The 72,089-nt window shown below is 40.3% G+C and overlaps 2 protein-coding genes, 1 non-coding gene and 1 pseudogene across 3 annotated transcripts in view; 2 read left to right on the top strand and 2 right to left on the bottom strand.

Moving 5' to 3' along the window:
* Positions 1 to 9,701, top strand: part of SKA3 (spindle and kinetochore associated complex subunit 3) — a 13,826-nt gene extending 4,125 nt beyond the window's left edge. The window contains 9 exon segments of the mRNA XM_028532243.2: positions 4 to 65; positions 177 to 342; positions 2,391 to 2,814; positions 4,460 to 4,539; positions 6,447 to 6,532; positions 8,151 to 8,306; positions 8,308 to 8,355; positions 9,576 to 9,591; positions 9,594 to 9,701. Coding sequence (XP_028388044.1) covers positions 4 to 65; positions 177 to 342; positions 2,391 to 2,814; positions 4,460 to 4,539; positions 6,447 to 6,532; positions 8,151 to 8,306; positions 8,308 to 8,355; positions 9,576 to 9,591; positions 9,594 to 9,679 — 1,124 coding nt within the window. The 3' untranslated portion in view covers positions 9,680 to 9,701.
* An 8,489-nt stretch (positions 9,702 to 18,190) lies between these two features.
* On the bottom strand, positions 18,191 to 24,496 carry SAP18 (Sin3A associated protein 18). The gene is made up of 4 exons (XM_028532244.2): positions 24,330 to 24,496; positions 24,103 to 24,212; positions 18,962 to 19,084; positions 18,191 to 18,591 (listed from the first exon to the last, which is right to left on the bottom strand). Exons 1-4 carry the CDS (start codon positions 24,399 to 24,401, stop codon positions 18,435 to 18,437), a joined length of 462 nt encoding a protein of 153 aa, XP_028388045.1. The 5' UTR covers positions 24,402 to 24,496; the 3' UTR covers positions 18,191 to 18,434.
* A 10,673-nt stretch (positions 24,497 to 35,169) lies between these two features.
* On the top strand, positions 35,170 to 35,271 carry LOC114514233. Its single transcript, XR_003685964.1, has one exon. It is a non-coding gene; the product is annotated as a U6 spliceosomal RNA (small nuclear RNA).
* Positions 35,272 to 49,086: 13,815 nt separating this feature from the next.
* LOC114513773 lies at positions 49,087 to 50,054 on the bottom strand (annotated as a pseudogene).
* Between the last annotated feature and the right edge of the window lie 22,035 nt (positions 50,055 to 72,089).

Here is a 72,089-nt window from a genome sequence, read left to right as displayed (position 1 = left end):
AAGACTTTGAAGATTATGCAGTGAGAATTTTAAATGACCTTCATTCAGAAGTTCGGACTTTAAAGGTACCACTGCTACAATATTAATTTATCATTTTTATGTGGTAATTTTAAAAATCTGAATAACCTTAGCCAAAAGTTGGAGAAATTTTAATATGCCTTCTTTCTTCCTAAAAGGATAGTGTCAATATTCTTCTTGATAAAGCAAGTTTGGAAAGACAAGAAAGCATTGGTTTCATTAAGGCAACAAAAGTACTGATGGAAAAAAATTCAGTGGATATCATGAAAATAAGAGAGTTTTTCCAGAAGTATGGATATAATCAATGTGCCAAGAAAAATTCAGGTGTGAATAACTTGCGTTATAGAGCATTTGTTTTAGTATCAAAGAGAAAGGGCGACACAATTCAATAAGACTATTTTTCGCCTGGTTGTGGTTTGTAGTTCTTGTTCTGCCATTATATTACCATCATTTGATCATTTATTCAGCAACCACTGTGCTGGATGCAGTGCTGATCAGTGGTGCAGTATACAGTTCTTGCTGTCCTTTCCAAAATGCTGGACGAGAACTAACAATGCTAGATGCAAGAACAATACAAGATATAAGTATCTATGTTATTTCAGTATAGTTGGTTTCTAGTTGGCTCTGCTAGTAAATGAGATGGACCCTCAGGCATGTTTTATTTTTCTTATTCTCAAGTTCTTCTTCTGTAGAATGAGATTATTTTTGCCTATATAAATTGAGAACATCATTGTCAGTTTTAAAATTCTAGAGGAGTATGGCATAGTGGTTTTAAATTCAGAGCCAAACTGCCTGAGTTCAAATTTCTGATTCCACTTTACTAGATGCATTGTCTTTGACCAGCTACTTAGGCTTGTACCTCAGTTTTTCATTTGTCAAGTGGAGATGTAATAGTCTCTACCTCTGAAGTTGTATTAGGATTAAGTAAGATAAAATTTACTGAGAACAGTACCTGGCATATTAATCAGCAGGTGTTAACTATTGCTAATGTTGTTCCCTTACCTTTTGGTTGACCAATTTCAATGAGCTTCAGTATCATTTTTTATTATGAGAGTAATCTTTTACATGAGTAAAACAATTTCAACAGATATGTACTGAGGATGTGTATGGAAGTTATGTAAACAGTCCACGTAGTGTATGTGAGCAATTCAGCTGACTTTGGTGTGCATGAGCCATGGATTCAAACACTGGCTCCACCATCTACATACTCTATACTTGTGTGATTTGGACAGTTTCTCTAAATTGCTTTCCCCCACTTATGAAATGGGGGTGATCATGGTGATGATTTTATTTTATTAATCTCATCAATGACAGCCTTGTAATAAGTACAAGAGGTTTTTGGTAGTTGTAACATTTCAGAATTAACAGAAAGCAGTGTCAGAACAGAACTCAGTGAATCAGCAGCCAGCTCTGTTACAAGGGCCAAAAACCATGAAATCAAAGTTGATTATAACTTTTTTTAAATGTGTTTTGGTTTATGCACAGAAATAGTACCTTATCCTGCTTAACTTCCAGTTGCTGATCAAAACAAAGTGTGTATCTCCTCACTCCCTCCAGTCTGTTAGATATCTTAGTTGGTCAAATAAATGTAAAGCCTAAATTTATACCCCTTTTCTCTTCTTTTGGACCCATAAGACACTGACAGGGATCTCTACCAGTATCTGATAGACCCTATTTCATCTATAGACCTTTCTTTAAAAGATGGAGAAAACAAACAAAAAAGGACTTGGCATTGAAGGTGCTATTCTGGATCATCTAACTGCAACTTCAGTTCCATACCAAATTCATTCATCAGTAATGTACCCAGGAAATTACAAAAGCACTGTGGGAAAAAGTAGAGTTGTTAGTCAATTACTTAAGTCTGAAGTGCTCAGTGTAGTGGTTAAGCATTAGGGTTTAGAGCCAGATATAACCCTATTAAAGGTTGAGGAAATACGTATCTTTCTAATGCTGTTATTTCTCACTAGGCTTTTGATACTTGTGTTCTAGACTGACAGGATTAAAATTTATCTATGATTATAACAGTATTTCCTTCATAGGCATCTATGAGTTAAATATCTAAAATAATATTTTTATACTTAATGTTAAATCTAGATTGTATTAAGAACAATTGCTAAATTACATTAACTGGGGAAGTAATGAAATCAGACATATTTGTAGGTATTGATTTTTCATCTTTTAACACTTTAGTTGACTTCCTTTCTCTAATGTCATCAAAGGTAGAAATAAAATAAAGCTTTAGAGACTAAGGACAGAATCAGGACTTTTGCTGATTTTGGACATTTCAAATGAAACTGTTTTATGTGCTTTTAGTAAAACTTGAGATTTCCTGGTTTAATGTTTAAACAGAATATGACCTTCTTTTCTCCCAGAGGATGAGCAAGAAGTTGTTGACTCTAAACCAGAGTCCATTAGGGATGAAAATCTTCAAAAGTCTGATGTGAAGGATGATGTATCTAACAACAGGGACAACAGTTGTGTTGTTCCAAGCAGCTCTGTTTCTGAGAAGATTCCATGTAGTCCACAACTTTCAGATTTTGGACTTGAGCGATACCTGATTTCTCAAGTTCCACAGAACCCTCCACAGGCAGTAAACAACCAAAAGGAAGAGCCAGAAATGTTAACTCCATCTTCCAAACAATCATTAGTTAAAATACTAAAAACTCCAAAATGTGCACTAAATATGGACGATTTTGAGTGTGTGACTCCTAAATTGGAGCATTTTGGTGTCTCTGAATATACTGTGTGTTTGAATGAAGATTACACAATGGAACTTAAAAATGTGAAGAATAAAAGGTAAGGGGCTTTCTTAAAAGGCACATCTTATCTAACTTTCTGTTTCTTTTCTATTCATTGATTTTTCCTAGAAAAAATAGGATGTTTCAGACTATGGAGTTTTCAGATACTTCTTATTTCAAACTTCCCTGAATCACTAATTCTATCAGTAAAGTGTGAGCTATTGTGTTTTTGTGATTTGTTTTTTTAAGGTAAGACACTACAGAAGGAGTGACACAGGCCTGAAAAAAATGGTATTTGGTGAGATAGAGAAGCAAGGGTAAAATTAGTAAGAATTTGTGTTATTTTGGTATGGAGACTTGGGAAGAAAAGGGGATCAGGGGTCAATCCCATATTTCTGATTTGTTGCCTGGATGGCACTAGAAAAAAACTAAGGAATACCTGACCCTTGGAGGGACAGGAGATTTGTTACATGTTGATTCTGTGGTGCCTGTAGTGGTGCTCTTAAATTTAAGTCTTTTAATATGAATTTGAAATTCAGTGATTAATTTCATGCTAAGAAGATTTAGAGTTATTAGCAAGATTTTTAGAAAGGTAGAATTGATCAATCTAAGAACTGGTTCTTATTTAAACAAGTGCAAATGAACTAAGGGCTATGTTTTTTATTTTTTTAAGCTAATAGAGATAGTATAGAGTATAGTACTGGGAAATTGGGGAAATTCAGATAAGTGAAAAATAACCACTTAATATGCTTTCCTATATTTTATTAATAACTAGTTGGAAAATATAGTGGGAAAAATCCATTCAGATTTGCAACAAAAAAAGAATACCTATGCCACTTGTAGGTAAAAGGCCTATGTGATTCAAATCATAAAGCATGTCTGAGTTGTATGCAGGGAAAATTAGGATGAAGAGAGATATTATATTCCTGAATCAAATGCCTGAATATTATTATGTTTAATCATATCAAATTAATTTATAGGTGTCATGCAGTTACAACAAAGTCTCCATAAGATGTTTTTTAAGGAGAAAGAGGGATATTTGACAAAATGATCCTAAAATTTGTTTGGAAGAATAAAAAGGATTGCTAAAAAAAATAATGAAAAATAAGAATAATAAGGGAACTTGATCTACTAGATCAGGAGTGTCAGACTCATTTTCATTGGGGGCCACATCTGCCTCACAGTTGCCTTCAAAGGGCCGAATGTAATTTTAGAACTGTATAAATGTAACTACTCCTTAACAGTTAAGCGAGATCTCAGCGTTGCCACCAGGTAGAAACAAGGTAGAGGACTGGATTTGGCCCGCGAGTCTTGTGTTTGCCACCTGTGTACTAGACATCAAAATATATAAAGCCATAGTAAGTAAAACAGTATAAAACTTCAGAGAATGGATCTATAACTGGAACAAAATAATAGCCCATAAACAGACTAGTTTATAATGAGTTGAACTTAAAGCTTTCCTTGTATGTCAGAGCTTCTTAATCTACTTCTAAGTCAAAACTGTCAGTACAAAATGGTTCTTAACCTTTTTTGAGCCATGTTTATACATTTAAAAAAAAAATGTTCCATGGGCCTTCTGTTCCATAAAATAAGACTGAACGTTTGTCCAGACTTGATGATTTATAATAAATAAGATTAAATTTTCCAAGAGGTTTAATAATAACTTCTTTATAACCCTTTAATTTCCCTATTAATCATGCCAGCGAGGAAACCATAAAAATGGAACCAATGTCCAATGATAGTGCCACTTCTAGTGTAATGAACAACCAATTGGAAAAAAATGGTAAGTGTGAAAATCAAGTTACTTCTCAGCTATGCTCTTTGCAGATGATCTTTGTACAAAAATGGTTCTCTCACTGTAAGTATTCTAATAGCCTCTCAGTTGGTGACCTTGAGTTCTATTAAGAACCATTCCATTCACATTCAGCATGATATCATACGAGAAAGATATATAATTTTCTGACTTGCTTTTCATAATCTTGTTATTTCAGCATTTACCAGGGTTTTTTTTAACATTTTAAGTTAAAGCATACAAATATATTTATTCACCACTTTTTAAATATATTTTATTGATTATGCTATTACAGTTGTCCCATTTTCCCCCCTTTATTCCCCTCTGCACTGCACCTCCCCTTCCACCCACATTCCCTGCCCCCTTAGTTCATGTCCATAGGTCATACATATAAGTTCTTTGGCGTCTACATTTCCTACATTATTCTTAACCTCCCCCCTGTCTTTTTTTTACCTGATATTTATGCCTCTTATTTGCTGTACCCTTTTCCCCATTCCCCTCCCTGCTGATAACCCTCCATGTGATCTTCATTTCTGTGGTTCTGTTCCTGTTCTAGTTGTTTGCTTAGTTTGTTTTAATTTTTGTTTTAGGTGTGATTGTTAATAATTGTGAGTTTGCTGTCCTTTTACTATACATGTTTTTTATCTTTTTCTTAGATGAATCCCTTTAACATTTCATATCATAAGGGGTTGGTGATGACGAACTCCTTTAACTTGACCTTATCTGAGAAGCACTTTATCTGCCCTTCCATTCTAAATGATAGTTTTGCTGGATCGAGTAATCTTGGATGTAGGTCCTTGACTTTCATGACTTGGAATACTTCTTTCCAGGCCCTTCTTGCCTGCAAGGTTTCTTTGGAGAAAGCAGCTGATAGTCTAATGGAAACTCCTTTTTAGGTAACTCTCCTTTTTTCTTGCTGCTTTTAATACTCTCCTTCTCTTTAATCTTGGTTAATGTAGTTAAGATGTGCCTTGGTGCGTGCTTTCTTAGGTCCAACTTCTTTGGGACTCCCTGAGCTTCCTGGACACCCTGTGTATGTACGTGTATGTACATATACACACCCATATACAATAGTTCTCTATTATCCACTGGAAGAGCAGCCTGGAAGTCTGTTTCCTTTGCCAGATTAAGGAAGTTCTCCATTATTTTTTTCAAATAAGTTTTCCATTTCTTGCTCTACCTCTTCTCCTGCTGGCACCCCTATGATTTGGATGTTGGAACTTTTAAAGTTGTCCTTGAGGTTCCTAAGCCTCTCCTCCCTTTTTGGAATTCTTGTTTCTTCATTCTGTTCTGGTTGAATGTTTATTTCTTCCTTCTGCTCCAAACTATTAATTTGAGTCCTGGTTTCCTTCCTGTCACTGTTGGTTCCCTGTACATTTTCCTTTATTTCACTTTTCATAGCCTTTACCATTTCCTCTATTTTGTGAGCATATTCAACCAATTCTGTGAGCATCCTGATTACCATTGTTTTGAACTCTGCATCTGATAGGCTGGCTGTCTTTTCATCACTTAGTTCTGTTTCTGGAGCTTTGATCTGCTCTTTCATTCGAGCCCTTTTTTTCTTTTGGTCTCCCCACCTGCTACATAGTAAGGGGTGGAGCCTTAGGTATTCACCAAGGTGGGGCAACCCATGTCCATGCTTTGTGGGGGAGGGGTCCGATAGGGAACAATGCCACTTGTATGTGGGAGAGCGGTCTGAGGGAATAATGCTTTATGATTATGCTGTTTCTCTCCCTCTCTTTCTCCCTCACTTCCACTCTCTAAAAGTAAATAAATAAAATCTTTAAAAAACAAAAATTAAAATGAAACACAAACTTTATTGGCAGGAATTATAACTTAGAAGTTGAAATCTGTGTTTCAAATATTCATTTTCATGCAATTGTTTGTCTGTCTTTTAGATACCAAATATACAAAGTCTCCCTTGCTTCCTACGTTCTCTACTCCAGGTTTGAAAATTCCTTCTACAGAGAGCAATACAGCCTTGGTAAATTTTCATAAAATTAAAAGCTCTAATATTGTTCCTAATAACTCAGATACATTACTGTTTCTGAACTCAGTCTGTTTAAAAACTTAGAATAATGCATACTTTAATTGTATATTTACTGTATACTTATGGAAGGTAATTTAGCAGCACTTATCAGGAGCTTTAAATTTTTTCATACCTTTTAACCATGTCTTGGAATTTATTCCTAAGGCTTACTGTGACATATTTACTTTAACAAGTAAGTTGTTTTTCAGAGCAAAACAGAAAAGTCTAAATGTCAAATGTTAGAGAGGAAGTGAGATAAATAAAGTATGTCAGTAAAAATCCAATGTTACCTATCATGTTTTTGAAAAACAGGTAAGTTTTTAAGAAATATTTAATTATATAGAAAATTATGTGTATGTACATATACACACCCATATACAATAGTTCTCTATTATCCACTGTTTTGTTTTCTGTGGTTTCACTTACCTGTGGTAAACCACCATCTGAAAATATTAAATGGAATATTCCAGAAATAAACAGGTCATAAGTTTTCAACTGTGCTCCTTTGAGTAAAGTGATATAATCTCTCACCCTCTCACTCTATCTCATCTGGGATATGAATCGTTCCTTTTTCTAGCATGTCCACACGGTAGATACTACCCTCCTGTTTTAGTCACATAGTAGCTATCTCAGTTATCAGATCAACAGTCAAGGTATCACAGTGCTTGTGCAAGTCACATAACCTTTATTACAGTATATTGTTAAAATTGCTCTATTTTATTAGTAGTTATTATTGATCTTACTGTGCCTAATTTATAAATTAAACTTTATTATAGGTTTATATAGGGAAAAACATAGTACATATGTTTCACAGAACACAGGATTCAGTTCTATCTGAGGTTCCATGCATCTACTGAGGATCTTGGAACATATTCCCTGTGGATAAGGGGGGACTATTATATTTTAAGGGAAAAGAATAAATAGCAACAAACCAAAATAGTTATTTATGGGCCAGTTTTATGCTTTTCCCCCCAAAATTCTCCTTAGTGAACAAAGTATAATCAAAAACCTCATTCCTTTTTAATTTTGATATGGACAATTAAGACAGCCCATGTGGTAGACCAAGCCATCTGACAGAACTTTCTCTAGTGATAGAGATGTGCTATATTTCATGTGCACAGTAGGGTAGCTACTAATCACAGCCAACTATTGAGCACGTAAAGTGTGGCAAGTGCATCTGTGGAACTAATTTTAATTTGTATTCATTTTAAACCACCTCAGGTGGCTATGGCTCCTGTGTTGGACACTAGCTGTAGAGAAATAAAATCCTGGGCTTCCCTGAGATAAGCTTTCTTCCTCTTTGTGCCGTAACTGTCATCTGGCCCAGTTAGGGGGGTGAATCATCTAAATATGGGGTTCAGTTCATCTTTCATATTAGGCTCTAGGTCAGCTTTTATTGGTAATGGAGATAGTACTTTTGTTTTCCATATACCATTTCTTTGTTTTCTTGATTTTATTAGTACTCAATCAGGGAAGAGGGAGTTGTTTATGGCCTATTTTGCAATCCCAACAGAACTAGTAATTTTTATTTACTTTATACTATCATAATTTAATGATTTTTTTTATACATTAGGTATCCACAGGTTATCAATTATCAGAAACAAATAGTTCATCAGATGATTTGAAAATGAAAGACTCTACATTGTTCATTTTAAATTCAGACAAGTGCTTTGAGAATTGTGCTGCTCCTTCTTCCCCTGTGATTTCTTCTTATGAGAATCTGCTCAGACACACCCACACCTCCAAAAGTAACTGCAATTCCAGAAGATGTTCTCCAGGTTATTTTTTCCAGGCTGTTTTTTATGATATATTTATTTCAAAGTTATTTATATAATCTCTAGTGTAAACTATGACATCATTGGGCTATGTACTGGTTTGGGTATTGAAAAAATCTAAATTCTGTGCTGCTAGGCCTTTCTTATACTATCTGGCTAAGATTCTTCTGAACTGAACAAAAGCTAGTGCTACCCTCATACTTGTATGCTACCAGGGCATATTCTCTTTAACTTCATATTCAGAAATGTATTCTTAAAATACTTTCTAATAGTTGTTCAGCTGTGGTGGCCATGTTGACCATTGTTTTCATGGGAGGTGTTGCTGGCCAAATCAGGAATGTCATTTATCTTACAGTTCTCCAGAGGGAGGGGGGTATTATGAGTAACTTACATTAGTGTTTCTTGAACTTAAGATGTCTTAGACCTCGGTTTGAAAAACACTGCTTTAATATGTTAGAATCTCCAACTCTTTGGTATAACTCATTTACTACTAGTCAACTACTGACTTATAACAACTGACAAATCTACTAAATAATCACCATTCTGATTCTTTGAGCTTTCTCCTCCTCCCCCCATAAGAGTTGTAGTAGTGGACAATTATAATAACCATTCTAGCAACCTTCCTAGCTTATGGAAAGCTATCAGAGATAAAACCACTTAGCAAAATATCCAAATGCAGTTAGAACAGACTCATCCTAAGATATTAGTAAAGGTTTATTACCCTCCTTTTTCTTTTTTTTTCTGAGCATTATAACAAATTGAGTAAGGAGTAGCTTCTGTCTATAAGGCATTATATACAGTTCCATTTCCTTTTTTATTTCCATGTTAAAAGAGGGAAACCTTGTCAATCTAGCTAGTATTTCAGACTTTTTTGTAATCTATGTAACTAGTAATCTTTCTTTTGAACATTTATTTTGCCTAAATCCTGTATATGTTTTCCCTAATATCTTTGTAAAGGCTTAATTTGTTCACACAGACACACTGCTGCTTATTTCCATTACCCCCAGTGTACATTTTAGAAGGCTTTGTCAAGCCTCCACAGGCAAGTTAAATTTCTAATATTGCCATCATTTCTGTGGTGTTGAGCTATGCTGATAATAGATTCTTACTGTTTCAAACAACCCACACCTTCAAACTTCCTTGGGTTTCTTGAATGTTTTGTAATACCTTCCAAATTTATGTTGTTCAGATGACTTAATAAAAACTATTTTGCTTGGTTTTAGATTTTATCAAAATACAACACAATCTAGCTACTACTCCAGTAGCAGTTAAGACCATGCCTCCCAGCAAAGCATTCCTCACTAGATGCGAAGGACAAAACAGCTGAGATGTTGGCAACAAAAAATGAATGAAAGTGAGTATGTTTACCATTCTAAAGAATATGTATTTTGCCGTGTATAATGCGCACTCTTTGCCCAAAATTTTCAGGGAAAAATAAGGGTGTGCACTATACGTGGTTATAATGGTTACGATGTCATGGGTATAATAATCCCATGTATAATATGCCTAAAAATGTGGATGTGCATTATATACATCAAAATATGGTACTTGTCATTTGAGGAGAACATCTGAAAATTAGCATTTGAATGGTTGTAAAAATAATTTTTAACTGACATTTGGCAGCTTGGGTTAGCAGCCTATGTCTATGTGTAAAACTTGTGATCTCTAAATCTGACTCCCACAGTAGCTAGTTTGATTGATAATATCATTGGGAATTTATCTCTAATTTCTTATAGAAAGTGTAAAACTATATAACCACAGCGTTGTATCATTTGTTGATGGTTATTAATTATACCTGATTTTTTTTATTTGTGTCCTTTTGCAGGAATTCTAATGGATCCATCCATCTATCATAGAAACTGAAGAGAATGAGATGAAAGCAAAGCTGGACTTACTTTGTTTTTTTACATTCCCGTGTCTCCTAGTTTAAAAACCAACCCATATCAAAAATGGGCATGGACACTGATGTTATAATACATTTTGTATTAACTTTTTATTTAGTTTAACCTCAGTATTGTTGAGATATAGCTCAGTAATCTAGTTTTTAATAACATTATTTCAATGATTTCAGATTTACCATACCTAATCTAACAATGGATTAAGTAATACTACTAGGAAGCAGGATCGATAATTTCTCAAATTTAACAGTTGTTCACAGCTCAAATAAGGTCATCTCCACTCTTCTCTGAGCTGGATAGTTACTACTGTCTGCTAGACACCGCTTCTCCTTTAACCCTAATTCTGCCGTTCCCCCATCCCTCCATAACTGTCCCAGAGTCTCTTACACATTTTATTTCAACATTTCTCTTTTAAAACAATTGTTTTACAAATGACAGCTTAATTTAGGAAAAGAATTTACAGGCCAGGATAACTACACTGTAGTAGGTCTCAGATATTGGAATCAGGAACTCACTTGCTGTCAGGATGTATTTCTTTCTTTTACTCCCAAATGTTTTACTTGGTGTCCATTTCGTCAGGTCAACTCAGCTCTTTCCACACATGGTGCTGGCCTCTCGAAGTTCCTCTCCAGTGGCTACCCAGACAGACCTTGAGGCCACACTCCCTCTGATGCCTCCTCCTGGGCCAAGTGCCCTTCTCCAGAGTGTCGGCTGTGGCCACAGGAACCAAGAGACTGCATCTAGAACCATCTGATAGCTTCACACCTTCCAATATAGGCACAACTGAATAGTAGTTTATCTAAGTTCATGCAAGTACTTCAGCAAGTGTCTCAGATTATAGCAGTGGGAAAAATAAGAACCTAGCATATTGTGAAGACCATTTTAGAATTGAGAAGAAACAACTGACAAGTATCATGACAAGATGCTTCATAGGCTTAGCTATGGGAAATTTGATGCAGTTGAGTACCCTCTTCTATAACTATGCCTTCAAAGTCAAAGGTAAAGACTGATCTCTTCATTTTGTCAGAAATTGTCATTAAAACCTGATTTATTCCGTGTTTCCAGGAATTACTGTGTAGTTGTAATTTTTGTTAAATATGTAAATTTCTATCAACTTTTTCACCATTTACTACAGCTTGCATGAACAGAAATGCACAGGATGGGTGGACTAGAGGGAGGGTCCAGTGTCTTAGGACTGAACATGGTAGACCATCAAGCAAACGAGTCTGAGATCAGTAAGTAGAAAGAAAGGATTTCAAGGTCAGTATTGCTGAGAATCCAAGTAAAAAGGAGACAGAACTGACCATTGGATTTGGTGGCAAGATGAATATTGATGGCACTAATTTTGATTGTGTACTGGGGGACTAAAGAGGGAATAGGGTGAAGAAAAGGGACTGAGATCCCTTTTCATGAGAAGTGGTGCAGCAGTTAGAGGGGGATAAGGAGAAAATGTATCTAAGATAGCCCCTCAAATTTAATTTGTCCAAAGTTTCTCTTTCCCTGATCCTCCTGTGATCACAGTTTCTGTTACTTAGAATTAGTGATGCTTCCAGCTTATCAAGCTTCAAATGTGAGCATCTTTAAAGCTTATCTCTCTGCTGAAGATTCTGTCTTTCCATTCCTATAAAAATTAAAATCAAGTTTGACCCTACATGATCTTCTCCCTCTTCTATAAGTATGCTATCTGCCCAGAATGCGTATGGGCAGTGGAATCTGTGACTTTGTCTTCATAGATGCCTGGTCATGACTAATCCTTTCTGACAGAATAAACATTCCTCTTTCAAGCTTGTTCCATTGCAGACTCCAAGAAATTCCACCTGTTGGCAAAACTACCTGTATCTAAGCAATAAAATACAAGAACATGGAACTCACTTGGCTGCTCAAACTGGGAACTATGACCATATTTCTTTAAAAGAAGTGTGTTCAATTCCATCACGGAACATACAAGAAGCAAACAATGAATGCATAAATAAGGGGAACAACCAATTAATGTTTCTCTCTAAAAATCAATTTTTAGGAGACTTCCTGCAAGATGGAGGAATAGGTGGACACACCGTACCTCCTAGCACAACCAAGATTAGAACAACAATAATTTACAGACAGTAACACCCAGAACTGACAGAGGGTTTATCTGAATGGAGGTTGGACAGCCAAGAAGTCGAAGTAGACCTGTACATCCAGGCTGGTAGAAGGTGAGCCGGGCGGGTGCGGAGCTGGCACGGGTCTGTGGTGCGCAGAGGTCGGGGAAAATTTGGCCCGAAATCGGTGCAACAGCCATCCGGGGCACAAGAATGCAGCAGTGATCCCTGAGTACGCAAGCTGCAGCTGGTGGACCCAGTGAGGCAGCGATTGTGGACCAGGGCAGAGCTCGCAGCCCAGGATCCCAGAGAAGGGTCTGAGACCCCAGGAGAATGGAACTACCGCCATTATTCCCTCCCATCCCCGCTCCCACCCCCACATATAATGTCACAATCTAGTGACTGGGGTGCCCAGCCCGGTGAACACCTAAGGCTCCGACACCCCGCCCTAACAAGAGCAACCAGACCGAGAAAAAAAGGAAAAAGAAAAAAAAAGAAACAGGGAGAGACATGTTTCCAACAGAGCAGATCAGTCCCCCAGGACTCATCCTTTTGAGCGACCAAGAAATAGCTAATCTATCACAGATGCACAGTTCAAAACACTGGTGATCAGAAAGCTCACGGAATTGGTTGATTTGGGGCGCAAATTAGATGAAAAGATGCAGGTTACCATAAAAGAGATGCAGGAAGATACGCGGAGGAAAGCCAATAGTGAAAGGAAGGAAACTGAGTCTCAAAACAATACAGTGGACCAGAAGGAAGCAAAAAACAACCAAGCAGGAAAGCACGATGAAATAAGAATTCAAAAAAACGAGGAGAAGCTTAAGAGCATCCAGGACATCTTTAAACGTTCCAACATTCTAATTATAGAGGTACCAGAAGGGGAAGGGGAAAAGCAACAAATTGAGCACATATTCGAACAAATAATAAAGGAGAACTTCCCCAATCTGGCAAAGGAAATAGTCTTCCAAGAAATCCAAGAAGCTCAGAGAGCCCCAAAGAAGTTGGACCCAAGAAGAAACACACCAAGGCACATCATAATTACATTAGCCAAGGTAAAAACGAAGGAGAGAATCCTAGAAGCAACAAGAGATAAGGGGACAGTCACCTACAAAGGAGTTCCCATCAGACTGTCAGCTGATTTCTCCAAAGAGACCTTACAGGCAAGAAGGGGCTGGAAAGAAATATTCCAAGTCATGAAAGACAAGGACCTACATCCCAGATTGCTCTATCCAGCAAAGCTCTCATTTAGAATGGAAGGGCAGATAAAGTGCTTCTGAGATAAAGTCAAGTTAAAGGAGTTCATCATCACCAAGCCCTTATTTTATGAAATGCTAAAGGGACTTATCTAAGAAAAGAAGATAAAGAAAAAATATGTATAGTAAAAGGACAGCAAACTCACAATTAACAACCACACCTAAAGCAAAACCAAAAGACACTAAACAACTACTACAGGAACAGAACCACAGAAATGGAGGTCACATGGAGGATTAGCAACAGGGTGGTGGGAGAAGGAGAAGGGGTGGAAAGGTATAGAGACTAAGCATAGAATGTAGGTTGAAAATAGATAGGGGGAGGGCAAGAATAGTACAGGAAATGTAGAAGCTAAGAACTCAAGTATGAACACATGGACATGAACTAAAGGAGAGGGAATGTGGGTGGGAGAGGGGGGTACAGGGTGGAGGGGAGAGAAGGGGGGAAATGGGACAACTGTAATAGCATAATCAATAAAATATTTTTAAATCAATTTTTAAAAAAGATATTCTGCTTTATGTAAAACTGAAACAGGTCTACAACTCCAAGTGACTGCCTCAGCAGCAATTCACAATGCAGAGGATAACTTCCCAACAGAAGCAGTATCACTGCAGTGGGACATATGGAATTCATATTGTGCAATGAATTGAGATCAAAGAAACTATGAAACAACACTTTGCAAATATAGTTCCAACTAGTTTATTGTTGGCCTGTTACTTAAAGCAGGTCTAATTTCATCTGCAGGTGGAAACTAGTCATTGTAGCTCAGTGAAGACAAATGAGATAATGCAGTGTAAGTTCCTTAGCACAGAATCTGACACAATAAAGCACTCATACCATATTTTCCTGTGTCTAATCAGGAGTGAGGAGTCCCACACCATGGTTCCACTACTAGGAAGTCCCCACAACTTCTGGTTGCAAAAACCAGTGGGGACTGCATCAGTAAAGAAGCTGCTACAGTCCCAAGCAATTCCTCTTTAAAAATCCACACAGCAACTCACCTACACAGATGCACTCCAGAGCTCTAGTGCCAAGGTGGTAACTCAAAAGGCACCAGCAGCATATTAGGGAAGGGTGAAGTGTCTGGCATTGGGATGAGCAGAAATCACTGTCCCCTTTTCTGAGCCCTCCCCCAACAGCCACAGAACATGCAGGCCAGTGCCATATTTGAGACTCCATCCACCCGGCTAACACTTTGACCTGCCTGGGAGATCCCCAGAGACTCCCCCATCCAATTTGCAGGCACACCCAAGCTGCTTTTCCATATGAATTGTGTCTTGGCTCATGCTTTACAACTTCCTAAATCCTAGTAAAAACACAACAGCTGGCCTCAGTGAGCTCCAGGCCCCACACTAGCAGCAGCCAGATTAGTTCACAGTTTGGCTTTGACTGGGGAATCTCCAAGCCCAGATTAAGTAGCAGCCATCTCAGATTGCTTTACAGCTCAGGCAGGGTGCCCTGCGCAAAACAGGTGGAGGCTGACCTTGACCTGCACTACCTAGGAAACCCCAAGGCCAGTGCACCCACACCCAGTGGACAGCTACAGACTATTTCGAAACACCACACCACCACCCTGGCCCTGCACAACTGACCCTCCACGGATGGCAGAGGTTGGTAGTAACTGGGCAAAGCCAATTCCTGCAGCTGACTGACCTGAGTAAATCCCTCACGCTGATCTGCCAAAAGCAACCAAAGCTCTACGATAAGAGGGTGTGCTCAGCCACACAAAAAAGGTGTACCTCAAATACCCAGTTGGGTGATAGGAGAGGTGGTGCCCCTGGACCCTATAGGACATCTACTACATTAGGCCACACTACCAAGACAGAGTCAAAGCAGCTCCACCTACTAATATACAGAGGCAAACTCAGGAAGGCTACCAAAATGAGGCAGAAATGGCCCAATGAAAGAACAGATCAAAACTGCAGAAAAAGAAGCTAAACAAAATGAAGGTAAGCAATCTATCAGATGCAGAGTTCAAAACACTACTTATAAGGATGCTCAAGGAACTTAGTGAGGACCTCAACAGCATAAAGACCCAGTCAGAAATTAAGGATTCACTAACTGAAATGAACAAGTTATAGGGAAACAAGAGTAGAGTGGATGAGCCAAGAATCAAATCAATGATTTGGAACATAGGAAGCAAAAAAACCACCAATCGGAACAAGAATAATAAGTTCCAAAAAATGAGGGTAGTATAAGCAGCCTATGGGACAACTTCAAGAGATCGAATTTTCACATCATAAGAGTGCCAAAAGGAGAACAGAAAGAGCAAGTAATTGAAAATCTACTTGAAAAAATAATGAAAGAAAAAAAACCTAATTTGGCAAAGGAAATAGACATGCGAGTCCACGAAGCACAGCAAGTCCCAATCAAGTTGGACCCCAAAATGATCACATCAAGACACATCCTAAGATGCTAAGGGTTAAAGATAAAATCTTACAAGCAGCAGGAGAAAAGCAGAGTTACCCACAAAGGAGTCCCCATAAGACTGTCAGCTGATTTCTCAAAAGAAACTTTGCAGGCTAGAAGGGGCTGGAAAGAAGTATTCAAAGTGATAAAAAGCAAGGACATACAAGCAAGATCACTCTAATTTTAGTATATGTGCTGCTGAAGTGAGCACGCAAGATCACTCTATTCAGCAAAGCTATCATTAAGATTGGGAAGGGAAGATAAAATGCTTCCCAGACAAGGTAAAGCTAAAGGAGTTCATCACCACCAAGCCATTATTAAAATGAAATGTTAAAGGGACTTATTTAAGAAAACAGTGATCAAAATTATGAACCTTAAAATAACAAACTATCAACAACTGAATCTAAAAAATAAAAACTAAGCAAACCACCAGAACAGAAACAATAACAGGCATGGGGATCATTTGGAGGGTTATCAGCTGGAAGAGGGAAGAGGGAGAACAAGGGAAATGGTGTAGGCATCAAGAAGCGTAATTTGTAGGAATGAAATACATACACATACACATACACCAAATTAATATATGAAACATCACCTGAGGCTAATGTTTACTCTGGTTTAAGTAACAGTCCCAGCTACATTTTGTAAAACTTAAGTGTGACATTATCATCAAGATTTCCTATGAAGGACCTGGTAAATAACTGAAAATCTGAGTTCATGTACACGCTAAAAAGACTGAGAAGCTACTGCAGACAATATATGTGTTAGAACTCAACACTCCAAAGAGAGAAGATACTCCAAAATACGTTATAAGTGGAGCAGCCAGAACACTAAAGCACTAAGCAAGCTGCACTCACAGTGACCATTAATTTCCTACATTACATTTGAGGAAACAATTCAGTTACTCAAAGCCATATGCTTACCAAAGCCAGAGATAAACAAGGACTAAACACAAGTCTTGATTTTGGCATTATATTCAATTAATTTCACTAGGTGTTAACTGTACTTTTAGTAGATTGAAATCTTTGAAGGGAAAATTCCTTATTGGATCCAAGGAAATAGCCCATATTATCTTAAGCTAGTGAGAGAATAACCAAGAATTAAAAGGAAGCCCTCATTGTAAGAAGCTCATAACACTGAAAATCTGGCCTGCAAATGTCTTAGTTCCTGCTTCATCTGCGTAGTAAATCATTTTCTTCCCCACAAACAGGAAGCAATCATGGCTCTTCTCCAAAAAATTAGGTTGAAATTAAATGTGTGGCTCATAGTACTCAAATCTATCTAGTGTGAATGAATCAAGATTCAGCGTTTGGGGTAAACTAGAAGAGGCACTAAATCTAGTTCTCGGCTTGCCTCTGCTACCTGTTGACTGACTTTGCAATAGACACACTAATTCCATGTAATAACCAGATTTTAAAAGGCTGCCCTTTGTCCACGGTATCCACACTTTATGCTACCCACCTGCCAGTTTATAGCCCTCTCAGTTGTTTTAATTCTATTTATTAGTTATGGCTGTTAGTCTCTTACTGTCCCTAGTTTATGAATTAAACATTATCCCAAGTACAAATGAATAGGAAGACAGTGTACATCAGGTCAGTACTATCTACTATTTTAAGGAGTCTTGGAAAGTATCCTCCACAGAGAAGGGGGTATAACTGTAGTCACTTACACAAGGATGTGTAAATACCCTCACTCAATTTGACCTTATCCCAGGCTCTTCTCTCTTGGCCTTGATTCCTCTTCTATCCCTCCCCCCATTTTCAAATATTATTCAAGGAAAACCTTTCCTTCCTTAAGTTCTAGCCCTTGTTTCATCTATACTGCTTCCTGTCCTTCCCATCTTTAAAACACAAAAAGCCTTCACTATGGCACCAGTTTTCCTTTCCTGTAACTTTTTGAAGAGTTGTATTTTTATTGTTCTATGATTCAGGCAGGCCAATTTCTTCCATCACTGATAGGTTCTTCAAGTTGCCTTAGCTCGAACTACTCCAAAATGCCTCTGTTGCCATGCTCAGTCACACAGGTCCTTCTTCTAAGTCCACACCACTGTCTACGCCACAAACTCATGCTGTTTAATTAATATAATCTCATGGCTTTCTTGTTCTGCCTACTTGGCATTAAATACACCAACCTCCACTCCTCAAAATGAATCCCAAATACTTAAACCCAGTTCCCATGCATCCATTAACTTTCACACTCAGGTTGATTGCACACGTATATTTAACAACAGTTTTACACAGAATGCTAAGAGCACTTCTTATTTTATAGGACTTGAAATGTGGGCTTTCTGTTAAAATTCATACCATAGCACAGCCAAACCTAACTTCTAAATAAATGCATTAAAATTTGTTCAGAGCTTAAAGACTTAATGGCAATAATGAAGGGAAGGAAAGCATAAATTTATTTTACATAAATGAGTGAAAAGTAAAGAAATAGTCAACAAAATTTAATATGGCCTCATACGCCCTGAAGGAGGTGGTGCCCGATTCGGAGGGGTGATTGCTATGTCCAGATAATCTCCTATCTGAAATTTCTGCGACTGCAGGGTCATGGAATCATCAGTCCCCTTTCTCCCAGACATGGTGCTGCCAATCTCCTTTACTCTGCAGAAGAAAACCGAATGTTAATGTAGCACAAATCATGCAGCTCCATACACACTACAGCGAACACAGGACTTGATCTGCTCCATTATCTTACAGAACAATAAATTAGATGTTAACATAGTACAAATCTATATCCCCCCACCATGAGATTCACTAAAGATGTTACCCGTATCAGTTTAAAACATCAAAACCAATGCAGATTCAATCTCTGGTCAAGGCACATAGAGAAGTCAACTAACATGCATAAATAGGTGAAAACAACAAAATCAATGTTTCTCTCTCTAAAATAAATTGAAAGTAAGTAAAAAGTTTTAAAAATATGTCAAAACCAAAAATACATTATAGAAATTAAAAATAAAATGTTACCTACCGATAACCAGGTCTTTTAATATCCGTAAAAACAATTGCAAAATTGAAGTGTGTGCCCTTCTTCCTGGCTTCTGGGTAGACTTCTTTTACTAAACTAGTCAGCTCTTTCAAGGTGGCATCCATCCTGGATTTAAAAAAAAAAAAAAAAGACATTGTGTTTGATTAATCAGCAACAATATAACAAGGATATGAACATAAAAAGAGTTAATTAAGTGTGTCTGAATTGTGATGCCAAAAACTGTCAAGGTTTTATAAATGTTAGTTTTAAAGCCTCTAGTAATACTATCTGTCCCCAAACACTCCCCTTACCAGCCTCAATGTTTGAAATTTTGATGAATTAAAGCCTGACTATCAGTGCTAATAGAGTTATTATATATGCTATCTTTTACTGCTATGTAATACGTTACTGGCCTAGTGCTTTACCCCTTTAAAGGTAACTAGTCCAAATTAATCCAAACATTTAAAACGATTGTTTTACTATTTCTAAGATACAAACTTTCCCACATTTAGCATCTCTGGAATTGGAATGCACCTTGGAACCAATGTGAAAGGAAAGAATTTTCATAAATACACACAGTGTTTTTTCCTAAGGAATCTTATGGCATGTTTTACAACAGATAGAGTCCAAAAGCAAAGGAAACATGAAAACTTCACAACAAAGCACAGGCTCCTTTCACAATGTATATTCTTGTCCTGAACATATTTTTTTGAAACTCAGAATTTAAAATGGCACAATCTTTTAAAATATAGGCATCTTGGAAACAGTAACAATTCAGTACAAAATTTAATAGTTTTTTTTTTCATGACAACTGGGAAAATGAAATAAACAACCTGAAACTTCAAACAGCACTGCCATAAGGTGCAAAAAAATGACACAAGAATACCAGGCGTTGATGAAGAATAAGAACTCTAAAATATATCATCAAGCAGGGAGTCATATGCCCAAGAGGTCATTTGGTTTTAACTGCACCCTATTTACAAATCTCCATACTATACCACACTCAAGTAAAACCATGGCTCCCAAAATATCCAGGATGACAGCATCTCCATTCTCTACTGAGGCTGACTCTTTCTCATATGTCCATAACAGAACAAAACAGCACTCCCCCCACACAAAACATTCCCTTCCTCTCATATTACCATCAAAACTACCATTACCTACTTGGTTGCCCAGGTCATAAACATAAGAACTGTTCAATTCCTCCCATCTCTATTCTGTTGTATCTACCTCCTAAATACAGATCAAATCTATTTTTTTCTCCTTGACTACCATTACTGTTTTACTTCCACCTCTCATTAGTTAACTCTGGTGACTTCAAATCCTTTCTCTCAGTTTTCTAAAGTTTGTTTTTGTATAGTATGTATGTCAAGCAAGCAACTCCTGTTCCCATCTTTGGGGAGGAATCCCATTGTTGGGAGGGCAGCAAAGAGTATTACATCTACCACCAGAAGCAGCATCCAAAGATAGCACCCCACACCATGGTTTGCAGGTGTCAGGTTGCCAAGAAAAACATGGACAATACTTTATGCACACAAAGACAAGCAAGATTAACTTCAATAGTGAGTGCATGTGGGTACCCCCCACTGTCAGCAGGTCTCAATCTGTAACTGATGCACGGAGGTGGTCTGCATGCATCCGTATTGTGCAGCAGGTGGAGGATCCTGCGTACAGCAGCAGGGTTGATCTAGTGTTATATGACACTTAACCAGAACAAAGAACACATCAAGCCCAGAAAAGGAAAAGAAACTCCCAAAGAGAAATGCCCAGCACAGGCTGTGAGAGGTCAGGCTGTGAGAGCTCTTCATTTCTATCCAGGGAAATACTCTGGGCCCGAGGCTACTTTTCTGCAGCCTCTGCAAAGGGCAAAAAGCTGGACAAGACTGCCTTTCCAACTTGCTATATGTTCATTACTGAAGGGGGGGGGGGGGCACATGCAAGAATACAATAAATTATAGCCCAAACTCACCAACCAGAAATAGTGGATTAACATCATTCTAGGAAGGCATCTTTTTTTATGCCCTCCTGGAGCATATACACAATGCTACAGAAGAATTTAATATTATCAAGCATATTATATACACTGAGGTAATAACACAAATAAAACACGAGATACTATAAATATTTTTGAGCAAATTAAGTTTAACTTGAAATTAACAGAAAAAAAATGAAGTCAAATTAAAGGAACTGTAAAACTTTAGAGATTTTGTTACTCCCCTTCCTCTCTCTCAAATCAATAAACATATCCACATATCCTCAGGTGATGATTTAAAAAACAAAACTGTTCTTTCAAATAAACAGATAGATAGATGGATAAGTAAGTATATAAATAAAAAGCCTGAATACAGGGGTGAAGAATACAAGAGCCCCTTGGGGCTTTAGTCTTTGCTAGGTGACTTTGAGGATCACTTTCACATGTCAATGTGATAAAGTTGAAGCTCAGTTATTCAAACACGAATGCCTGTGCTATGTAAGGGAGGGATGGTCCCAGACTCACAAGCTCTGACCACAAGGGTAAACAACCAATACTTTACAGTGTAATAAAATTAAATGTATTTTCAACTTATGACATTTCCAACTTATAATGGGCTTATTGGGACATAATATCATGATAGGTCAAGGAGCATCTGTATTTTGTAGATGGAATTAAAGCATATCCTCAGTTGGATTTTAAAGAGATTATTCTAGATAATCTGATTATACCTGATTCAATCAGTTAGAAGGGCCTTATCAGGCAGCAACTATAGCTTTTTAGCTCCTGTTTGAGAGTTCCAGCTGGCTGTCCCTGATAACCTATTCCACAGATTAGGAATTGAAGAACCTAGGCACAATTTAAGCCAATTTGCAATAAATCTCCTAATAATATATAGCTCCTACTGGTTCTGTTTTCTTGGTTGAACCCTGATACAGTGATATAATTCTCTTTCAGTAACCTGTCTGAAGAACACCCAAGTACAGGAGAGATACCACTCTTGTGGCATCTGGCTTGTTCCCCCAACTCCACAAAATGACCTTGGACTTCGGCAAGCTTTGCTTCTAGACTTCCACTCCTTTTCCTTGACTTGTCTTAGGGCTGCCTACTTTACAGTCCTTCAGTCCACTTCTACAAGTTGAGAATTCCAAAGCTTTGTTAACTAATCTCCCTCATTACTGCTCTGGAAATGGGGGCAGGGCTTTGTGCTACCCCCACACTAACCATCAAGGCTGTCTGTCTTACGTGGACACCATTTTCAGGTATAAGATAAAGATGTCTTTCCTCGTTTGATTGCATTTTATGGACAGGATAGCTTAGGACAGAATTTTTTTGTAATCTTTTTTCTCAGGAGAATTGGGAGTCAAGGGTCTGTTAAACAATCTCACCCTGTCATCTTCACTCTGAATTCTTAAGTGTTCTCATGTGCTCTTGTAAACTTGCTAGACTGAACTCTCCATAAACTTTAAACTATATGGAGATTGAGTTTACTTACTACACCTTCTTTAATTTACATCCTCAAGGTCTAATCACAGCACCTGGTAAATTGGAAATCTTATTTGTTGGAGAAAATATACACTTTAATCTCTAAACAGAAGTTTTCATCAACCCATTAATAACAGTTCTTCCCTGTAAGTTAAATCAAACTTCCCAGAACTTTATTCTGGAATGAAACTAAACTGGAATAATACTATTACATAAATTTAACAAAGACAAGACCCCAATTTTTAAAGAACTCAGTTCTAGTACCTTGGTTTTACAGTGTAAAATTGGGGAATGTAAGCTACTGTGTGAAATAGTTTGGCAGTTCCTCAAAAAGTTAAACACAGAATGACCACATGATCCAGCAACCCCACTTCTGGATATATACCCAAAAGAACTGTAAGCAAAGACTCAGAGACTTGTACTCCCATGCTCATAGCAGCAGCATTCACAGTGGCTAAAAGGTAGAAAGAGTCCCCCAAATGCCCATTAATAAACAGACAGACAAAATGTGGTGTATCCATACAATGAAATATTAAATCAGCCATAAAGAGGAATGAAGTTCTGTTATATGCTACAACACAGATGAATATTGAAAACATTATGGTATATGAAGCCAGACATAAAACAACAAATATTACGTATGTCCGCTTATATGAAATGCCTAAAATAGGCAAATTCATATACACAAAGTACATTAGGATCTACTGGGGGCTGGGAGAAGGGAAGAATGGGGTAGGTATTGCTTAATGGCTACAGAATTCATGTTAGAGGAAATAAAGTTAGGGAAACAGATAAAGGTAACTGATGCACAATGTGACTATATTTAATGCCACCAAATTGTACCCTTAAAGAGTTAAAATGGCAAATATTCGCATAACACCAATTTTAAATAATTATACGTCCTTTATTGTCACTACAAAGCCACTACGGGCCCTGGCCGGGTGCCTCAATCGGTTGGAGAGTCACCCGGGTGCACCAAAATGTCGCGGGTTCTATTCCCGGTTGGGGCACATACCTGGATTGTAAGTTTGATCCCCAGTTGGCGCGAGCACGGAGGCAATCGAGGGATGTTTCTCAAATCGATTTCTCTGCCCCCCACCCCTAAAATCAATAAACATATCCTCAAAGGAGGATTTTTTTAAAAGGCCACTATGACACCAAACCAAGGAATTCAGAGTCTGAAGAACGTGATTCGGAAGTAGATAAGGTAGATAAGGGGTCAACATTGGACGGCAGATAGTTCTACACTGAACACGTGTCAGGGGCTTTTCCCTTCGGCATCAAATCAATTATTCCGGTTATGTTGATTTTTTCAGGATGCCAGGGCAGCTAAGATTCAACATCACGTGAAGTGCTCCTTGAGGATGATATCCGTGGACAGCATGGCTCCCCTGACCCTGCTATCCCAATCTGACCCTGTTATCCCATCACCATTTACTCGACAGTGAGCCCCTTTAAGGTGTCTACCGCGCTTTAAAGGTTTACACACCATTTTCGTGCGGAGCAGCCGCAAGTGTTTACAACGCAAAAGGTTCACCATTAAGCGCAGAAGCGTTACAAGACAGGCCAATCCTTTCGCTCACCAGCCCCCTCACTGCGCGAGACGACGCCCGCAGGCCCAGTGGCGGCAGCTTCCCAAACCCTCTCCGCGGAAACCGGCCTCCGCCGCCCGCACGCGCCCGCTCACCAGGTGTAGATCTGCAACTCGCTAGAAGGCACGTTCCCGCGAGAGAACTCATCCATGCGGTGGTGGCGCCCGTTGTTGGTGGTGAAGACGCGGAGCAGCAGAGGGCACGTCTGCGGGTGGGAAGAAAGGCACGAAATGAAGCAGGGCAGCCAGCGCGGGGTTTGTGCCTCCTGCAGACTCCGCTCTGCACTCTGCCAGCCTTTCGCCACCTCGTCCCAACCACTTACCTTCTCCCGGTCGATTGGCTTCTCTGGTTCTTTCTTAATTTCCTCCTGGGTGACGCGCGACTCCACCGCCATCTTCCTCCGGTGGCCCGCAAGACGTTAGCTCCTACTTCCGACTTACGCAGCCAGCCGAACTGGAAGACGAGCGTCTCGCGACACGATCCGGCTTTAAAGCGGACTGGAGGTGGGGAGGGGGCGGGGCGTTTCTCCGCACAGGCGCACTTATTTGTGCAGTGCGCCCAAGCCTGCGCAGGCTCCTCTCCTGTGGGTTGCGTAGTTCCCGTGGGAGGGGGCACTTCGGCGGCCCTCCCGCGGGACATCTACGTATTGGCTAAGGAAGCTCCCAAAGGCATTTTCGCTCGAAATGATAAAACCTTAACACAGAACTCTGAAGGACAGTACGTAAGTAAAAAACATGCTTGAACTTAGCAAAATATGGAGCTCTTCTTTTTTGGTGGAGGATGGATAGCATGCTGTGAAAAGTACTCGAGCCCCGGTAGCTTAGCTGCCCTAGCAACTGGGTCACGGGGGTTCGTGCCCAGGAAAGCACTCAAAGCTGAGAGGACGATATGCGTGATCTGTACCGAGGGAAAGGACTCTTTCCCCGCCAGCACACTCATAATTTCTGGTGGATCAAAGACCTGAGCGGGAAATACAAACCCAAGAGTTTCGGAAATAACACAATAGACCATCTTCATGGTAGGGATAGATGACAACAAAAAGCACTAACCAGAGAGATTGACAGATTTGATTACATTAAAAGACTTTTTTAAAAAGAACACCCAACCTGACCTTCAAAAATATATCATAATGGGTAACATATGACTAACAACAGTAGTGTCCAGGATATTTAAGAACTAAAGCAAAAGACACACATCCCAATAGAAACGTAGATAAAACTATGGAATGTTTGCTTTTAAAATGGAGAAATCCAAATGGCCAATAAATGCATATGGCGCTCAAGTTCATTGCTAATCAGGAAATGCATTAAAATCACAGTGATGGGCGTTCATTGATTGGTTTTAAAGCAGTTACATGCAATAGCTTGGTAAAAACTAAATTCTGACAGTTGGAGTTAGAAATTCCAATAACTCTCTCTAGTGGGGTGGTGAGAATGTCAACTGGTATGCCCCTTTGGAATGTAGTTTTAGAATTATTTGGTAAAGTTTGAAGATACACTTTAGATCTAACAATTTCACTGGTATTTATCCCCAGAGAAAATCTTGCTCAGCTGTACCCAGAGATATTACAAGAATGTTCCTAGCAGTATTGTTTATAAGAACAAAAAGTTTGAATAACCAAGTGTGTATCGACATTATAAAAGTTCAAAGAACTGTGATATATATATACAGCACAAACTATTAAACATCATTGGAAAATAGAACATAATACATGAATAACAATGAACAAACTATAGTTACATGAATTTCATAAGCATAATTGTGGGTCTAAAAAGCCAAAGACAAAAGAATATATACTATTGGGATCTGTTTTAATAACATTTAAAAGCAGGCAATACTATATTGTTCAGGATGCATCCCCAAGTGATAAAACAATAAAAAGAAAAGCAGTGATTATGACAAAGTCGGAATGGTAATTACCTCTGAGGAAAAAAAATGACCACTTGGGGGGATAGGGGATTGTGATCAGGGAGGGACAAAGGAGGCACTTCCAGAGTGTTGGCAATATTCAGTTTTTTGTAACTAGGTGATGATTACATAGTTTTTTATTTTAAATTGGTCTTTAAACAGTACATTTATGTTTTACATTCACTTCTGTATGAATGCTATATGTTTCTGTTTAAAAAAAAAAGCCCCCCAAAGAAAAACTGAATGCCTGTAAATAGATAAGAAAAGACAAACCATCCAACAGAAAAATGAGCAAAAGGCATATAAGCCTCTCAAAACAAATCACATGTAAATATGAAAAAATGCCCAACTTCATGAATAATCATAGAAATGCACATTTAAATCCCATGAGCTAACAGTTCACTCTACTAGACTAGCCAAAATACAAAAGTCTGACAACCCATTGCTGGCAAGGAGAGAAATAATGGAGAATTTTTATAGGCTTCTTTCATCTACTTTGTAAAAATTGGTGTCACCTAAGAAAGATTGGATGTCTGTACACGATAAGACCCAACTATTCCATTTCTATTTGTGCACCCAGAGAAACTGTTAAACACATGAGTGCCAGGCAACATGTTGAATAATGTTTGAATAACTAGACAGGATCTGAATGTCTACCAAGTGTATAATTATAAAATGGAATACCATACTTGAAAGTAAATGAATGAGTCAATATGCTTTTTTTAAGGGTAGAATAAAAGAAGCAAGTGACAGAAAAATACATACAATAGGATTCAACTTATGCAGAGTTCAAACATAGAAACACACTCCCCCCCCCCAACTAAAAATACTGTTTAGGGAAGAAACAACAGGTAAAACTATAAAAAGAAGCAAGAGGATGATTAACACAAAATTCAAGATGATGTTACCTTTGAGAGTAAGCTGGGGTGATAAAATTTATGAAGGGCATCCAGGGAGCTTCTCAAATACTACTAATGTATTTCTTACTAGAGGGGAGTGGGTTTTTATTCTCTGCTTTTAGCTATACGTGTTAGATACTCCTGTGTGTGTGTGTGTGACTCAGATCAATGTTAAAAAAAATTGTTTAACTTCTCAGGAATGAATGGGACCTTGAATGCAGTCAATATTCAGTTGTTTTTTTAAAAGATATTTAAATGTCCTGCCCAGTTCTATTATTCTATTATTAAATCCTTTTCAAAACCTCCATAGTATATAAAATAAAAATAAACAAAACAAAAAAATCTCCATAATATAAAAATACAGACACATGTTGGCACTCTAATCAATTAAAGGGAAAATCTTGGAACTGTACAAATGAAGAAACTAATAACCTTTCACTGGTGTTATTGGGAAGTTTAGTTGCTTAGATATAAGCTTATTTTGGACCTTTCCAAATAACAAGGTCTTATCAAAATGGAATTTCCCAAATTTTTGTGGCAGTGAAACTGCAGCTATATTTCAGAATACTTAAGGTAGCTTTTCATCATCCAGCAATCCACGTACCTGATGTTCTAGGCCCTGCTCTGAACACAAAGTATAGTATATAAGTATATGCATCCTTCTTCTTTCTCTTTACAACTCACACATATGAGTATTATACTTCTCGGGTTGTTCCAAGAGCCATCTCAAGCCAGTAGAACAGAATGAGGGGTTACATTTACTTGTCACAGAGTTGAAATATCTCTCACTTTACCCCCTATTTTAAGCATTTGAATGATTAGATTAAATATTTTTTAAACACACCCTTTTCCTCAAGAGTCTGCAGAATGTCAACAACACAAGAAGCGCGTTGTAGAGGTCAACCAAAAGGATTAATTAGTGGTTAAAAAAGTTTACTCTGTAAAGTTAAATAGACTTTAAATTTAAACTTTAGCTTAGTCATTTGCTAGCTGGTTAATCTTGAATCATTTAACTGCTCTTAGTCACAGATTCCTGATCCATAAATTATCATAATAAAATACCAAATAACATCTTTTGAGAAATAAATGCATCCAACAAAGACAAAAAAAGAAATAAATGCATCTAAAGTAGTTGACTTAGTGTCTGCCACATCCTAGGCACTCAGCAACTGTGAGCCATCTTGATCATCATTGCCATGGAGATTCAACATCATTTTGCACTTAGGCAAGGGGGCAAATTCCAGAGGTTAATTGTCCATGGGTTGCTGATCCCGTGAAAACTTTATTTAAAAAAATAAAATAGCTTCATAATTATTTATTATAAATCTTTCTTAATTCCTAATGCATATTTATATAAGATGTGCTACCTTCAGTCACTGCAAGATACTGACAGCATGTTTTTTCAGTTTTTTAAAAAGCAGCTATGAGAATTATTTGGGCGGTATTGAACCATCAATTTCTATGGAGTACTTTTTTAAAATTATGCTCTGTTGATTATGCTATTACAGTTGTCCCAATTTTCCCCCCGTTGCCCTCCTCCACACCAACCCCCGCCTCCCACACACACACACACTCCCTTGGCAATTCCTGCACTGTTGTTCATGTCCATAGAACATGCATATATATTCTTTGGCTACTATATTTCCTATGCCATATTTTACATCCCCATAACTATTCTGTAACTACCAACTTGTACTTCTTAATCCCTTCATCTTTTTGCCCATCCCCTGATTCCTCCCACCTGGCAACCATCAAAACATTCTTAGTATCTGATTCTGTTTCCATTCTGTTGTTTGTCTATTTTGTTCTTAGATTCAATTGTTGATAGGTATGTGTTTATTGCCATTTTATTGTTATTTTTAATCTCCCTTTTCTTCTTAAAGAAGACCATTTAACATTTCATATAATACTGGTTTGCTGGTGATGAACTCCTTTAGCTTTTTCTTGTCTGGAAGCTCTTTAACTGCCCTTCAATTCTAATGATAGCTTCACTTGGTAGAATAATCTACATTGCAGGTCCTTGCTTTTCATCACGTTGAATACTTCTTGACAGTCCCTCCTTACCCACAAAGTTTCTTTAGAGAAATCAGCTGGCAGTCTTATGGGAACTCCCCATGTACGTAACTAACTGCCTTACTCTTACGGCTTTTAAGAGTCTCTCTTTGTCTTTAACCTTTGGCATTTTAATTATGATGTGTCTTGGTGTAGGCCTCTTCAGGTTCATCTTGTTTGGAACTCTGCACATCTTGGACTTGTATGTCTATATCCTTCACCAAGTTTGGAAGTTTTCTGTCATTATTTTTTCAAATAAATTTCTAATTCTTTGCTCTTCCTCTTTTCCTTCTGGTTCCCTCATGATGCAAATGTTGGTATGCTTAAAGTTGTCCCAGAGGCTTCTTACACTATCCTCATTTTTTGTATTATTTATTTTTCTTCTTGCTGTTCTCAATTGGTTGTTTTTTCCTTCCTTATATTCCAAATCACTGATTTGATCATCAGCTTCATCCACTCTACTGTTGATTCCCTATAAATTGTTTCTTTAAGCAGTGTATCCTTCTTTCTGACTTGGTCTTTATGTTGTTGAGGGTCTCACCAAGTCCCTTGAGTATCCTTATAACCAATGTTTTTAACTCTACATCTAGTAGCTTACTTATCTCCATTTAGTTTAGTTTTTTTTTTTTTTTTTTCCTGGAGATTTGTTCTGTTCTTTCATTTGGGCCATGTTCTTTGTTTCCTAATTTTGGTACCTCCTTGTGTTTGTTTCTATGTATTAGGTAGAAACTACTGTGTCTCCCAGACTTGTGGAGTTGCCTAATGTCAGGGTACCAGTGGCACAGCCTGCCCTATCAGGTAATTGCTGGGTACTCGAGGTGTGCCCACCATGTGGACTGTATACACCCTCCTGTTTTAGTTGAACCTGATTGCTTTTGGTATGTCTTAGGTCAGCCACCACCTTGTGTTCTGGCCAGGGTCACACAGTATAAGCTACAAAGTGATCTGCAGATGGTGGCTACTTGTGCTGGGCATGGAAGTGCCCAGGCAAGGCCAAGCTGTGAAACAAGGCCAGTGGCTCCTAGTGCTGGGCCTGGGTTAACTTAGCAAGATGTATGGTGCTTGCTGAAGCTAGATGCTGCCTATTTGAAAGAATTTAGGAAAATCTGAAGCATGAGACAAGACAAGTCATTTGTATGGAAAAGCCACTGGAAACAGCTTGGGTTGGGCCAAAAGTTGGGCAGACCCGGACCTCAGGAAATCCCCAGGGTGGAGCAAACAATGTAAGCCAGGTTGAAGGAGTCTCAGATACAGTTCCTGCCTGCAGGCTCTGTGGCGGAAGGGCTCAGAATAGGGACAATGACCTCTGCCAGCACTTCTGTCTGGGAGAAAGCTACCCCCCAGTTCTTGTGCTGATGCCAGACAATTCAGTTCCTCCCCGTATTTTTCTGGTGCCTTTCAACCTGCTGCCCCCATCCTGGAGCACAGAAAGAGTAAGTTTGAGTAAGTCTGTGTGTGAGCCCTTTAAGAGGAACTGCCAGGGAGTCCAGAAGTTTCTGTATTCTACAGTCTCAATTCTTACTAGGTTTTATAGCCAGAAGTTAGGGGGACTTCTCTTTCTGACACTGGAACCCTGGGCTGTGGGGCTGGACCTTTGCTCCTGAGATATCCCTCTTGATTTTTTATCTGCCACACTTGTGTGTGAGACCAGCCCATTCTGTGCCTACACCCCTGCTACCAGTCTTGATGTGGTTTCTTCTTTAATTCATAGTTATAGGACTTAATTCAGCCCAATTTCTGATGGTTCTGATTGACAGTTGTTCTATAGTTTAGTTGTAATTTGATGTTGTGGAAGGATGATCATGTTTACCCTAGCAACCATCTTGACTGGAAATCCTGTATGGAGTACTTTTTTGGGAAGACCTGGGGCGGCTCTTCTGGCCCTGATCTAAGGTTCCATATGAGGAAAATCTTCAATAATTTATTAGTTCTTTGGGATTAGGAAATGTATGTGAATAGATGACTTTGTAGTTTTTTTAAAGTATATTTTATTGATTATGCTATTACAATGGTCCCAATTTTTTTCTCCCCTTTATCCCCCCTCAGCCCTGCACCGCCCACCTGCCTTCATTCCACATTAGTTTAAGTCTGTAGGTTGCATGTATAAGTTCTTTGGCTTCTCTATTGTTTATACTATTCTTAACCTCCCCCTGTCTATTTTGTGCCTACCAATTATGCTTATTATTCCCTGTACCTTTTCCCCCCAATTCTCTCCATCCCCCTCCCCACTGTAACCCTCCATATGATCTTTATTTCTGTGATTCTGTTCCTGTTCTAGTTGTTTGCTTAGTTTTTGTCTTTGTTTTTTAGGTTCAGTTGTTGATAATTATGAATTTGTTGTTATTTTATTGTCCATAGTTTTTGATCTTCTATTTCTTAGAAAAGTCCCTTTAACATTTCATATAATAAGATCTTGGTGATGCTGAACTCTTTTAACTTGACCTTATCTGGGAAGCACTTTATATGACCTTCCATTGTAAATGACAGCTTTGCTGGATAGAGTATCCTGGATGTAGATCCTTGTCTTTGACTTGGAATACTTCTTTCCAGCCCTTTCTTGCCTGCAAGGTTTCTTTTGAGAAATCAACTGACAGTCTTATGGGCACTCCTTTGTAGGGAACTGTCTCCTTTTCTCTTGCTGCTTTTAAGATTCCTTATCTTTAATCTTGGGTAACTTACTTATGATGTGCCTTAGTGTGTTCCTCCTTGGGTCCAGTTTTTTGGGGGCTGCTTTGGGACCCTGGGATTCCTGGACTTCCTGGAAGTATATTTCCTTCTCCAGATTGGGGAAGTTTTCCTTCATTATTTGTTCAAATAAGTTTTCAACTTTTTGCTCTTGTTCTTCTCCTTCTGGGGCCCCTATGATTCAGATGTTGGAGCACTTAAAATTATCCCAGAGGTTCCAAAGCCTCTCCTCATTTTTTTTGAATTCTTGTTTCTTCATTCTGTTCCAGTTGGATGTTTATTTCTTCCTACAAATTTTGTTTATTTGCTACAAATCGTTGATTTGAGTCCCTGGTTTCCCTCCTTTCATTGTTGGTTCCCTGTATATTTTCCTTCATTTCACTTTGGGTAACCTTCCTTTCTTCCTTTATTTTGCAACCGAGCTCAGTCATTTCTGTGAGCATCCTGATTACCAGTGTTTTGAACTCCATCTGATAGGTTGTCTGTCTCCTCATTGCTTAGCCCTTTTTCTGGAGTTTTGATCTGTTCTTTCATTTGAGCCATATTCCTTTGTCTTGCACACCTGTTAAGTTGTAAGGGGGCAGAAACTTAGGTATTCACCAGGGCAGAGCAACCCTCTTGGCTGGGTTGCGGTGCTGCCTATGGAGAGGGAACAATGCTGCTCGCTCGCTCAGCTCTAGCCCAACTTTCCAACAAACTCTCCTGTGAGTTTGGGAGTTTCTCCCGTCTTCTCAGCCCCCACAGTATTTTACCGCTAGAGGTTTTGAATCTGTAGTTTTCCAGTAGCCATCCCCTCCTTGCCTGTGAGGCTCCTCTCTGCCTTCCCTGCTGCCTATCTCTGCCCCCTCCTACCAGTCTGGATGAATGTTTCTTTAACTCCTTGGTTGTCAGAGTTCCATGCAGTTTGATTTTTCTGGCACTGGTTGTTTATTGTTTTAAAGTGGTTGTTATCATCTTTTGGTTGTGTGAGGAAGTGAAGCATTTCTACCTATGCTTCCATCTTGGCTGGACTGGGACTTTGTGGTTTTGATGTCCACTGTGGCATCAAAATTAAAGGCCCTCCTTTATATATACCTGACACTAAAATATATCTTAAGTGATTAACATTTTAAAGTGTTTAGGAAAAGCCCTGGTCAGGTGGTTAGAGCATAGTCCCCATATGTCAAAGTTGCAGGTTTTAACTTCCATCAGGGCATGTACCAGAAGCAACTGATGAATGCATAAATAAGTGGAGCAACAAATTGATTCTCTCGCTCTCTATCTCTCTCTTTCCCTTCTCTCATTAAAATCAACAATAACTTTAAAATATTCAAGTGTTTAAAACAATCTCGTGTCATATTTCTCTTTTCAAATTTACTGGTAATGAGTTAATATTATGATTGCTGTATTGGTTATTTGTTATTGCTGTACAACAAACACCTAGAAAACAGAGAGCTTAAGACATTTCTTTATTTTTGCTGGTCTCAAGTAGGCAGTTCTGGTCTCTACAGGCTTTTCTCCTATATCTATACTTATCTCTAAGTTCACTTTGAGGGTTGGGATTAAATGGTCTAAGATAACTTCACCTGCCTGTCTAGTGATGTTGCTGGCTCTTGGCTAGGCCATGTGTCTTTTAACAGGCAATCCAGTCTTCTTCAAATTGCAGTCTAGAGTTATAACAGAGTAAAAGCAGAAGCTGCAAGGCATCTTTAAAACTTTTGCTACATAACTTCATTTGCCACTTTTGATTGCTCAAAACAAGTCAGCAGGCTGTGGAAAGATCAAGGAAGTGAAGAAATGGGCTTCAATTTTGGTCAGAAAGGCAGGTAAAGCTACTACACAAAGGCATGTGCACAGGGATGAGGGAAATTTATGCCTATTATTTTCAGTCACACACTGGGCACTGCAATAATTCTCATTTAATTACATAACCTTCCTAACTATATGTATACTATTTAACCTATTAGTCAAATAAGTATACAGAAACAGATTTTTAAAAATTATTTTTATATTTTAAGAATAAATTTTTTAGAGAAAGGGGAAGGGAAGGAGAAAGAGAGAAACATCCAATGTGTGATTGCCTCTTGTATTCATCCCCACTGGGGAGCTGACCCAGAACCAAACTGGCGACCCTTTGATTCAATTGGTCAGTGCTCAGTTCACTCGAACCACACCAGCCAGGGCCACAGAGATGTTTTGTAATTCAACATTTCTAATGAGGGAAATGTTTATTAAGATATTTTAATTAGTAAAACTATACTAATGCAATATTAAATTTCAAAAAGGATAAAGTATAAATAAAGTAATTCAATTATGTTATCAAAACATGCACACACGACAGTGGCCGCGGGTCCCCTTCGAAGGGGGACCGGAGCGAGAACTCGAGAACTCGCAGCATAGAGCCAGGATCGTGCACCGGCTCTCTGCCCCGACCCCGCCACAAAAGATCTCTTTCTTGCCGGCGCCAAATTTCAGCAAGGGTGTGGACCCAGAACCCGTGGTCCCCAGAGCTCCCAAGACTCCTCAGCTTGCGGTTGGCTGGGGACGTCAAGCTGCTCAAGATAAGGAGGCGAGCAGAGCTGAGCTGGGGCGGAGCAGTCACGTCCATAGGATCTGAACGCCCACTGCCGCCGCCGCCGCCACCACACCCACCCCCCACCCTGCGCAGCTACGCCTGGCTGGTAACCAGGCTCGTGGGGAACCTGGGACCCGGGGGCTTGGGAGGGGAATAAGGCTTGGTTTTGAGTGAGTTTGGGGCGAGTAGAAGAAACCTCAAAATGGAGGAATTTTTCTACCAGAACCTAAGGCAACCAGTGGTCTGGACAACTTTTGTTTGTTGTCCAAACAACAAAACCTTCTGCCAAGGATTGAAATTATCAATTAGATGTTGGCAGCTTAACATCATTACTGATTCTAGTAATGCTCATTAGTGCTTGTGTTTCCCCTCAACCACCTCCAAAACCATTTAAATATATTTTTTTGTTGTCTGCATCTCTTTGAGTAGTATACTGCCTACATACTTATCTACTGGTATTGACAAGGAAACTTAGGAACTGAAATTTAAAATCTAATTACTATATTTTATTGTCTATCATCATGTTATGCGTATGTGTGAAACTGTACTTCCATAATGTGGGAAAGTGAGACTACAAAGAGAAAATACCACGTCTCTTCAAAACTATATATTAGGACTATGAATAAAAGCTGGATAAGGTATGTTGAAAAATTGACTGCAGAAGTCTGATATATGATTTTCATGTTAATTGTACATCTAATCTCTCTCGCATGAGAAGACATATTATGGATCACTTTGTTTCTTTTTAAGGAGCTGATATGGCATTTAAACATTCTAACCCTTAAAGTTTAAATAGCACAAATAATTTTCACTTTTGAAATTGAAATTTTTTATAACGTAATTGCATGGCAAAAGGCTAGGTAACAATCTTCCATTTTAAGACAAATATTCTCTTATTTCTGTTAAACTGGATGTGCAATTATTGTTCCTTAAGCAACAGATTTCCTTATACTACAATTTCATTTCATGTTAACAAAACACAGATGGTGAAAAGACAACTTTGATTGCAAAGATCTAATTACAATAATAAATAATTTATATGATTAAAAAAATGTATGCATTGCCTGTTGTAGCAGCACATACACTGCAACTAGAATGATACAGAGAAGATTAGCATGGAGCTGCACAAGGATGATATGAAAATTCATGAAGTGTTTCATTTAAAAAAGTATGTACACATACGCACATGAATATGCTGGAATGAAATATTCAAATATATCCACAGTTTCCTCTGTTGAAAGTTAATAAAAAATTGTTATTTACATCTTTTTGTATTTTCCACATTTTCTTGACTACATGTTTACTCTTAGAAATTAGAAAGTAAAAGTAATGTTTTAAAAAGTAAATTTCACCCTGGCTAGTGTGGCTCAGTGGATTGAGTGCCAGCCTGCAAACCAAAGGGCTGCCAGTTCAATTACCAGTCAGGGCACATGCCTGGGTTGCAGGCCAGATCCTCAGCAGGGGACATGGGAGAGGCAACCATGCACTGATGTTCCTCTCCCTTTCTCTCTATCCCCTCTCCGTAAAAATAAATAAGTGAAATCTTAAAAAAAAAAAAGCAACAAAAACACACAAGAAGAAATTGATGGAATAACCCTTTTAAAGTACTACTACCACAACCACAACAAAATTATAACTATACTACAGAAAAACTATCATGCAGACCATCTGAAATGTGGCTGAACAGAAGTCCTATAACTAACAACATAAAGAAGAAGCCACTTCAAGGCTGATAGGAGGGGCAGAGACGGGGAATGGGCTAGTTCCACACCCACATGTGGTGGTTAAAAATTGGTAGGAGTATGTCAGCTACTTACCACATTAGAAGTCCCCTCTAATGAAGGATAGTCCCAGCCCCACTTCAGAACCCCCAGTCCACATTTCCAGTGCTGGAAAGAGAAGTCCCCATAACTTCTGGCTGTGGAAACAGATGGGGATTGTGGCTAAGTGAGACCAAGGGCTCCCAGTATTCAGGTTTTCCTCTTAAAGAGCCTGCACGCAGACTTACTAGGACTCACTCCCTCTGAGCTCCAACACTGGCACAGCAGCTTGAAAGGTGCCATACAGGGACAAGCAGGGAGGGAATGAATTGTTTGGCTTCAGTGTGAAGACTGGAGAGGCAGCTTTCTCCCAGACAGGAATGCTGGCAGAGGCCATTGTTTCTTTACTGAGCCCTGCCCCCACCAGAATTGGCAGGCAGGCACCATGTCTGAGTGTCCATCAACCTGGTAAACAGGGTTCATCCCATCCTGCTGATTCCAAAGACCCTACAGCCCCACCCAACTTGTCAGCCCATCCAAGCCCTTTCCAGTAGGTTTTTCATACAAACAGCTCTCTTGGCTCATGCTGTGAACTTTCCTAAAGCTCTCAAAAGTTCACAAACCCTGAAAAAATAGCATCTGGCCACAGCATGCCCTGTACTCCTTGCTAAGTGGCCCAAGGTCCGGCACTAGTGACAACCAGTCTTTGTTTGAAGCTTAGCCTCTCCTGGATACCTCCTAGCCCAGCACAAATAGCACCATCTGCAGTTCAGATTGTAGCTCCTGTTGGTGACCCTGGGCAGGGCACAGGTGGTAGCTGACCTTGGCCTGAACCTTCCGGGAGGCCCCAGAGCCAAAACACCCAGTGGACAGTGCAGACCATGCTGGAGTGTCACCCAACCACCTCCAGAAAGGATGCACTCAAGGGGCCAACTTATCAGGTACCAGAAACCTGTAGAAGCAAGTTCTGCTCTGTGGGGTCAGCCCCTGCACAGCAGATTCTTCACTGTGATCATGGCCAGTCCTCATAGTATGTTGGCCTGGGGGTAAATCCTACCCATTGACATGTCAACAGCAATGAAGGCTCAACTTAACGGGAGAGTGCACGCAGCCCACACGGGTACACCTGAGTGTCCAGCTCTGATGATTCAGAAGACTGTACCACTGGGCCCTTCAGGACACCTGCTACATAAGGCCATTCTACCAAGTATGGGAGACATAGCAGCTCTACCTAATACATAGAAACAAACACAGGAACAGCCAAAGTGAGGAGACAAACATCCCAAATGAAAGAACAGAACAAAACTCCAGAAAAAGAATGAAACAAAATGGAGACAAGCAACTTACCAGATGCAGAGTTCAAAACAGTGGTGATAAGTATGCTGAATGACCTTAGTGGAAGAGTAGATGAATGTAGAGAGAACTTCAACAAAAAGTTAGAAAACACAACAATACAGAAAGAAAACATAAAAAGGAACAAGTCATAAAGAATACATTAACTGAAATGAAGAATACATTACAGGGAATCAACAATAAAGTAGGTGAAGCAGAGAATCAATCAGCACTTTGCAGGATAAGGAAGTAGAAAACACCCAGTCAGAACAGCAAACAAAACAAAACAAAACAACACAAAACAACAACAACAACAACAACAACAAAAACAAACATCTAGCCTGGCTAGTATGGCTCAGTGGATTGAGCACCAGGCTGCAAGCCAAAGGGTCACAGGTTCAATTTTCCCTCAGGGCACATGCCTGGGTTGCAGGCCAGATCCTTAGTAAGAAGCACACAAAGGGCAACCGCACACTGATGTTTCTCTCCCATTCTTTCTCTCTCCCTTCCCCTCTCTCTAAAAAGAAATAAAATCTTTAAAAAAATAGAATCCAAAATGAGGATAGTTTAAGGAGCCTCTGGGACTACTTCAAGTGTACCAATGCTCACATTATTGGGGTGCCAGAAGGAGAAGACAAAGAACAAGGAATTGAAAACCTATATGAAAAAAATAATGATGGACTACTTCCCTAACCTGGTAATGAAAATAGGCATACAAGCCCAGCAAGTACAGAGAGTCCCAAACAACACAACCAAAAAAGGCCCACACCAAGATGCTGGGGACCACCCTGCCTGGTTTCAGGAAGCTGTAACCCCCCGTGATTTAGGCTGAGTGAAAGAGCTCCAGACCAGAAGCCACTAAAGAGACAAAACTTATTTACCTGGCATGAACGCTGCCTGTTCTAATGCCTGGCTCCCTTGCATGATCGGCAGTCAAAGACAGGTAACAATTCTCTAAGAAAGAGAATGAATCTAAGACAGGCGGGATCACATGGCAATGCCCTAAGGGAAGAGACTCATGGGGCTGTGGAAATGAAGGGGTGATAGACATCAACCCCTGCCCCCTCAGCTTTGTCAAAGCCTGAGTCCTTGTGAGAAATCCAAGTCTCCTGGCTGCCTTTGTCTTCTCTGTTAACTCAGGCCTGCAGGGGCGGCCCAGACCAGAAATGGCAGACCCTCAGGGTAATCAGGCCTGGGACATAGAATATGCAAGATCCTGTGAGATCTGTTTGCTGGAGGATGTTATTAAGTTAATAACAGACAGGAAAGGCACAGACAGGAAACCTTTGGAACCTGTAGTCCTTTCATATGATAAAACTCCAATCTCTGCCCAGAATCACAGTAGGAGTTCTGTCTGCACCTTTGTAAGTCACCTACTTCTTTTGATCTTTTCTGCCAGACTGTGAATCCACAAACTAAGTCTGTATTCTCAATAAAAATCTGTTTGGGAATAGATACGGCATGCTCTCCACTAGAGAGAGTGGCTATGGCTCTCTCCCAACTAGAGAGAATGGCCCTTCTGTTCCTATTTCCCCACAGGACCTAGTTGTCGCTCTGTATGTTTTTTCTCGTGTTTTGACGAGCCATCTGCAGCATTCCATGCTCACTGCGGGCAGGTGAGCACACTTCACCAAGACACATCATAATTATAATGGTAAACCTTAAACACAGAGAATCTTTTTAAAAATCGATTTTATAGACAGAAAGAGGGAAAAAGAGAGAAACAGCAATCTGTTGTTCCACTTATTTATGCATTCATTGGTTGATTCTCACATGTGCCCTGACTGGGGATTGGATTCACAACCTTGGTATATCAGGACAAAGCTCTACCAACTGAGCTACTTGGCCAGGGCAAGGGTCTTGAAGAAGAACGGGGGGAGGGGGGTAAGAGGGAGAGGAGAATAAAAATATGAATACTAATATGACAGTATGTACACATCCATCCACAATTACTTTAAATGCAAATGGATTAAATGCTCCAATCAAAAGACCTACGGTGGCTGAATGGTAATAAAACAAAATACTTACATATGCTGTCTACAAGAGACTCATTTCAGATAAAAAAAAAACACAGGCTGAAAGTAAAGGGATGGAAAAAGATATTTCATGAAAATGGAAATGAGAAAAGGTGGGGTAGCAATACTTATACCAGACAAAATAGACTTTAGAACAAAAACTTAATAAGAGACGAAGAAGGACCCAGACATTCTACTCTTGGTATTTATCCAAAGAAGCCTAAAACACTAAATTGAAAAGACATATGCACCATATGTTCATTTCAGCATTATTTACAATAGCCAAGGTATGGAAGCCACCTAAGTGTCCATCAATAGATGAATGGATAAAGAAGAAGTGGTGTATATATACAATGGAATATGACTCAGCCATAAAGCAGAATGAAGTCTTGCCATCTGCAAAAACATGCATGAACCTAGAAGGAACTATGCTGAATGAAACAGGCCAAACAGAGAAAGACAAATGCCATATGATTTCACTTATATGAGGAATCTAAAAATCAAAATAAATGAACAAGCAGAACAGAAACAGTCTTCTTATGCTATCCTCATTTTTTTGAATTCTTGTTTCTTCTTTCTGTTCTGGCTGAATGTTTTTTTCTTCTTTATGTTCCAAATCATTGATGTAAATCCTGGATTTCCTCCCTTGACTGTCGGTTCCTTGTTAAGAAAATAAATTTTTCATTAATTCACTTTGTGTAATCTTAATTTCTTCCTTTATGTTGTTGCCATACTCAGTTCTTTGAGCATCCTGATCACCAGTATTTTGAACTCTGCATCTAACAGGTTGGCTATCTCCATTTTGTTTAATTCATTTTCTGGGCTCTTGTTCTGTTCTTTCATTTGTGCCATATTTCTTTGTCTCCTCAATTTTTCAGCCTCCCTGTGTTTGTTTCTGTGTATTAGGTAGAGCTGGTTTGACTCTCTGTAAATTGAGTGGGTTGGAGACTTAGGTAATCTCCAGGGTGAGGCAACCTGCTTCACTGCTTTGTGGCTCTGTGTGGGGTGATGGCTTGGAGAGGGGACTGTGCCACTGCCTGGCTTCTGGGGATTTTCCCAGCACTTGCCCCATTTCCAGTCACTGCACCTACTCTCTGTATGTGACTGACCCTTCCATCTGTTTCCCTAGTGCTGTATTTCAGAGTGGGTGGGTTTGTGTACGTTTTAAGACCATGTGGGCCCTTTAAAGGCAGTTTCCTGAAAATCTGGCAGTTTCTTCTGCCACCCCAACCTCCACTGATTTTTGCAGCCAGATGTTATGGGGATTTATCTTCCCAGCACTGGAACCCTGGGTTATGCAGTCTGACCTAGGGCTAGGTTCACTTGCTCCGAAGGTATCCCTCCCAATTTTTAGCTACCACACATGAATGTGGGACTGCCTGTGCCCATTCCACCGCAGCTGCCATCTCTGTGTCTCTGCCCCTCCTAACCATCTGGATTAATGTGGCTTCTTTAAATCTTGGTTGTCAGATTCCCACACAGTTCAATTTTCTGACAGTTCTGGTGTTATTAGTTTTGAGATTTAGTTGTAATTATCTGTGTGGTTGTTTGAGGAGGTGAAGCATGTCTACCTACACCTGTATCTTGACTAGTAGTCCTGGAATTCCCTACCTTTAAGCATGATGAGGCTCATCCAGTAGGAAAAAGCTGTTCTGTGGAAGGGGCATTGTGCCCCAAACAGGAAGTCCAGTGACATGGCAGTTATAGAAAATGCTGAGCATTGCATTTTTCAGATCCTTAGTCTATGAATTCCCTGTCTAAATCCAGATAATACAAAAATGAGATTTGACAAACCACCACACCCTTTTCCACAGTGGCTGTACCATTTTGCATTCCCATTAATCATGCACAAGGGTTTCAAGTTCCCCAGATTCTCACCAACGCTGTTTTTTTTTTTTTTGCATGTGTTAGTTTGTAGAATGGTTGGATCTTTTACCTGCAAGTGTTTGTGTGTGTGTGCGTATTCAAATATACATATATGCATATTAATTGATGCATATTAATACTTAACTAAATTAATTGCGGGCATAATTATTATTTTTAATTATCCTTTGCTGTCTTTCTTCCATTTCTCATCTCTGGCAACCACCAATCTGTTCTCTGTATGTATGAGCTTGTGGGGTTTTTTTTCTTTATTAGATTCCACATATAAGAAGGATTATACAAAAAAGAAGGATCATATAATATTATTTTCCTAAGATTTTATTTATTTACTTTTTTTTAGAGAGGAGGAAGGGAAGGAAAAAGAGAGGGAGAGAAACATTAATGTCTGAGAGATACATCGATAGGTTGCCTCTCACAGGTCCCCAATGGGGGACCTGGTTGTGACCCACACATGTGCCCTGACTGGGAATCGAACTGGTGACCTTTCAGTTCAAAGTCCATCACTCAGTCCACTGAGCCACACCAACCAGGGCAGGATCATATAATAGTTTTTATTCTCTACAGCTTATTTCACTTAGTATAATGCCTATAAGGTCCATTCATGCTGTAAAAAAGGACAAAATTCATTCATTTTTTTAATAGCAGCCCAATTTACAATAGCTAAGTGCTGGAAGCAACCTAAGTGCCCATCAGTAAGTGAATGGATCAAAAAAGTATGGTGCATTACACAATGGAATTCTACGCAGCAGAAAGAAAGAAGGAGCTCCTACCCTTTGTAACAGCATAGGTGGATCTGAAGAGCATTATGTCAAGTGAAATAAACTAGGCAGTGAAAGACAAATACCATATGATCTCACCTTTAAGTGGAACCCAATGAACAAAACAAAAAAATCCATTCATTTTTAATGGCTGAATAATATTCCAATGTATTTGTACACTACATTTTCTTTATCCATTCATCCTTTGATGAACACTTAGGTTGCTTCCATAGCCTCACTATTGTAAATAATGCTACAGTGAACATGAGGGCACAGATACCTTTTCAAATTAGTGTTTTTATTTCTTTTAAAAAATATATCTTATTTATTATACTATTACAGTTGTCCCATTTTCCCCCCTTCATTCCCCTCCACCCTGAATACCGTCTCCCACCTACATTTTCCCCATTTACTTCATGTCCATGTGTCTTAAGTTCTTCAGCTTCTACATTTCCCATACTATTCTTGCCCTCCTCTCTGTCTATTTTCTACCTACCATCTATGCTACTTATTCTTTGTACCTTTTCCCCCTCTCTCCTCCTCCCACTCCCCTGTTGCTAATCCTCCATGTGATCTCCATTTCTGTGGTTCTGTTCCTGTTCCTGTTCTAGTTGTTTCCTTAGTTTGTTTTTATTTTAGGTGTGGTTGTTAATAATTGTGAGTTTGCTGTCCTTTTACTATACATGTTTTTTATGTTCTTTTTCTTAGATAAGTCCCTTTAACATTTCATATAATAAGGGCTTGGTGATGATGAACTCCTTTAACTTGACCTTATCTGAGAAGCACTTGATCTGCCCTTCCAATCTAAATGAAAATTTTGCTGGATAGAGCAATATTGGATGTAGGTCCTTGCCTTTCATGACTTGGAATACTTCTTTCGAGCCCCTTCTTGCCTGCAAGATCTCTTTTGAGAAATCAGCTGACAGTCTAATGGGAACCCCTTTGTAGGTTATTGTCTCCTTATCTCTTGCTGCTTCTAGGATTCTCTCCTTCATTTTTACCTTGCCTAATGTAATTATGATGTGCCTTGGCGTGTTCTTCCTTGCATCCAACTTTTTTGGGACTCTCTGAGCTTCCTGGACTTCCTGGAAGTCTATTTCCTTTGCCAGATTGGGGAAGTTCTCTTTTATTATTCATTCGAATACCTTTTCCACTTGTTGCTCTTCCTCTTCTCCTTCTGGCACCCCGATAATTTGGATGTTGGAATGTTTAAAGATGTCCTTGAGGTTCCTAAGCCTCTCCTCATTTTTTTGAATTCTTATTTCTCCATTCTTTTCTGTTTGGTTGTTTCTTTCTTCCTTCTGGTGCACTCCATTGATTGGAGTCCCAGTTTTCTTCCCATCACTATTGGTTCCCTGTGCATTTTCCCTAATTTCACTTAGCATAGCCTTCATTTTTCCATCTAATTTGTGACCAAGTTCAACCAATTCTGTGAACATCCTGATCACCAGTGCTGTGAACGGTGCATCTGATAGGTTGGCTATCTCTTTGTGGCTTAAGTTGTATTTGTTCCGGAGCTTTGATCTGCTCTTCTGTTTAGGCCATTTTTCTTTTTTTGTCTTGACACACCTGTTACATAGTGAGTGGCGGAGCCTTAGGTGTTCACCAGGGTGGGTCAACCCAGTTGCTCGGTTGTGATGCTGTATGTGGGGGTGGGGTCCAAGAGGGAACAATGGTGCTTGCTCCACTCTCTCTTGGATTTTAGTCCCTTCTGCCACTTCCCCCAAGCAGACTGGGCCTTTCTGGTGCCGATTCCCATGTGGGTGGGCTTGTGTATGTTCTAGGATCCTGTGGGCCTCTCCAATGAACTGTCCTGTAAGTCTGGGAGTCTCTCCTTGAGCCTCAATCCCCACAGGTGTTTTCCATCAGTGTTTGAGGCTTTATTTCCCAGCACTGGGACCCTGGGTTGCAAGGTCTGTCTCGCTCCCCCAGTTTCACGTGGTTTATCTGCATGCAAATGTGGGACCTCCTGGCTAGCCAGCCGCCTCGTGCACAGTGCCTCACTTCACAGTTGCCAGCTCGCTGGGTTTCACCATTGCCAACCCATGCCTGGGGTCTGCCAGCTGCCACCTGCGTGCCCAGGGTCCACCCATTGCCATCTTGCGCGCCTGGGGTGCCTTGCATGCCCAGTGCCACCGCTTTTGGTTCCACGACCTTTTTCCACCCAGTCACCCAACTCTGCCCTTTCTACCAGTCTGGATGAATGTGTCTATTTTAACTCCTTGGTTGTCGGACTTCCATACAGTTCAATTTTCTGTCAGTTCTGGTTGTTATTTTGTTTCTAAATTGTTGTCCTTATTTTGGTTGTGCGAGGAAGCACAGTGTTCTACCTACGCCTCCATCTGGGCCAGAAGTCATTTTTTTTTTCTTTCTGTTATATAAATACCCAGAAGAAGGATTACTAGGTCACATGATAGATCTATTCTTAATTTTATGAGGATCTTTCATACTATTTTCCTTAGTGGCTGTGCCAGTGCAAATTTTAACCAACAGTCCACAAGGCTGAACTTTTCTCCACAACCTCCTCAACACTTGTCATTTCATGTCTTTTTGATAATAGCCATTCTGACTGGTGTGAGGTATTGTCTCATATAGGCATATAGGGTGTGATTTGCATTTCCCTCACCGCTAATGATGTTCAGCATTTTTTCACACACCTGTTGGCCATCTGTATATCTTCTTTGGAAAATTGTCTTTTTAGATCTTATCCATGTTTTAGTTTGATTGTTTGACTTTTTTACTATTGAGTTGTAAGAATTATTATTTTTGGATATTATGGCTGGATATTATGGGAAAATTTCAGTGTTTTCTGAGTCTTTCTGGTCCCCTTCTCTCCACCACTTCCATCACTCAGGACTGCATGAGGTTGTGCTTATGCCACTTTCCCAGGAGACTTACCCAGCCAGCCTGCCATACAACTCTTGCCTTGCAGGGCTCAGGGCTCTTCAGAGGGCCTTTTGTATCCTTGAGCTATTTGATTCCTCAGTCTTTTCCAGGCTGAGCCAGGTTGGTTTTCAGAGATACCATCAGTCTATAATTCCATGGCTCTCATTCTACCCTGAAGTTCTTGTTTATTTTTAAAGCTTTAATTTATTTTTAGAGAGAGAGGGGAAAGGAGGGAGAAAGGAAGGGAGACAAACATCAATGTATGGTTGCCTCTCATGCGTCCCCTACTGGGACCTGGCCCACAACCCAGCATGTGCACTAACTGGGAATAGAACTGGCAACCCTTTGCTTCATAGTCCATCACTCAGTCCACTGAGCCACATAAGCCAGGGCTCCTTGAAATTCTTCATCCTTCCCAGTGACTTTAAATCTCCTCTTGGGTAGAACAATGTGCTCTTAGAGCATCATAATGATGCTCTCCATCATCATGAAATTTTCCTGAATCAATTGTTTATGGTATAAAATTTGACAGTTTGGCATTCAGACTAGGTTTTGGTAACTCAAAAAGTATTTCCTGCCCTAGCTGGTGTGGCTCAGTGGATTGAGAGCTGGCCTGCGAACCAAAGGGTTGCTGGTTTGATTCCCAGTCAGGGCACATGCCTGGGTTGTGGGCCAAATCCCCAGTGGTGGGGTGTGCAAGAGGCAACCACACATTGATATTTCTCTCCCTCTCTTTCTCCCTCCATTCCCCTCTGTCTAAAAATAAATAAAATCTTTTTTAAAAAGTATTTCCTCTCAAAGCTTCTGTCTCTGTCATGAGAATCAAGATTCTATTTTTTATGACTCATTTCTTACTCTGTGTTGTAGCCCTCTGGAGGGTGGTAAGCATTTCTCAGGGTCCAGATTTTATGGTGGAAAGGGTGTGAGGTAAAAAGGAACTAGAAAGAATGAGTTTATACTCATTTGTCAAAATACTATCCATGTACATACACACAGAACACACATATACATATTTACAATAACATGGGGTTGTATCACAGTATTCCATTTCTAGGAATGTATCCTATAGATATGTTTTACAACATTTTTAAAAGTAGCAAAAGTCAGAGATCACCTAAGTGTCCATTTTTAGGGACTGGTTTAAAATGTTATATCCATGAATGAAATTGCGTACAGTTGTTAGAAGAATAAGATAACTTTAACTGATGTGGAAAAGTCTCCATACATTGTTTTTGCAAGCAGTAATATCTAAACATTTATATGAGACCAGAAAATGCCTATGAAAAATACACAAGAAGGAGGAATTGAGAGAGAAGGAGAGTATACTTTCCTTCTAATGGACATGTAAATAACTTTGTAATGTTTTAACTGAACTAAAAGTTACATTTTTCATATAAAACATATTTGTAGCAGGAGTATATTCCAGAGTGCACCAAAAATATTAGTTTACTTGCATTTCAGTTGCCTCTATATATTTTTAAAGATCTTATTTATTTACTTCTAGAGAGAGGGGAAGGGAGGGAGGGAGAAAGAGAGAGAGAGAAACATCAATGTGTGGTTGCCTCTCACATGGCCCCCACTGGGGACCTGGCCCACAACCCAGGCATGTGCCCTGACTGGGAATCCAACTGGCAACCCTTTGGTTTACAGCCCACACTCAATCTAATGAGCTACACCAGCCAGGGCTCTAATTTTTTTTTTAATTTTTATTTTATTTTTTAAATATATTTTATTGATTATGCTATTACAGTTGTCCCATTTTCCCCCCTTCACTCCCCTCCACCCTGTACACCATCTCCCACCCATATCCCCCCTTTAGTTCATGTCCATGTGTCATACTTATGAGTTCTTTAGCTTCTACATTACCCATACTATTCTTACCCTCCTCCTATCTATTTTCAACCTACATTCTATGCTACTTATCCTCTGTACCTTTTCCCCCTCTTTCCTCCTCCCACTCCCCTGTTGCTAACCCTCCATGTGATCTCCATTTCTGTGGTTCTGTTCCTGTTCCTGTTCTAGTTGTTTGCTTAGTTTCTTTTGGTTTTGCTTTAGGTGTGGTTGTTCATAATTGTGAGTTTGCTATCATTTTACTATACATGTTTTTTATGTTCTTTTTCTTAGATAAGTCCCTTTAACATTTCATAAAATAAGGGCTTGGTGATGATGAACTCCTTTAACTTGACCTTATCTGTGAAGCACTTTATCTGCCCTTCCATTCTAAATGAGAGCTTTGCTGGATAGAGCAATCTGGGATGTAGGTCCTTGTCTTTCATGACTTGGAATATTTCTTTCCAGCCCCTTCTTGCCTGTAAGGTCTCTTTGGAGAAATCAGCTGACAGTCTAATGGGAACTCCTTTGTAGGTTACTGTCCCCTTATCTGTTGCTGCTTCTAGGATTTTCTCTTTCATTTTTACCTTGGCTAATGTAATTATGATGTGCCTTGGTGTGTTTCTTTTTGGGTCCAACTTCTTTGGGGTTCTCTGTGCTTCCTGGATTTTTTTGAAGTCTATTCCCTTTGCAAGATTAGGAAAGTTCCCCTTTATAATTTGTTCAAATAACTCTTCCACTGTTGCTCTTCCTCTTCTTCTGGTACCCCTATAATTCGGATGTTGGAACATTTAAAGATTCTTGGAGGCTCCTAAGCTTCTCCTCATTTTTTTGAATTCTTATTTCATCATGTTTTCCTGCTTGGTTGTTTTTTGCTTCTTTCTGGTCCACTCTATTGTTTTGAGACCCAGTTTATTTCCCATCGCTATTGGCTCTCCGTGCATCTTCCTTCATCTCTTTTATGGTAACCTGCATTTTTTCATCTAATTTGCACCCAAAATCAACCAATTCTGTGAGCTTCCTGATAACCAGTGTTTTGAACTGTACATCTGATAGATTGGCTATTTCTTGGTCGCTCAAAAGGATGAGTCCTGGGGGACTGATCTGTTCTTCTGTTGGAGACATGTCTCTGTCTCTTCTTTTTTTTTTCCCCCTGTCTGGTCGCTCTTGTTACGGTGAGGGGTGGAGGGAGGGGTGTCCCTTAGGTGTTTACCTGGGCTGGGCACCCCAGTCGCTAGATCGTGACATTGTATGTGGGGATGGCTGCAGGGGCGGGAGGGAACAATGGCAGTAGTTCCGTTCTCCTGGGATCACAGTCCCTTCTCTGGGATCCTGGTTTGCGCACTCTGCCCTGGTCCACAATCGCTGTTTCACTGGGTCCGCCAGCCGCTGCTTGCGTACTCAGGGTCCACCGCCGTGATCTTGCGCGCCCCGATGGCTTGCGTGCCCCGATGGCTTACGCGCCGAGTTCACGCCGAGTTCATGCTGAGTTCTCCCCGATCACCGTGAGCCGCTGCCAACCCACGCCCGCCTGGCTCCGCTCCTCCTACCGGTCTGGATGAACGGGTCTACTTCAACTTCTTGGCTGTCCGACTTCCATTCAGATAAATTCTCTGTCAGTTCTGGGTGTTATTCTAGCTCTAAATTGTTGTTGTTCTAATCTTGGTTGTGCGTGGAGGTATGGTGCATCCACCTATGCCTCCATCTTGCCAGAAGTTGGCAGGCTCTAATTTTTTAAATCCGCACCCGAGGATATGTTTTGTTTTGTTTTGTTTTAGGGAGCGAGGAAGGGAGAGAGAGAGAGAAACATCGATGTGAGAGAAAAACTTTGATTGCCTGCTTCCCATACATGCCCTGACTGGGAATCAAACCTGCAACTCCTTGGTGCAGAAGTTGACATTTCAACCATCTTACTCACCTGTCCAGGACTCAGTTGTTCTAATTTCTTAAAAAAACATCTTAAACTATGTTGAATAAATGATCAGTGTTCTTTTACCTACTTAATATTTAAATACTGATTTTTAGAAAGTTTTTATCATGGGAATTTTTGAATATATGCAAAAGTAGACAGAACAGTGCTATGACTCCCCCAGGATCCCATCCAGCTTCAATAGTGCTCAACTAGGAGCAGGTCTTGTTCTGTTTATGCCCCACCTACTCTTCCATCCCAGATGGTTTGAAGCAAATTCCAGAAATAATATCATTCCATCCATACATTTTTCAGTATTCCTAAAACAAGATTTTTTTAAAAATATGACAATACCATTATTACACCTACATTTAAAAAACATTACATTCTTAATATTAAATGGGGAGCATTTAAATTTTTAATTATCTCATAAAACTTTCATTTTTTAAAACATCAGGAGCTAAAGAGCTCCTGGTTGGTATGTTTCTTAATTAGTTTTTTTTTTTTCCTTCACAATGTCTTACTTTGAAACATGAGGGGAAAATCTAATAGGTATACATAAAAAAGACAGACATGATCACAGGTAAAAGCAAAGAAAATCTAACCAGAAAGCAGCTGTTGAACCTGAAGTTCTGAGTATGACATGTTGCAGGGCTGAAAGGAATGGTAACTAGTATTCCTCTCCTTCTTCCTCATCCTCTCTTACAAGACAATCCACACCAACCTCCTCATAATCTTTCTCAAGGGCAGCCATGTCCTCAGGGGCTTCTGAAAACTCTCTTTCCTCCATGTCATCATCCATGTACCAGTAGACAAAGGTATGCTTGGCATATACAAGGCTAGGTGAGCCTAGGCCTCAGCAATAGCTGTGGTGTTGCTCAGGACATACATAGCTTGCTGTACTTTGGCCAGTTCTCCACCAGGTACCGCAGTGGAAGGCTGGTAATTCATGACAACTTTGAAGCCATGATTACTACACTTAGTACTACACTTAGATACTACACTTAGATACTACACTTAGTCTTGATGGTGGCAATGGCAGCATCCTTGGGAACCATGTCACAATGGTACAACGGGCAGCAAGCCATGATGTATCTAGTTACCATGGCAAGAGTCACATTTCACCATCTGGTTGGCTGATCTCTGCTACAGAAAGCAGATGGTGGGCTTTCTCAGCAGAGATGAAAATGGAATATGTGGCCAGAGGAAGTGGATGCAGGGATAGGGCACCAGGTTGGTCTGGAATTCAATCAGATCAATATTCAGGGCTCCATCAAACCTGAGGGAAGCAGTGATAAAGGACACAATCTGGCTTATTAGGCGGTGAAGGGTAGTATAGGTTGGACTGTCAGTATCGAGGTTTCTTCTAGAAATGTTGTAGATGGCCTCATTGTCAACCATGAAGGCACAATCAGAGTACTCCTGGGTGGTGTGGGTGGTGAGGATGGAGTTGTAGAGCTCCACTACAGCTGTGGAAACCTGGGGTGCTTGGTAAATGGACAACTCCAGCTTGGATTTTTTGCCATCACTGACAGAGAGACGTTCCATCACAAGGGAGATGGACCCAGAACCAGTTCCTCCACGTGCTTGCCAGAGGCTGTCTCACTGAAGAAAGTGTTGAAGGAGTCATCTCCTCTACCAATGGTCTTGTCACTTGGCATTTGGCCATCAGGCTGGATGACATGAATGGAGATGAACTCACATATGGTTGTAGGTTAGCAGGCTCAGGCAACAGGACTAGACACTGAGTCCCATTTACTGTCCCTAACAAGCTAAGAGTCAATGCACAAAATAAACAAATAAAATGACCAAAAAAAAAAAAAGGCAGTTTAATTGGAAAAAGCACTAGAACAGGAGTCAGAATATAGGTTAAGTTCTTACTTCGTCACCTGCTGAGTATTTTATTTTAGATAATTGGTAAACTTTGATTCTCTGTGTTACTTTAATTTTTTTCCCATTTGTGTTTTGAGGATAAAAATAGCAGGAAAAGCCCTGACCAGTGTGGCAAAGAGAAAGGCTGCCAGTTTCATTTCAGTCAGGGCCCATGTGAGAGACAACCAATCAATGTTTCTCTTTCACATCAATGTTTCTCTTCCTCTCTTTCTCCCTCCCTTGCCTTCTACTTAAAATAAATAAATAAAATCTTTAAAAAATAGCAGGAACAACAATAATAATAATAAGGATAATGATGCCAGCTTCAGTGTGTAAAGGCACTTTGTGAACTTCAACAAAACAATCGACTATCACTGTCAGTCCTTCAACCTGGGAGTGACTACACCAGTTCCCATGTTCATTTCTCTTCCTTAACCTGCCTGGGAGTCTCTTTCCCAAATGTTCCCAAACCCCCTTTATAAAATACATTGACTTGGCTCTCACTGGTGTGGCTCAGTTGGTTGGGCATCATCCTACAAAGTGAAGGTGGCTGGTTCATTTCTCTGTCAGAGCACATGCCTGGGTTGTGGAGTTGGTCCCCAATTGATTGATGTTTCTCTCTCTCTCTTTCTCCCTCCCTTTCTCTCTCCCTAAAAAATAAATAAATATTTTTAAAATAAATAAATATTTTTAAAATAAATATCTTTAAAAATAAAAGTATTTATAAATATTTATTTTAGTTAAAATATTTAAAAAACAAATATTCCCAAAGTGTCACAGTTTCGATTCCTAGCCAGGGTACATGCCTGGGTTGCAGGCCATAACCCCCAGGAACCGCACATTGATGTTTCTCTCTCTCTCTCTATCTCCCTCCCTTCACTCTCTAAAAATAAATAAATAAAATCTTTAAAAAATAAAAAACAAATATTCTTTAAAAGTAAATAATTGTTTAAAAAATAAAATAAAAATCATTGACCTGTACCACTGAAAATAAGACTAGTATATATAGATGGACTTCTGGACCTCATGCTGGCACAGGTGTGGGGAAGTGGGCACAAGCATAGAAAGCTATCAGGAAGGTGAATCTGGATGACCTTTCTGAGAAATAATTAGGTAGTATGTTGCAGACTTTAAAAAAACTGTACATTCTCTTGATTCAACAACCCTACCTCCTAAAGGGAATAATTGGACAAATAAGATAAGATATATCTATGACAACAGCCACTACAGGGTTATTTATAAACTCTAAAAACTGGAAAGGATTTATACATAACACTAGTTTAAAATGTTATGGAACATTCATAAAATGGAATGGAATACAGTACAAAAATATAAATAATTTTGTAGATCTACATTGCTTGACATGGGGAAACACTTATGACATATTTCTAAGTTCAAGCTGTTATTTAAAAAAAAAAAAAAGAAAGAAACAACCAACCAAAATGAGGTCATGTGTTCAGCCAAATCACCAAAACAATACTCCCTGCCTAATGTAATGCAGTTTCGGCCCCTCCCAGGAGTGGAATTTTAAGCCAGTTTGGAATTCCCTGGTCAGTCCTAGTGAGGACTGCCTGATAAAGACCCTCTGCCCTAGAAAAGGTGATCTTGCCTGAAATAATCCACTCTTAACTTCTTAGTCCCACTCTTTCTACCTATGAAAACCTTCCATTTTGTACAATTCCTAGGAGTACTTTTCTAGTTACTAGATGAAGTTCTCCCTAGTTCATGAATCCTTTAATCAGGAAACCATGTAACATAATTGTACATATAGTAGAAACCCATTTTTATTTTTAAAAAAGACATTTAAAAATATACACTTCTGGAAGACTGTTTAGAAACATTAAGGTATTAAGGGTGTCACCTCCCCTCCACCAAACGTGTTGTCACACTCTGTGTGTGTGTGAGCACTGTGGGCATCCCACCTGGATTGCCACAGGAGCTTTCTGGCACATCTTGGAGCCTCCCTTGGCCCCTCCTGCCTTGTTATCCACTAGCAGCCAGAGGGAACCTTGGCAGCTTGGACCCCTCAATCCCTTTCTCACCCTCTAATTATGTCCCATCACATACAGAATAATATGTGACCTCACCTACCTCTCTCACTTTTCCTCTGTTATTCCTGGGGCAACAGCCTCTTGCTGTTCCTTGAACACAACAGGCAGATGTTTTTCTCACAAATGTTCACATGGCTCATCCTCTCCTTTCCTTCAAGTTTCTTCCTTCAAGTATTACCTCCTCAGAGAAACCCTTCCCAACTTCCCTAAACCCTACTGCCCTTATCCAGACACTTGTTCCCTCACCTGCTCCATTGTCTTCCCAGTTGTTACCTCTTCCTGAGTTTTTACTGTTTTCCTATTAAGAAGGGCCAAGACTTTGCTGTCTGCTCCTCACCCTTCCCCTGGGTTCAGCACAGCACCTACTGTATCAGTGATGATGTCCTGAATGAATAAATGTAAGAAGATGGGGGAAAAAATCTCTGGTCACAGGTTCACTGGTAACATTAATTTTTCTCCCTTTACTTTTTTACATTTTCTGACATGCTTTACAATGGACATATAATACCATTACAACAAGAAAATTAAACAAAGTTTGTATTAGTTTCCTAAAGCTTCAGTAACAAAGTAGCACCATCACAGACTGAGTAAACAGCAGAAATTTCTCTTCTCATGGTCCTAAAGGCTGGAAATCTGAGATGAAGGTGTCCACAGGGTTGATTCCTTCTGAGGCTATGAGGAGAATCTGTTCCAGCCTCTCCCCAAGCATCTGGTGGTTTTCAGCAATCTTTGATGTTTCTTAGCTTGTAGCAACATCACCCCAATCTCTGTCTTCATATTCACACAACATTCTCCATGCATGCGTGTCTGTGTCCAAATTTCCCCTTTTATAAGGAGCGTTAGCCATCTTGGATTAGGGCCCACCCTAGTGACTTCATTGTAACTGCACCCACTCTGTAAAGACCTCGTGATGAGACGTTGGAGCACAGTGTCCACCGAGTTACGGATGAGACGAGACAAATTCACACGGACCACTGAAGTCCTGTGGAGAAAAAGGGATGGCACAGCCACTCTCTCAAGAGGAGAGCGCCTCGACCCTTGCCTTGACAAGCTTTTATTGGGTTCAATTTGCACAGGAATACAGGGTGTATAGGTAAAGCTCATCAATCATTGTCTGGCAAAAATGATTAAACAATAGATAACATTCAAAGACCTCTGAAGGCTTATTCTGAGTCAGGGTCAGATAGTTAAAGGACCATAAAACTTTGGGGAACAAACTCATTTCATGCTTGGACCCTTATCATTTAAATTGAGGGTATTAGCAAAGCAGGTTTCATAGGATCTGCATTCTTTCTTAGGCCTGATCACCCTAGGGAACCCGCCCTTTCCAGCACAGGGCCGCACCCATCTCTAGCATTGTTTCAGGCTTAAGGCATTGTTTTAGGCTTAAGTCAGGCAGAGGAAGTAAGGCAGCCAAGAGATTAGGAGACTCTTGCAAACAGAATGAGGACTCAGGCTATGTCAAAGCCGAGGGGCGAGCGTCCATCACCCCCTATTTCTATAGCCTCCCCCAAGTCCATCCCTGAGGGCCCCTTCATGACCATGCCCGTCTTAGGTTGTCCCTCTTTTGAGGAATCTTACCCCTCATTGGCTAACCAGTCATCTGCCCAGGGCCCAGCAGGGTGAAGAGAAAGAAGGCAGAGGCGGTGCCTCTACAAGGAAGATAAGCTTTGTCTCCTAAGTGGCTTATTGTCCCAAGGTCCTTTACACAGCCTTAGCCATGGGGGATTACAGCCTCTGAAACCAGGCAGGGCAGTCCCCAACAACCCTGTTTTCTTATTTAGTCATATTCTGAGGTCCTGGGGGTTAGGTTTCCAACAGATCTTTTTGGGGAGACAAGTAACCCATAACAAAAGTATTTCCTTAAACAAAGAAAAAATGATGCATTTCTGAAATACAATGTCAGAAACATGTGGAATTTTAAACCTCCTCTCTTGTGCTGATGCCTTGGTGTCCCACAAACAGAATCTACCTCAGCCACTGCCTCCCAGCACTGCAGGAGGAGGGGCTTCTTTTGGAAGTGTTCTCAGCCTCATTATTACTTCTGGGGTGTCTTTTTTCTTCTTTAAAATTTACTTTTGTATCCTGTTGTTAAATGAAATGTACCCCCATCCCCCATGAAGAATAGAAGGAATAGTTTATGTGGGGTTTTTATCAGAAAAGCTAGAATTTTGACCTGTTCTCTTTCACATCACATCTTTTGTGTTTTTTTATGCTTGCTTGTGCTGTGCTAATTCTGGGACTTGGTTTTTGTGAGATGCACTGTGGGATCTTCCAGGTCTCCACCTGTGGCAGGAGAGTGGGAGTGCCTCGTCCTGTGTGCCCAGCACTGTTGGCATGCACACATCCCACTTGTCCACACTGCCTGCCAGACAGACCTTAATGCTGCCTGTAGCCATCCGAGCCCTCTGACCATAATCTTTGATTCTGATCTACAGGCAAATCCTTCCCAGGAGGTGTGTGTGGGGGTGGGAATGGGACACAAATTAAAATAAAAGGGGAGAAAAGTTAAACTTAGGGTGGGTGCCAGAGCCTGCTGGTGAGATTGGCAGAATAAGCGAGGTTTTCTGGGAGAGACTCCGAGGAGATGTGAGTGGGATATTTCAGGGAACCAACTGGGAGATGTGGGCTACCTGCTCACATACTTTCCCCTCCCTATCCTGGCAGAGTCCTTTGTCCAAACATCTAAATTTTATTTATGTATTCACTGATAACAGTCAGTTTTTCTACAGCAGCAGCACCATTCCCACAACAGTGAGTTTCCTTGAAGCCAGGTGTCATATTAGCATGTTACATGGATTATTTCATGGAAGGCTCACAAAAGCCTTACTAAGTACATGCCACTATTTTTTAGGATTGGTGGCTCTCTGCACTCCTCCCTGGGGCACAGTGCAGAGAGCAGGGCCTGGCAGTGTGTCCAGGACACAGCTCCTTTTAGAACCCTTGCAAACGCTTTACCAGGCAAGCTGGGCTCAGCAGCTTGCCAGATGGCCAGAGTTGGTCTCCCATCTAGCCCTGATGCAGGCTCTCCCCAGGCATCAGGGCTCCCCAGGCCATGCTTCAGGAGAAATGCTTAGCAAGAGAAGTCTTGCTCACCTAAAGGTGTGTGTATCAGGTACTAGCCAGAGCCCCAGGGCTGCCCTGAAACACACTTTTTTCTTACACCTTTAAAAGATTCTTTCACTTTCTAGAAAATATGCTGTATATGTTACTGAACTCTGATTCATGTTCCCAATGCTTTGAAAAGCCAACACTTAAAAGTGTCAGAGTTTGGGGTAAGGAAGGGTTTATGATTGAGAAGGTGCTGACCCATAAGATGGGAAGAACTAATGGGCCTCAAACCCATTTTGCTCTCTGGTCCAGGCCCAGGGTTTGTAAGGGGTTAGGGAAACACGTGGGCAGAAGTGCTGGTGGTAAAGTGGCAGTAGCAGCAGATCTTTCTGGACAACAGATCCTTGGCTTCTGAAAGAGCTCTGGTGTTCAAGTTCTGGTCATGTTTGGTTCTTTGGGTCTGTAGGGGGTGGGGTGAGGCTTTGGTTCCAGGTACAGCTCGAGGTCAGAATTCTTTCCAATGAGCATGCTTCTGCTGCATGACTTGTAACTTTGGTCTGTTGTCTCTGAAAAACAACTCAGTATTTTGTCAAACAGGATAGAACCATTTAGAGCTGATTCTGAAGACACACACACACACATTTAGATGTCTTCCTTGAAATTGCCCATACCTGAACATTAACATTGTCTATCTTAAACAGAGAAAACTGGGGTCTGGCACAGATCCACATGTTAGTCACCCTCTTAGGTTTTAAATCTGCTTAGAGCCACAGGATGCTCTAGGCACCCTTGGGTTTTGATGTCAGATAAACTAGAGATAGCCACTTACTCCCTCACCTCTGATCCCTGAAGCCTCAGAGCCTCTCTCACAAGTAATGGCATCAAGATGCAAAGTGCCTGGCATCTAGTCAGTGCCCAACAAACAGAGAACCCTTAAAGGAGCATCCAGCCTGGAAGAGGGCCTGACAAATATAACTTTCCCTTTTACAGTGATTATGCTTGTGTACTGAGTGCAAATGGTATTCTTTTATACCTCAAATGAGAAAACATGAATTTTTAAAAAAATACCAAATGTCATATTTTCCTAAGACCTCATGTATAGAATAATTACTAGTTGGGCTTATTTTTTAAGCCCTTTCTTTATAAGTATTTCTTTAATTTTGTTCTTATTTCTTATTAAACTAGCACTTAATAATTGTAGAAAATTCAAGAAAAAGACCTGGCTGGTGTGGCTCAGGGCGCTGAGTGCCAGCATGCAAATCAAAGGGTTGCCAGTTCAATTGCCAGTCAGGGCACATGCCTGGGTTGCATGCCGGGTCCCCAGAAGGGGGCATGCGAGAGGCAACAACACACTGATGCTTCCTTCTTCTCTTTCTCCTTCCCTTCCCCTCTCTGAAAATAAAATAAATAAAATCTTTAAAAAAGAGAGAAAAATCAGAGAAAACATCAGAGTGAGAGGAGAAAAATTTTAAATGACCTATTACCCTGTCTGGCACTGATTACCACTGTCACTATTTGGGTGTTTTTTATTCACTTTAATGTAAATATCTGTGTATATATCTATATATATGTATACAGAGATAGATAGATAGATAGATAGATAGATAGATAGATAGATGATAGATAGATAGATATGGAATAACACTGTAACATTTGTTTGGTAATCTCCTTTCTAAAAACTTTTCAACAACTATAACATACTACAGAAAAATATACAAATCTAGTAACCTCCTTTTTCACACAATATATAACAAACATCCTAACATAACATTATCTTCTATGTCATAATGATTCATATTTTTTCAGTATTCCATTTTGATCTATGATTGTCTGAGGTCAGACAACTTTCACATGAATTTCAGTTTCTAAGTGGGACTCTTATTTCAAGGTCCTACACATTCTTCTAGGCCATCTATGGAAACTCTTAGGCCATAGGATCACCTATATCAGTATCCTGGGACTCTTGATAAGAATACTTGAGTTCCAACCTCAGTTGTCCCGAATAAGACTGTCAGGATTTGGGGGCCAGGCATCTTATTTTTTTAATGTATTAATTTTTAGAGTAAGAGAAGAAGGGAGAGAGGGAGGGAGAGAGAGACAGACAGACAGACAGACAGACAGATTGACATCAGTTTTTGTTCCACTTATTTATGCATTTATTGGTTGATTCTTGTGTGTGCCCTGACCAAGGATTGAACCTACAACCTTGGTGTATGAGGACGATGTTCTAACCAAGTGAGTTCCTGGACATTTACCTTCATTTTAAATAATCCTATCCCAGGAGTTTTTATGAGAGTTATAGCCCTTTTACCATTTTAACCTTCTTCCCTGGGGATTCATTGTTAGGAATGAGTAAGGAAGTAACCCTGCTTGCTTTCATGGTTCTCAGTGAGACTGAGATTGTAGGGTTTCTGCTTCCTGGGAGGTCCTGTGGGAATAAGTCATTTTAGGGGAGAAAGACCAGGCACTGTCACATACTCACTGAGTATTGCTGGGCAAGTCATATTACTTCAAAGAGACTTCATTTTCTCATTTAAAAATTATGATAGTGAAAGTAATTATTTCATAGTGCTGATATAGCATCATCCATATAAGATGATGTTTGTGAAAGTCTTTGCACACCAAAACCTGCTCTCATCAACATCAACATCAACAGCTCGACCCTTTCCCTTCTCAGCCACAGGGTCCTAGTTAATGGTTACTTTATACCTATGATGTTCAACACAGTAGCCACTAGCCACATAAGTGGATGAATGGATAGATGGATGGATGGGTATGTGATAAAATGAATGTAGGAAAATATCAATGGTAGAACCAAGGTCTGTGGTTTTACTTTTTATCTCTTTTTTAAAAAAATATATTTTATTGGTTATACTATTACAGTTGTCCCATTTCCCCCCCTTTGTTCCCCTCTGCCCTGCACAGACCCTCCCACCCACATTCCCCCCCTTTAGTTCATGTCCATGGGTTGTACATATAAGTTCTTTGGCTTCTCCATTTCCTATACTATTCTTGCCTTCCCCCTGTCTATTTTCTACCTACCATTTATACTTCTTATTCTCTCTACCTTTTCCCCCTCTCTTCCCCTCCCACTCCCTCTCTGATAACACTCCATATGATCTCCATTTCTGTGATTCTGTTCCTGTTCTAGTTGTTTGCTTAGTCCGTTTTTGTTTTTTTCTAAGTTTCAGTTGTTGATAGTTGTGAGTTTGTTGTCATTTTATGGTTCATAGTTTTTTATCTTCTTTTTCTTAGGTAAGTCCTTTTAATGATTCATATAAGGGCTGGGTGATGACAAGCTCCTTTAACTGGACCTTATCTGGGAAGCACCTTATCTGCCCTTCCATTCTAAATGATAGCTTTGCTGGATAGAGCAATCTTGGATGTAGGTCCTTGCCTTTCGTGCTTGGAATACTTCTTTCCAGCCCCTTCTTACCTGCAAGGTTTCTTTTGAGAAATCAGCTGACAGTGTAATGGACACTCCTTTGTAGGTAACTGTCTCCTTTTCTGTTGCTGCTTCTAGGATTCTCTCCTTATCTTTCATCTTGGTTTATGTAATTAAGATGTGCCTTGGTGTGTTCTTCCTTCGGTTCAACTTCTTTGGGACTCTTTGAGCTTCCTGGACTTCCTGAAAGTCTATATCCTTTGCCAAATTGGGGAAGTTCTCCTTCATTAAGTTTTCAATTTCTTGCTCTTCCTCTTCTCCTTCTGGCACCCCTATGATTTAGATGTTGGAATGTTTAAAGATGTCCTGGAGGTTCTTAAGCCTTTCCTCATTTTTTTAAGTTCTGGTTTCTTCATTCTGTTCTGGTTGACTGTTTATTTCTTCCTTCTGGTCCAAACCATTGATTCGAGTCCTGGTTTCCTTCCCTCTACTGTTGGTTTCCTGTACATTTTCCTTTATTTCAGTTAGCATAGCCCTCATTTTTTCATCTAATTTGTGACCATACTCAACCAATTCTGTGAGTATTCTAATTACCAGTGTTTCAAAATGTGCATCTGATAAGTTGGCTATCTTTTCATCATTTAGTTGTATTTTTTTCTGGAGCTTTGATCTGTTCTTCCATTGGCCATTTTTTTTTCCTATTTTGCCTCTGTGGCCTGTTACAGAGCAATGGGCAGAGCCTTAGGTGTTCACCAGGGTGAGGCAACCCACGTCACTGTGTTGTAATGCTGTATGTGGAGGAGGTGTCCAAGAGGGAACAGTGCTGCTTGCTCTACTCTCTGCTGGTTTTCAGTCACTTCCCCTGCTACCCACAATCAAATTGGGTCCTCCTGGTGCTGATTCCCATGTGGGTGGATTTGTGAACATTCTAGGACCCTATAGGTCTCTTCAGTGAACTCTCCTGTGAGGCTGGGCGTTTCTCCCACTGCTGTCTCAACCCTCACAGGTGTTTTAAGTCAGAGGCTTTGAGGTTTCATTTCCCAGTGCTGGAACCCTGGGTTGTAGGGTCTATCTCACTCCCTAGTTGTTCCTCCTGGTTTATCTGCATGTGAATATGGGACTACCCAGTCCACAGGCCACTGCCTCACCTGCTCCTCCAGCCACTGCCTTGCTGCAAGTCTTCTCCACCTGGCTGCTCATCCCCAACCCTCCTTCTACCAGTCTGGATGAATGTTGCTTCTTTAACTCCTTGGTTGTTGGGTTCCATACAGTTCGATTTTCTGTCAGTTCTGGTTATTTTTGTTTTTAAATTTGTTGTTGTCCTTTTTTTGGCTGTGTGAGGAGATACAGTGTGTCTACCTACACCTCCATCTTGGCCAGAAGTTGATCTGTGGTTTTAAAGTGATGTGCAGAAACCAGCAGAGTCAGCACCACCTAGAAACTTGTTAGAAATGCAGATTTTCAGGCCAGACACCTGGAATCAGAAATTAGGAGAGTGAAGCCCATCCATGTGTGTTTAAACAAGCCCTGGAGGAGATTCTGATGTGCACAGATATTTGGAGTCTTTGATAGAGATGGTGATATATGAGTGTTCATTGTAAAATTCTCTGAAGTTTTCTGTATGTTTGAACATTTTCATAACAAAATGTTGCAGTGGAGGGTCTAGGAGTGGTCAGCAAGCATTGTATCAGGATGGTTATTGCTGGCCCTTCTGCTATTTCTGTCTCTATCAGCAACCTAGGCTTTTCTAATCATACCAGCTGGTGAAAATGGGTAAAAATGGGGTCTTGTTATTTAACATGACAAATTCCCAAAATGGGCTCCTGTTGGTAAAACTAAAGGTACTCAAGTATGGATTGGTTAAAATAATTTAGGCATTTTTCACCCTTGCAAGACCAAGTTTTAAGAATTTGGAGAACTCTAGCCTGTGACCTTAAGGTTGGGCCTGAAGTTTGATGGCCTCTCTGCCCTTTCAGTCCTTGGCATCTCAGGAATGTTGCATCTGTGGTGTCTGGGCAGAGAGGTGGAACTTCTCTGAGCTTCCAGAATAGGTTGTACGAACTGTTTTGTGCTTGCTCTGCTAATAAATGTCTAATAAATGCTCATGTGTGTTTGAATTCAGTTTGAGGCTTCCTTTCTTAAAAAAATATTTTGTACTTAAAAAAAAAGATTTTATTTATTTATTTTTAGAGAGCAGGGAAGGGAACAAGAAAGAGAGGGAGAGAAACATCCATGTGTGGTTGTCTCCCGTGTACCCCCCACTGGGGGGCCAGCCTGCAACCTAGGCATGTGCCTGACTGGAAATTGAACCAGTGACTCTTTAGTTTGCAGGACAGTGTTCAATCCACTGAGCCACACCAGCCAGGGCAAGGCTCACTTTCATTATAAACCCAGTGGTGAGACATGGGAAGGTAGCTAAACCTAACCAGTTCCAAATTCTGTGGCAGCTACCATGACCTGCCAGAGTCAACTGAAGAGCTGTGCATGATCAAATTAACTCAGGTCTCTTATACAGCAGAGGGTAGAGGATTAGGAACCCAACTTGTTCAGGAAGATTCGTGAGGTCACCTCACCAGAAGCCCAGCTGTTTACAACCAGGACTTTGAAATTCCCCTTCATTACTCACTGTAGTGAAGAAATGCATAGCTTTTAGACCTTTTCTGGTTTCTGGTTAGGCCTCCTTACAACCTTCTTTTTTGAGCTAGATTTCGTTTTCCCCAAATTTGAAAATATGTACTGGCTGAAAGACATTTACTGACTACTCCAGAAAATGTATTCCACAGAGAAGGAAAGCTAAAGATGTGATGTATTGAATTCTATACTAAGCCTTTGACCGGCTGCCCTTGACAGTAGGTAATACTAGTCCAGGGTGCATCACTTGAGGATCAGAGATCCCTGCACAAGTCTGTGGATAGACCTCAAGGGGCTTGTGAACTTGGGTGGGGAAAGTTACCTCTTCACTTTTCCTAACTTATAACTGAAATTAACATTTCCTTTCATTTTAAACATAGGCAGCAATTCCTATGACACTGTCTCCAAGAGAAATCACAGATATTTTTATATCACTCTACGATTGTTGTAGTTATTTTTGAAACATGATTTATGGGTGCCCCTACTTCAAAACTATGGAAGTTGTTAGGTCTGCCATTAGACCTTTTTAAAAAATCCTCACCTGAATTATATGTATTGATTTTAGAGAGAGAGGGGCCAGATGGGGCAGAGGAGAGAGGGAGAGAGAGAGGGAGGGAGAGAGAAAAACATCAATGTGAAAGAGAAATACCCATTGGTTGCCTCCCTATACCTGGAATCAAACCCAAACCCAGGTATGTGCCCTGCCGGGATGAAACCAACAAACTTTAGATGCATGGGACAATGTTCCAACCGACTGAGGAAACTGGCAGGGCTGCCATTAGATCTTAATGCACAAATAAAGCAACATACTATATTACTATAGCAGCAGGTTTTCAAAATAACATATAACTGTATTTTAATAAAACTGGTTTCCATTGTAGTCATATGTATTTTATTCTGTACCAGAAAACATCCTGAGAAGAGGTCCACAGACGTCTCCTGATTGTTAAAGAGGTTCATGGCTTGAAAATGATTTTAAAATCCTGCTTAGGAAGATTGAGAGATGTTCCACTGAAACTTATTTCTGAAATTTAGGAGGGTTTGGAATCCTACTTCCTGGTGGCTGGCCAGTCTGACTTGAATCTGAACTCAGATCACTTGCTGAGGAAGCTGACACAGGAGGAGGTATCTGCTTGGCTTTTTCTGTCACTTCCCTCCAGTTCAACATCCTCCCATCTGGGCCTGGGGATCCACCAATACTTTTTTGTTACATTGACAGCCTTTGCCTCAATGTTTCTTTCTCCCTCCCTCTGTCTCTAGAAGCAATGAAAAAAATGTCCTCGGGTGAAGATAAAAAAATAATTAAATAATTTTTAAAAAATAGCTATTCAGAACCAACTGATTCAAGCAGAAACTGAAATAGTGCTCAATTAGGACACAGAGGCAAAGGTGGGAACAAGTTCATCCATAGAAGCAAGGCATGGGTATGGTGCAGAAAAGCTAATAGTGACGCTAATTCTACAAAAACAAATTTTAAATATGTTTATTGATTAGGGAGAGAAAGAGAAACATCAATGTGAGAAACAATGATCAATTGCCTCCCATACATGCCCCAGCTGGGGATTGAACCCAAAGCCTAGGTATGTGCCCTGACTAGGAATTGAAGCCCCAACCCTTTGATTTACAGGACTATGCTCTAACCAACTGAGAGATACCAGCCAAGGTGGTGATGCTAATTCTAAACAACGTTTTTAGAATTTTCAGTCAGTAATCATCAGTCCAGTAGTCATAATATCTGCTTTCTTATCTTTGCAAACAGTTCTTTGAGACACAAAGTTGCCCTGGGCCCAGTCCAAAGGTTATTTTTCCCTGTTTTGACATTCCAAAGGGTTGAGGCATAAGATGTGCATCGCAGTTTCTCTGGGATGGCAGCTCTGTCTCCACTTTAGAGGGGCTTCATTTACATATTTTTTTACCTCATTAAACACAAAGGATTCCACTCAAGTGACTTTGCAGTTCCCCAACCCTTTTCTGCCACTGCAGTCTGTGAACATACTAAGAAGGCAGAGGAAGAAGTGGAATCCAGAGCTGCCAGGACCAGGACCCGTGCAGCCCTTGCAGCCTGAACCTCCAGCTCCCTTCTTATATCCATTTCCAATTTCTCAAAATAAGAGTTTATTGCTATTGTTGTTAATATTTTCTGATTAACAAAGGCAACAGAAAACAAATCAGAAAATATAGGTAAGCAAAAAATAAAAATGCAATTGCCATTTTAAAAACATTCCCACTTCATTTCCTGATTCCTTAAGCCCTCAGAGCCAGCTGGCTGCCATTTGCCCATATGTCCTGACTCCAGACATGATCTTCGTTCAGAGTGTCCTCTAGCTTTTAGCCTGTGTTCACTCTTTCTTGAGAAAATTTTTATAGAGGGAATGGTTTCTTTTCTGCCTTATTGATTACACACACTGTACCTTGCTTTTCTCTCTTATTTAATTTTAGTATGGGTCAAATTTAATTCAGCAACATATGAATGGAGTGTCTATATATACATACATGATAAAAGGCACTTGAATCATTTTAGCTATTTTCAGAGAAAAAAGTTGAGTGGCTACAATGCTTTTTGTAATGAATGTACTAAGCAAGAATCAGTAATGATCACGATACTGGAGTTTAAGAACTGTGAGGTTCCTCTACTCAGGAATGGTCTGATGGGGGAGGTCATCATCTTTCAGGAAAATCAAGGTACTGTCTTCCCTTCTTATGAAGAGGCTGAAGAGATGTAAATAGGGCTGAATCTAGCTTCAAAATACCTCCCTACACTTCCTACCAGCAGAAGGGTTATTTGAGCCAGTACATAAAAAATACAATTAATCTTCCAGTCAAGATGTGGCATAGGCAGACATGGCTCACCTCTTTGCACAACCACATCAAAATTACAACTAAAATATAGAACAACTATCACTCAGGAAAGTCAGGAATTGATCTAAATGGAAGTCTGACAACTATGGAATTAAAGAAATCACATCCATCCAGACTGGTAGGAGGGGTGCAGACATGGAACAGGCTGATCCCACATCTACGTGTGGTGGATAAAAATTCAGGAAGGGTATCTTGGGAGCAAGGCCCCACACCTGGCCCCCCAGCCCAGGGTTCCGTTGGTAGGAAGATAAGTCCCCACAACTTCTGGCTGCAACCAGCAGAAACAGTTGGTGGGAGAAACTGCTGGAGCCCCAAGCAGTTGCTCTTAAAGAACCCACACACAGACTCACCTACTCAGACTCCCTCTGGGCAATTCAGTGGCAGCTTGAGGTGCACCAGTGGCATGCAGAGGAAGGCTGAGGTGTCTGGCATCAAGCTGAGCAGAAGCTACTGTCCTTTTTCTAGGCCCTCCCCCCCACAGAACCGGTAGACTGGTGCCACATCTGAGATTCCATCAACCTAGCTAATACTGACTCACCTCAGAGATCCCCAGAGACTCCACTCTACCCAACTAATGTGTCCATCCAAGCTGTTTTTCCATAAGAATGGGTGATTGTAGCTCCTAAATCCTGTCAAACAAGCAACAACTGGCCTCAGTGAGTCCTTGCAGCAGCCAGATTAGAGTCACAGTTTGGCTTCACCTGGGCATCTCTAATCGCAGCATAAGTAGTAGCCATCTCAGATTGCTTTACATCTCAGGCAGTGTATCCCAGGCAAAACACAGGTGGTAACTGACCTTGGCCTGCACCAGCTGAGAAACCCAAGGAACAGTCTACCCAGTGGACAGCTACAGACCATAGTGGGACACCACCACCATGCCCCTGCACGACTGATCCTCCATGAAGGGTGGAGGTTGGTGGTCAGTGGTCATAGCCAGTCTTCGCAGCTCATTGGCCTGAGTAAATCCCTCCCATTGATCTGCCAACAGCAACCAAGGCTCAAACTACAACAGGAGGGTTTACTCAGCCCACACAAACAGCACACCTTGAGTACCCAGCTTGGGTGATAGGGGAGGCTGTGCCATGGACCCTACAGGACACCTACTACATTAGGCCAAACTACCAAGACAGGGAGTCATAGCAGCTCTACTTAATACATAGAAACAAACACAGGGAGGCTGCCAAAATGAGGAGACAAAGAAACATGGCCCAAATGAAAGAACAGATCAGAAATCCAGAAAATGAACTAAATGAAATGGAGATAAGCAATCTATCAGATACAGAATTCAAAACACTCGTTATAAGGATGCTCGAGGAACTTAGTGAGGACCTCAGCAGCATAAAAAAGACTCAGTAATAAATGAAGGATGCACTAACTGAAATAAAGAACAATTTACAGAAAAACAATAGTAGAGTGGATGAAGTCAAGAACCAAATCAATGATTTGAAACATAAGGAAGCAAAAAACAGCCACTCAGAACAACGAGAGGAAAAAAGAATCCCAAAAAGTGAGGGTAGTATAAACAGCCTCTGGGGCAACTTCAAGAGGTCCAACATTTGCATCATAGGGGTGCCCAAAGGAGAAGAAAAAGAACAAGAAAGTGGAAATCTGTCTGAAAAAATAGTGAAAGAAATCTCCCCTAATTTGGTGAAGGAAATAGATGTGCAAGTCCAGGAAGCAGAGAGTCCCAATTATGATGGATGCCAAGAGGCCCACTCCAAGACACATCATAATGAAAAGGCCAAAGGTTAAAGATAAAGAGAGACTCTTAAAATTAGCAAGAGAAAAGAAGTTGGTTGCCAGATGAAAAGGGGGGAGGGGATAAGAGGTAAGGGGATTAAGAAGTACAAATAGGTAGTTACAGAATAGCCATGGGGCTGTAAAGTATAGTATAGGAAATGAAGTAGCCAAAGAACTTATACACATGGCCCATGGACATGGACAATGGTGAGATCATTGCCTGATGGAGTTGTGGGGCTAGGTGGACAGGGGCAAAGGGGGGAAAATCAGGACAACTGCAATAGCCTAATCAATGAAATATAATTAAAAAATTTTAAAAATACAATTGATTTTTGTATATTGCCCTGTATCCTTTTACTTTGCTAACAAATTTATTAGACCTAATAGTTTTGTGTGTGTATATATTTTTTAAAGTCTTCTACATATAAAGTCATGTCATCCACAAATAGAGATTCTACTTCTTCCTTTCTAAGCTAATGCACTTATTTTTTATCTGTTTTTAAAAATTGTTGTTTGGTTACAGTTTGTCCCCATGTTCCCCCCTGTTGCTCTTCTCTGCCCCATCCAACTTGTTTCCAAAGACAATTCCCCCCCATTGTCCTTGTTCATGGGTCCTTTATACAGGTTCCCCCTACTTTCCCCATTATTTTTTTTAATCCTCACCTGAGGATATTTTATTATTGATTTTAGTCAGAGAGGAAGGGAGAAAGAAAGAGAGAAACACCAATGTAAGAGACATATTGATTGGTTGCCTTCTGTACACACCCTGACCAGGAATCGAACCCACAACCTAGGTATGTGCCCTGATTGGGGACTGAAGCCACAACTTTTTAGTATATGGGGCAACACTCCAACCAGCTGAGCCATCCAGCCAGGGCATTTTTAAAAAATGTCTTTATCTTTTGGAGTTCAATACAAAAATATTTACAGAAAAGAATGATGTCTGGGATTTGTTTCATAATAACATGGACATGGAGAGCAAGGGGTGTAGACGAAACAACATAGGCCATGAGCAGAAGCTGAGTGATGGGTACATGGGGATTCATTACACTAATCTTATTTACTTTTGTAAATATTTTAAAATGTCCACAATAGGCCCTGGCTTGTGTGGCTCAGTGGATTGAGTGCCAGCCTGCAAACCAAAAGGTTGTCAGTTCGTTTCCTGGTCAAGGGCACATGCCTGCAAGGTCCCTGGTTGGGGGTATGTGAGAGTCAACTGCTTGATATTTCTATCACACATCGATGTTTCTCTCTTTCTCTTTCTCCCTTCCTTCTCCTCTCTCTAAAAATAAATAAATAAATAAATAAATAAAATCTTAAAATTTCCATAATAGAACCAAAATGATTGTGCCTAGAACCATCATAGACTTTAAGACTCAGAATCTGGACTTCCGGCAAGATGGAGGAATAGGTGGACGCACCGTACTTCCTCCTACAACCAAGATTAGAAAACCAATAATTTACAACAATAATTTACTATCAGAATAACACCCAGATCCGGCAGAGGATTTATCTGAATGGAAGTCGGGCAGCCAAGAAGTTGAAGTAGATGCGTTCATCCGGACTGGTAGGAGAAGACGAGCCGGCGGGCGCGGGGCTGGCTCGGGTCGGCGGCGCGCGGAGGTCGGGGGAAGGTTTGGTGCGAAATCAGCGCAAAAGCCATCGGGCGCGTAAGAAGGCAGCGGTGATCCCTGAGTACGCAAGCTGCGGCTGGCAGACCCAGAGGGGCAGTGATTGTGGACCAGGGCAGAACTCGCGGCCCGGAAGCCCAGACAAGGGTCTGAGTCCAGGGGAACGGAACTACCGCCATTGTTTTCTCCCGCCCCGCTCCTGCTCCTGCCCCCACATATAACGTCATAATCTAGCGCTCCTGCTCCTGCCCCCACATATAACGTCATAATCTAGCGACGGGGGCGTCCAGCCCCGGTGAACACCTAAGGCTCCGCCCCCCACCGTAACCAGAGCAACCAGACCGGAAAAAAAAAGGAGAGGCAGGGGGAAAAAAAAATATGTTTTCAACAGAGCAGATCAGTCCCCCAGGACTCATCCTTTTGAGCGACCAAGAATTAGCCAATCTATCAGATGCGCAGTTCAAAACACTGGTGATCAGAAAGCTCACGGAACTGGTGGATTTTGGACGAAATTTAGATGAAAGAATGCAGATTACCATAAAACAGATGCAGGAAGACACGCGGAGGAGAGCCAATAGTGAAAGGAAGGATTATGAGTCTCAAAACAATACAGTGGACCAGAAAGAAGATAGAATCAACCAAGCAGGAAAGCATGATGAAATAAGAATTCAAAAAATTGAGGAAAAGATTAAGAGCATCCAAGACACCTTTAAACGTTCCAATATCCGAATTATAAGGGTACCAGAATCAGAAGGGGAAAAGCAACAGATTGAGCACATATTTGAACAAATAATAAAGGAGAACTTCCCCAATCTGGCAAAGGGAACAGTCTTCCAAGAAATCCAAGAAGCTCAGAGAGCCCCAAAGAAGTTGGACCCAAGAAGAAACACACCAAGGCACATCATAATTACATTAGCCAAGGTAAAAACGAAGGAGAGAATCCTAGAAGCAGCAAGAGGTAAGGGGACAGTCACCTACAAAGGAGTTCCCATCAGACTGTCAGCTGATTTCTCCAAAGAGACCTTACAGGCAAGAAGGGGCTGGAAAGAAATATTCCAAGTCATGAAAGACAAGGACCTACATCCCAGATTGCTCTATCCAGCAAAGCTCTCATTTAGAATGGAAGGGCAGATAAAGTGCTTCTCAGATAAGGTCAAGTTAAAGGAGTTCATCATCACCAAGCCCTTATTTTATGAAATGCTAAAGGGACTTATCTAAGAAAAGAAGATAAAGAAAAGACATGTATAGTAAAATGATAGCAAACTCACAATTATTAACAACCACACCTAAAGCAAAACCAAAGCAACTAAGTAAACAATTAGAACAGGAACAGAACCACAGAAATGGAGGGCACATGGAGGGTTAGCAGCAGGGGGGTGGGAGGAGGAGAGAGGGGGAAAAGGTATAGAGAATAAGTAGCATAGAATGTACGTTGAAAATAGATAGGGGGAGGGCAAGAATAGTACGGGAAATGTAGAAGCTAAAGAACTCATAAATATGACACATGGACATGAACTAAAAGGGGAAATGTGGGTGGGAGGGGGGTACAGAGTGGAGGGGAGAGAAGGGGGGAAATGGGACAACTGTAATAGCATAATCAATAAAATATATATATAAAAAAAATAAAAAAAATAAAAAGACTCAGAATCTGTGGGATAAATGAGTAAGGAATGTACTTTTAAATTAAATTTATTTATTTATTTAATTTTTAAATTTTTATTGTTGTTCAATTACAGTTGTTCCCATTTTTCCCCCATTCCCTTCCCTGGCCTTGCCCACCCCCCACCTCCCACATTCAATCCTCCCTAGCATTGTCCTTGTCCATGGGTCCTTTTCATGTGTTCCTTGACTTGACTCTTCCCCATCTTCCCCCATTATCCCCCTTCCCCCTCCCCTCTGGTCACTATCAGTTTGTTCTTTATTTCCATTTCTCTGGTTCTGTTTTGCTCATTTGTCTGTTTTGTTGATTAGGTTCCACTTACTGATGGAATCATATGGTATTTGCTTTTCACCACCTGTCTTATTTCACTTGCCATAATATTCTCCAGTTCCATCCATGCTGTCCTGAAGAGTTTCTTCTTTCTGCTGCATAGTATTCCATTGTGTAAATATACCACAGTTTTAATACTGATGGGCACTTAGGCTGTTTCCAGCACTTGGCTATCGTAAATAACACTGATATGAACATTGGGGTGCATAGGTTCTTTTGAACTGGTGTTTTAGGATTCTCAGGGTATAATCTGAGCAGTGGAATTGCCAGGTTAAAAGGCAGTTCCATTTTTAGCTTTTTGAGGAAATTCCATACTGTTTCCCACAGTGGCTGCACCAGTCTGCATTCCCACCAACAGTACACTAGGGTTCCCATTTCTCCACAACCTTGCCAGCACTTGTTGTTTGTTGATTTTTTTATGATGGCCATTCCAACCAGTGTGAGGTGATATCTGATTGTGGTTTTAATTTGCATCTCTGTGATGGCTAGTGATGCTGAGCATCCTTTCATATGTCTCTGGGCCTTCTGTATATCCTCCTTGAAGAAGTTTGTTCAGGTCCTTTGCCCATTTTTTAATTGGATTTTTTGTCTTCCTGGTGTGAAGTCGAGGAAAGTACTTTATAAAACAAATTCCCTGGATTGTCTGCACAGACAACACCATTGAAGGGTTTCTGCTCCAGTCTGTGAATCACAAATAAACAGAGCTTCTGTCACCCTAGCCCAGGGTCCTGTCCAAGTTTCCACCACCCTGGTGCTTTGCCAATCGTAGGTCTGTGTTTGAGAACCTTTAAGAAGGATGCCCTATCACCTTCACAAAATTCTGTGACTTAGTACACAGTCTTTCATATATTGGCAGTGTATATTTTGGCTGCTTGAGAATGCTAAATTTCATTAATTTACCTACCACTTAGCTAGACCACTTTCACTAAAGAAAGGCTGTAAAGGCAAGCATAAATGGTGGAACACAAGTTTTAAAATTCCTATTCCACTGGTCAACACCTTTTGTCACTATCAAGTACCACCAGTTTAAAAATAAATTATCTTCAAACCAAATGTCAATTAACTGTGCATAGTCACACAAACCAATGTTCTGTTTTTCATATGAAAATGACTTAGCAGTTCAATAAAAACATACAGTTATATAGTTTTTTAGAATACAATAAAATTATAACTTTGCCTTATAGATTTTGTGGGTGAAATTATAGTTTTATTTATTAATCTTAGAGAGAGAGGAAAGGAGAGACAGTGAGGGGAAAGAGAAACATTGGAGAGTTCCAACCAAGATGGAGGCATAGCTAGAAACGCTTCACTTCCTCGCACAACCAAAAGAAGGATAACAACAAATTTAAAAACAATAAATAATCAGAAGTGCCAGAAAAGCAAACTGCATGGAACTCTGAAACAAAGAAATTAACAAAACATTCACCCAGACCAGTTGGAGACGGGCAGCTGAGCAGAGAGGACTTGTGGCAAGGCCGTGGACTGCGAGGGTGAGGCAGAGCTGGCTGAATGGGAAAATAAAGACTCAAAGCTAGCTGTAAACTACTGGGGGTATTTCCCCAGTGGGAGAAACTTCCAGTCTCCCAGTCTTACATAAGTGAGTTTGTTGGAAAGTGGGGCTAGGGCAAAGCAAGCTAGCAGCATTTGTTTCCCCTCTGACCCCTCCCCCACAGACAGTGCTGAAATGCAGCAGGGGCTTGCCTCACTGGGGTGAATACCTAAAGTTCCGCCCCCTTATAACATAACAAGTGCACTGAGACAAAGAAATATGGCCCAAATGAAAGAACAGATCAAAACTCCAGAAAAAGGGCTAAGCCATGAGGAGACAGACAACCTATCTGATGCAGAGTGCAAAGCACTGCTAATCAGGATGCTCACAGAACAAACTGAGCTCAGTGGCAAAATGAAGGAACAAATGAAGGCTACCCAAAATGAAATAAAGCAAAATATACAGGGAACCAACAGTGAAGGGAAGGAAACCAGGACTCAAATCAATGGTTTGGACCAGAAGGAAGAAATAAACAGTCAACTAGAACAGAATGATGAAACAAGAATTGAAAAAAATGAGGAGAGGCTTAGGAACCTCCAGGACAACTTTAAACACTCTAACATCAGAATCATAGGGGTGCCAGAAGGAGGAGAGGAAGAGCAAGAAGTTGAAAACTTATTTGAACAAATAATGAAGGAGAATTTCCCCAATCTGGTGAAGGAAATAGACTTCCAGGAAGTCCAGAGAGTCCCAAAGAAATTAGACACAAGGAGTAACACACCAAGGCACATCATAATTAAGTTACCCAAGATTAAAGATAAGGAGAGAATCTTAAAATCAGCAAGAGGAAAGGAGAGAGTTACCTACAAAGGAGTGCCCATTAGACTGTCAGTTGATTTCTCAAAAGAAAC

The sequence above is a fragment of the Phyllostomus discolor genome, chromosome 2 (assembly GCF_004126475.2).
Source record: "Phyllostomus discolor isolate MPI-MPIP mPhyDis1 chromosome 2, mPhyDis1.pri.v3, whole genome shotgun sequence".
Taxonomy (NCBI): Eukaryota; Metazoa; Chordata; class Mammalia; order Chiroptera; family Phyllostomidae; genus Phyllostomus; species Phyllostomus discolor.
Note: the sequence above shows the minus strand (reverse complement) of the source record. Positions and strands in the feature narration are given on the sequence as shown.

Excerpts from the sequence above, each read along its gene's own strand:
- SAP18 (XM_028532244.2), bottom strand. The coding sequence starts at position 24,401 with ATGGCGGTGGAGTCGCGCGTCACCCAGGAGGAAATTAAGAAAGAACCA. Across the intron at positions 19,085-24,102 it reads GAGTTGCAGATCTACACCTG|GATGGATGCCACCTTGAAAG; the intron begins GTGAGCGGGCGC and ends TTTTAAATCCAG. Across the intron at positions 18,592-18,961 it reads ATTAAAAGACCTGGTTATCG|AGTAAAGGAGATTGGCAGCA; the intron begins GTAGGTAACATT and ends TTTCTTCTGCAG.